This window comes from Oncorhynchus mykiss, chromosome 29 (assembly GCF_057628025.1).
Source record: "Oncorhynchus mykiss isolate SJ-2025 chromosome 29, ASM5762802v1, whole genome shotgun sequence".
NCBI classification, from domain to species: Eukaryota; Metazoa; Chordata; class Actinopteri; order Salmoniformes; family Salmonidae; genus Oncorhynchus; species Oncorhynchus mykiss.
Genome location: NC_143050.1, coordinates 33,992,387 through 34,046,305, shown reverse-complemented (window position 1 = coordinate 34,046,305; position 53,919 = coordinate 33,992,387). Strand labels below are relative to the sequence as shown.

At 42.9% G+C, this 53,919-nt stretch overlaps 1 protein-coding gene across 9 annotated transcripts; it reads right to left on the bottom strand.

The window, feature by feature from the left end:
- Positions 1-2,798: 2,798 nt before the first annotated feature.
- Positions 2,799-48,034, bottom strand: pisd (phosphatidylserine decarboxylase). 9 transcript variants are annotated; one of them, XM_021590720.3, is made up of 9 exons: positions 47,523-47,766; positions 45,688-45,758; positions 43,051-43,226; positions 21,641-21,806; positions 17,939-18,175; positions 8,847-8,994; positions 8,441-8,590; positions 6,462-6,622; positions 2,799-5,136 (listed from the first exon to the last, which is right to left on the bottom strand). In XM_021590720.3, exons 3-9 carry the CDS (start codon positions 43,059-43,061, stop codon positions 4,912-4,914), a joined length of 1,098 nt encoding a protein of 365 aa, XP_021446395.1. In that variant the 5' UTR covers positions 43,062-43,226; positions 45,688-45,758; positions 47,523-47,766; the 3' UTR covers positions 2,799-4,911. The 9 variants fall into 9 exon arrangements, with proteins under 9 accessions (XP_021446395.1, XP_090083200.1, XP_021446391.2 ...); XM_090227074.1 differs by lacking the exon at positions 47,523-47,766 and adding an exon at positions 46,530-46,633; XM_021590716.3 differs by lacking the exon at positions 21,641-21,806 and having other exon boundaries at positions 47,523-48,034.
- Positions 48,035-53,919: the final 5,885 nt, after the last annotated feature.

The following is a 53,919-nucleotide window of genomic DNA, read 5'->3' as shown; positions in this document are numbered from 1 at the left end:
TTCCATCTACGTAACACTGCAAAAATCAGAAACTTTCTGTCCAAAAATTAAGCAGAAAAATTAATCCATGCTTTTGTCACTTCTAGGTTAGACTACTGCAATGCTCTACTTTCCGGCTACCTGGATAAAGCACTAAATAAACTTCAGTTAGTGCTAAATACGGCTGCTAGAATCCTGACTAGAACCAAAAAAATGTATCATATTACTCCAGTGCTAGCCTCCCTACACTGGCTTCCTGTCAAGGCAAGGGCTGATTTCAAGGTTTTACTGCTAACCTACAAAGCATTACATGGGCTTGCTCCTACCTCTCTCTCTGATTTGGTCCTGCCGTACATATCTACACGTACAATACGGTCACAAGACGCAGGCCTCCTAATTGTCCCTAGAATTTCTAAGCAAACAGCTGGAGGCAGGGCTTTCTCCTATAGAGCTCCATTTTTATGGAATGGTCTGCCTACCCATGTGAGAGACGCAAACTCGGTCTCAACCTTTAAGTCTTTACTGAAGACTCATCTCTTCAGTGGGTCATATGATTGAGTGTAGTCTGGCCCAGGAGTGTGAAGGTGAACGGAAAGTCTCTGGAGCAACGAACCGCCCTTGCTGTCTCTGCCTGGCCGGTTCCCCTTTCCACTGGGATTCTCTGCCTCTAACCCTATTACAGGAGCTGAGTCACTGGCTTACTGGGGCTCTTTCATACCGTCCCTAGGAGGGGTGCGTCACTTGAGTGGGTTGAGTCACTGATGTGATCTTCCTGTCTGGGTTGGCGCCCCCCCTTGGGTTGTGCCGTGGCGGAGATCTTTGTGGGCTATACTCAGCCTTGTCTCAGGATGGTTAGTTGGTGGTTGAAGATATCCCTCTAGTGGTGTGGGCGCTGTGCTTTGGCAAAGTGGGTGGGGTTATATCCTTCCTGTTTTGGCCCTGTCCGGGGGTGTCATCGGATGGGGCCACAGTGTCTCCTGACCCCTCCTGTCTCAGCCTCCAGTATTTATGCTGTAGTTTACATGTCGGGGGGCTAGGGTCAGTTTGTTATATCTGGAGTACTTCTCCTGTCCTATCCGGTGTCCTGTGTGAATTTAAGTATGCTCTCTCTAATTCTCTCGGAGGACCTGAGCCCTAGGACCATCTTACATGATGACTCCTTGCTGTCCCCAGTCCACCTGGCCGTGCTGCTGCTCCAGTTTCAACTGTTCTGCCTGTGATTATTATTTGACCATGCTGGTCATTTATGAACATTTGAACATCTTGGCCATGTTCTGTTATAATCTCTACCCGGCACAGCCAGAAGAGGACTGGCCACCACACATAGCCTGGTTCCTCTCTAGGTTTCTTCCTAGGTTTTGGCCTTTCTAGGGAGTTTTTCCTAGCCACCGTGCTTCTACACCTGCATTGCTTGCTGTTTGGGGTTTTAGGCTGGGTTTCTGTACAGCACTTTGAGATATCAGCTGATGTACGAAGGGCTATATAAATACATTTGATTTACGTGCTACAGCACTTTGCGTTCCTGTTCTGTGAGCTTGTGTGGCCTACCACTTCACAACTGAGCAGTTGTTGCTCCTAGATGTTTCCACTTCACAATAACAGCCCTTGCAGTTGACCGGGGCAGCTCTAGCAGGGCAGAAATTTGAAGAACAGACTTGTTGGAAAGGTGCGATCCTATGACGGTGCAATGTTGAAAGTCACTGGAGCCATTCAGTAGGGCCATTCTACTGCCAATGTTTGTCTATGGAAATTGCATGGCTGTGTGCTCATTATGTGTGGCTGAAAATAGACGAAGCCACTCATTTGAAGGACTTGAACCGGGTGTTTTTACACTTGGTTACTTTTGGCACGTTTGTGAACTTTTTCGTGCAGTGTGTGTGACCACTCCAAAGGAACTCGGACCCCTTCAAAAGAGCACCCGAAGTGAATCGAACTGAGACCATCTTGAGGTGATCGGGAGTCTGGTTCCCTTTATTAGCGCAATGTGAACAAAGCGCCCAATGTTCTTGTCCTTATTCCCACACCATACACTAGACTACTGCAACACCGTTTCCCTTGACATAAACCCTCAAATTGGTGCCACAAGAGAGAAGATATGCAGGACGCGGAAAAAACGTGTGCCGTTTTGGGAAATTGATTAGTAAATTGACGCACAGAAATTAAAGTGTTTTTAATTCAGATTATTTGTTTGCAATATGTGATCTATAGGCTAAGAGTGTCCTAGGCAGTTTATTCAATTGTGGGGTTTGAATAGTGTGAGAAGTAAACATTGGGTAAGAATCATATCGTAGCGCTAGAATTGACTTTGTAGCCTTAACGGGGAAGTAGCCTTCACTGGGGTGTACAACTTTCAATTAAATCACTTAATCTGCAGTTACTCTGCTATTTATTATTTTACCAATATTATTTACATGTTAACAGTATCTTATTACAATTATTATGTGTCTCACATTTTAGGTAAATGCAATCAATTAGCTTCCAAACTGTAAGTATCAAGTAGTCCAGTAACGCAATCTGATGGAATGGCTCATCTTGCACTTTGTAAAAACCCAGAGTGCATTGAGTGAATATTGGAAAAATATCCATCAACATTAGGATAGGCGAATTTGATCCTAAATCTGTGGTTTAGGGTAACTTCTATCTCAAGGTAATTTACATAGCAGACCATTGCTCCCATGAACCAATATGTCCTTTGGGACATTTTCCCTTGTGCTCCAATCAAATCACTCCTCTAACATTACAATTGAGCAGGGGTTAGCTCCAGAGATCAACACCAATCCTATAATGTGTGAAGTACATATTTTCTTCTCACACAAACATTTTTTTTTTTAAGAATACGGCAAAATTTATTAGACATGTTTTCCTGCATCTAAAAAAAACAATGTGAGATTAAAGTCTATGCAGTGTTGAATGAGTCACATGATTCAAGTATATTACAATGTACATATAAAAACAAGTGTGCAGCAGGCAGTGACCCTGGCGTTTAGTTTCTGTATGCAACACTATTTGTGGAACGACGACGTAGCCAAGGGGTTTGTCACCGGCATCTCCCCGGTCCATCACGTCTGTGACCACCGCTCGGCGTACGCTAGATGTCAGAATTCCTTGACCGAAGGGTCAGAGTCAGAAGAGGCCGCGACCCCCCTTACAAACAGAGTAATAGTTCAGCAGCAGAAACACAAAAAGCACCAGGAAGTCTACATTTGTTCAAAGCAATTTTTGTGTGTGTGTGAATACATCGAAAAACAACCCCCAAAAAACTTAGTATTTTTGGCACTACTAGAAAATCTAAAACAAACACAGGAAAAAGATAGCTTTAAATAGCTCAGCCCTGGGTATCTGAAGGGTGTCACAATCGTTAGTATCGACATCAGCATAAGTTTTAGTCTTAAAAAAAGGTTTAGCCCAACTTATTTGAATATTATCACTGGCAGATAACTTCCAGTTTAACAACTTATTCCAATTCAACTGAACAGAAGACAAAAAGTAATAGTTACCAGTACCAGCTTGCACATTCTCTCCCATGATCCTACCACCAGTGCTGCACTTCGGCATGGGTTTGTTTTGTAATGATGGTCAGAAGGCTGTATATCAGCATAGAGTTCAAATGGCTCCATTCAGAGGAATACATCAGGATTTAGTCCATTGATGAATTGGGTTAGATTAACACACGTCATCGTAAATCTTCACAGAAATCACCATCACATGTTAATGTCTACTCTAAAATGTGACATACCCCTTTTAGCAGTCATTTACGGTTAGGGTTACAGGAGAAATAATTGGCAGCAGGCAGCGCTACTAGCTACCTCTAATGATGATGAATAATGCATGGCTGTGATGGCAGAGATCGTACACCATGGGCTTAATACAACAGGGAAGTTTTCATTAGGGCACACCATAGCAAACATTTTTTTTCTCTTCATCACACTGAAAATAAGAGGTTCCTATTGGACCAAGTCCAGGTACTCCTGGCTGGTTTCAGACAGTTTACTTCCTGCAGGTGCCTAATTAATACAACCCAGACACATTTGACTGGGAGGAATCGTGCCAGTCTTTACCTACATGACAGGAAAGGGGATGGGTCCACATAATCACCCCAACACAAGCACCTTCTCTGGGGATGACAGAAGAGGGAGAGCCAGCAGCGCGGACGGAGAGTGTATGAGAGACAGAAGGAGAGGAGGAAGGCGTTCAGTATCAGAGTGAAGGAGGGAGGGAAAGAGAAGGAGGGTAGCTCTGTATATAGTCTCTGGTACATTCATTCTTCGTGGTGTGTATACTATATAGGGAAGCCTGCCCACATGATAGTGGCTTAGTGTGACAGGGGTTACCTGTGTGTGTGTGGATGTGTCTTGCTGCTCGCTAGCCTAGTCCCAGATCTGTTTGTGACGTATGGCCAACAGACAAAGGGAGTTGGGCTACACGGCACTAAGCAGATGTTTAAAATCAGGCTAGTGCTGCTCGTGTCTGAAACCTCAGAGGAACTCCCCATTGACGAGGAGACCCCTGACAAAAGGCAATATGGGTAAAATGTATTAAAATAAAAGATGCTAATAAAATTTAAAAGCTATGTTATTCTTATGGAACTAAAAAGTAACTAATTGCTGTAAACTATCTTGCTTTTGCTGGTCGTAATCAATTGTCAAAATAAGTAAATAGTTATTTGAAACTAGTTGATGGAACAGACCCCCTTGTTAGTAAAGCAAGAGTGGTGGCTTGTGAGTTTTTGCTGTGAGTCAGTCAGTGCATCGTATGGTAGCTGAACATCTCTCAATTTCAATGTACAGTACATGTACTGAATGTCAGTGTATGAATGAGTGTGTGCACACGCAAGTCCACTTGGATCTGTACAAGCACGTTAGCGTGTCCATCAGTTTCTTATAGTTTAGTCCGTTTCCCCCAGAAAGCGTCTCTCGGGTCAACCATCTTGGCTCACATAGTCCCCAGGGGTTCTCCGTAGCGGATCTTCTGGCCGGCCTTCAGGTTGAAGGTGAAGTCGTGCGGAGCCTCGAAGAGCAGGACGATGGTGGAGCCCAGGTTGAACTCTCCCAGGTGCTCCCCTTTCCTCATGCTCACGCCCTCCTGGTTGTTGTTAGACAAGTAGCTGAAGTCGTTGTATGAGCCTTTGCTGTAGCGCGGGCTGTTGGTCCGAAGCTCCTGGGGGGGAAAAGTGGGGCCAGTTTAGTAAATATATAATAATGATCACATATTGGTTATAGAGCATAGCTTTATACCCCCCATAAACTCAGTGTCCATCCATGTGATGTGGACAAAAAACAAAAAAAAATGGGGAATTGGAGGACAATAGCTGAATTGGACTAATTCCCATTAGACGATAAGCAGCGCAGCTGAATGAGGTCATATCCTCCCGTTGTGTTGACTACGCCCAGGTGGAAACAGCTTGTATCGCTGGCCCCCTCACTCATCTCCCCATCGTCTTTCTCGCCTCCTTTTTCCTCCCTTTCCACCTGTTGAATTGACAAGGAAAACTGTAGGGCCTAATCTCATGACAACTGAATCTGGAATCCTATGACTGGGACCCAAAAACAAAGGAGTATTTCCTGGTCAGGTCACAATGTCACATGGTGAGGAGAAACTCCTGTATCCATCTACTTCAGATGAAAACACGAGACAGCAGGCTGCGCCAGCGAGCAGAACGTCCCCTTATTGGTCTGCTCTCTGTTGACTGACCCAGGGAGGCAGCCCAGTGCCGAGCGTTGATCCAGAGGACCAAACGCATTAGCCTGTCTGCCCCCGAAGCCGAGATCCTATTGACCTACAGTAAGGAAGTGAGAGATGGTGGGCTTTTAAAACGTCCACATCATCCTAAGCCTCTTCTCTAATCAATGGGAGATCAGTCAGTTTGAACACAGTGAGTGTGGAGATTAAATAGGACTACCAGTGTGTGTGTTTGTGCGTGTGTCAGCAGCTTAGGGAAATGGCCTGACGTACAGGTAAGTGAGACAGGAAGCAGAGGGAGCTTAATGGAGTGATAAGAAGTGTAACATAGCTCAGAGAGACAAGGGGTCAGAAACCCCGAGTCAGGCTGGTCCACTCTCAGCTTCGTCACGCTGACTTTGTACTGCATGTACTGTTATGTCCTAATAGGTTAAGCAGGTGACCCTGGTCTGTCCTCACAATATCAGAGAAAGAGATCGCCATCAGTAACACATCGAACGGCAGTTTAAAAATGTGTACGTACACTATAATTGAACAGCTTGTCAACAGTATAGAATTGCGGTGTAAATACATGTTTAAGGAACAATAGTGGGAACACTAACTTTGATCCTCCCATTCAGAACCTCCTCCATGTATGGACAATGCCACGGTCCCTAAATACTATGACGTGGAGAGACATTGATGCTGCACTATGCACCAGCCAGAACAAAATGGATGAATGAGTGGTTATATACTATGACAGCACCAGAACAGGTTCAGACTGGTGAAACATCCAACTTAAGTGGGTTTTTTCTCCAACCAACCTTGTCAAAGTAGATGCGTATGGAGCCCACATTGGTGGCTCCTACAGCAGTGAGGGAGAAGAAGCCGTGCGTCCACTCTCCGCTCAGCACCACTCTCTCGTTATGGCAGAACAGTTCTTTGATCCAGCGAGCCACGCCAGGGTTCACTGACATCAGAGAGCCTGGGAGGGACACAGAGGGAGCAGGAAGTACATACACAGGTACACCGACAGATACAAAACCTAATACAAACACTGCAAGCAGCACTATACACCAGTTTAGTAGGTACACCCTGTTTACGAAAATGGTTCGCGCCTACAGGCCGTGAGTCACGTGGCTGTGGCTTGCTATATAAAGCAGGCAGTCAGGCATCGAGGCATTCAGTTACTGTTCGATTGAACATTATAAAACAGGCAAAATTAGTGACCTAAGCGACTCAGGGCGGTATGGTTGTTGGTGTCAGGCGCACCGGTTCCAGTATCTCGGAAATGGCCAGCCTCCTGGGCTTTTCACGCAACACAGTGTTTAGGGTTTACCGAGAATGGTGAGACAAACAAAACATCCTGTCAGCGGCAGTCCTGTGGGCAAAAACGGCTTGTTGATGAGAGGTCGAAGGAGAAGGCAAAGAATCGTGCCAGCTAACAGATGGGCCACAAAGAGGCAAATAACGGCGCAGTACAACAGTTGTTTGCAGAATGGCATCTCTTATTCCAGTAGATGACCACACCGGGTTCCACTCCTATCAGCATCACAAACACTGGAGGAGTGGAAAAACAGTGCCTGGTCTTGTGAGGCGTCCTAGGACAAAACAACTCATGAGAGTCGCATCTTTCCACATGAGGCAAACCATTTGGATGCTACAGAAGTTTTTAGAGAAGACCGATTTTCAGGATGCCTCATGATCTGACAAAACACCACTCTAGCTCGCATCTGCAGAAGGGCGATATTGGCGGATTGAGACACAGCCTATGCAAAAAACAACTTAAAACCTTTACAGGATCGGTGTCCCCCCCACGGGACGGTTGAGCTAACGTAGGCTAATGCATGAGGTTGTAAGAAACAAAAAATAATTCCCCAGGACAGAAAGATTAACAAGAATTTAAGCTAACTACACTGTCCAATTTACAGTAGCTATTACAGTGAAATAATACAGTGCTATTGTTTGAGGAGAGTGCACAATTATGAACTTGAAAATGTAGTCTTGATAGAACATTTTGAACGGATACGCAATGGTTCATTGGATCAGTCTTACACTTTGCACATACAAAGCTGTCATTTAGTGGCCAAAGTCTAACTGCGCCTGGGCTGGAATAATACATTATGGCCTCGCTTGCATTTCAAAGATGGTACAAAAAAAAAATACAAAAATCTTTTACCAGATCTAATGTGTTATATTCTCCAACATTCATTTCACATTTCCACAAACTTCAAAGTGTTTCCTTTCAAATAGTATCAGAATATGCATATCCTTGCTTCAAGTCCTGAGCTACAGGCAGTTAGATTTGGGTGTCATTTAAGGCAAAAAAAAATAAATAAAAAAAAGGGGCAGATCCTTAGAGGTTTTAAATAAACAGATTTTTATGTTTTTTTAAAAATTATTATGTCAATTAGATTTATGCGTGGCCACGGAAATTGTAGGAGAAGAGTTTAAAAAATAACCACCAGTCAGGAGGATGCTCAAGAGGTATGATTAGATATGCAGAAAAACCTACATATATATATTTTTAAACATAGAATGAAGCATAATGATTATTGCTCTAGATTGCAGGAAGCCGTTTCGGGTTTTCAAAAAATAAAAATAATAATCCAATTAACCAGCCCCAGCCATCCTCACATACTTTGTGCCTCCACATGTTTTGGGGTGTATGACGCCCCTGATTATGATGTGTGTGTTCAGAACGTCCTGGGATTGTCCTAGCATAGCGGAGTAATTCTGGTGTTTATATAGGGGAATTTCAATGTCAAATGTATGAGCAGGACAGTCCTAACAGCGCACTGACCAGGGAAGTGTCTTCTGTGGGCCACCCTCCAGTCTGTGGGGGAGTGGAAGCAGTGGTAGTCTCCTGGAGCCAGGTACACCACACAGTGGAACAGCTCATTCCCCTCTTTAGTCACCAGCAGGTCCTGGAATGAGCTGGGGTCCTCTTCATCTGGGGAACCCGCACATAATTATACAAACCAATCCTAAATCCCTAGCCTCTAAACAAAACAGGATTAGATGTATCTAATTCTGATAGGATGTATAAAAATGATTAGTGGGTATATCAGGTCCACAACATCAGTTATACTGTATTTACCCACCCAACCCTTTCAGATCAACAAGTCTCAAGGGGATGAAGGTTTAAATTAGGATTAGGTATTAGATCCCATTAGACCGGGGTGGGGGTGAAGGGAAGAGGTACTCACTTGATGGCTTTATGGTGCAGTTGATGGCCTCAGCCCAGGTGTGGGGTCCCAGGAAGGTCTCCAAAGAGTAGGTGACACCTTTGACTTGCTCCACCTCACAGTTCCGCACCCGCCCAAAGTGCAGGATCTTCCCGTCTGCTGGGCTGATCTGGAAAAAAATAATGAAAAAAAGACCGACATTTACGGCTTAAGCCAGGAATCTACTCCTCTATGTCTAGAATATACAGTACCTTCCTCTATGTCTAGAATATACAGTACCTTCCTCTATGTCTAGAATATACAGTACCTTCCTCTATGTCTAGAATATACAGTACCTTCCTCTATGTCTAGAATATACAGTACCTTCCTCTATGTCTAGAATATACAGTACCTTCCTCTATGTCTAGAATATACAGTACCTTCCTCTATGTCTAGAATATACAGTACCTTCCTCTATGTCTAGAATATACAGTACCTTCCTCTATGTCTAGAATATACAGTACCTTCCTCTATGTCTAGAATATACAGTACCTTCCTCTATGTCTAGAATATACAGTACCTTCCTCTATGTCTAGAATATACAGTACCTTCCTCTATGTCTAGAATATACAGTACCTTCCTCTATGTCTAGAATATACAGTACCTTCCTCTATGTCTAGAATATACAGTACCTTCCTCTGTCTAGAATATACAGTACCTTCCTCTGTCTAGAATATACAGTACCTTCCTCTATGTCTAGAATATACAGTACCTTCCTATGTCTAGAATATACAGTACCTTCCTCTGTCTAGAATATACAGTACCTTCCTCTGTCTAGAATATACAGTACCTTCCTCTGTCTAGAATATACAGTACCTTCCTCTGTCTAGAATATACAGTACCTTCCTCTGTCTAGAATATACAGTACCTTCCTCTATGTCTAGAATATACAGTACCTTCCTCTATGTCTAGAATATACAGTACCTTCCTCTGTCTAGAATATACAGTACCTTCCTCTATGTCTAGAATATACAGTACCTTCCTCTATGTCTAGAATATACAGTACCTTCCTCTATGTCTAGAATATACAGTACCTTCCTCTATGTCTAGAATATACAGTACCTTCCTCTATGTCTAGAATATACAGTACCTTCCTCTATGTCTAGAATATACAGTACCTTCCTCTATGTCTAGAATATACAGTACCTTCCTCTATGTCTAGAATATACAGTACCTTCCTCTATGTCTAGAATATACAGTACCTTCCTCTATGTCTAGAATATACAGTACCTTCCTCTATGTCTAGAATATACAGTACCTTCCTCTATGTCTAGAATATACAGTACCTTCCTCTATGTCTAGAATATACAGTACCTTCCTCTATGTCTAGAATATACAGTACCTTCCTCTATGTCTAGAATATACAGTACCTTCCTCTATGTCTAGAATATACAGTACCTTCCTCTATGTCTAGAATATACAGTACCTTCCTCTATGTCTAGAATATACAGTACCTTCCTCTATGTCTAGAATATACAGTACCTTCCTCTATGTCTAGAATATACAGTACCTTCCTCTATGTCTAGAATATACAGTACCTTCCTCTATGTCTAGAATATACAGTACCTTCCTCTATGTCTAGAATATACAGTACCTTCCTCTATGTCTAGAATATACAGTACCTTCAGAAAGTACTCATACCCCTGGACTTATTTCACATTTTGTTGAATAACCGCTTGAATTCAAAATGGATTAAATATCGCTTCTCACTCATCTACACACACACACACACACACACCTACCCTATAATGACAAAGTGGAAACATGTTTTGAGAAATGTTCGCAAATGTATTGAAAATGAAATACAGAGATCTCATTTACATAAGTATTCACACCCTGGTGCCAAAACATATTAGAATCACCTTTGGCAGCAATTAATTAAAGCTGTGCATCTTTCTGGGTAAGTCTCTAAAAACATTGCACAAATGGAGTGTACAATATTAGCACATTTTAAATTCTTCAACCTCTGTCAAGTTGGTTGTTGATTATTGCGAGACAGCCATTTAAGTCTTGGCATAGATTCTCAAGCCGATTTAAGTCAAAACTGTAACTAGGCCACTCAGGAACCTTCAACGTCATCTTGATAATCTCGTCAGCTGTATATTTGGCCTTGTGTTTTAGGTTATAATCCTGCTGAAAGGTGAATGGGTCTACCAGTGTGTTGGAAAACAGACAACCAGGTTTTCCTCTAGGATTGTGCCTGAGCTTAGCTCTATTCCATTTATTTTTAGAAAAATACAAACAGCTTTGTCCTTGCCGATGACAAGCATACCTACAACATGATGCAGCCACCACCATACTTGAAAATATGAAGAGCGGTACTCAGTGATGTGTTGGATTTGCCCCAAACATAAAGCTTTGTATTCAGGACATGAAGTTAATTTCTTTACTACATTGTTTGCAGTTTTACTTTAGTACCTTATTGCAAAAGGGATGCATGTTTACACTCGGTCATTTAGGTTAGTATTGTGGAGTAACCACAACGTTGTTGAGCCATCAGTTTTCTATCATAGCCATTAAACGAACTGTTTTAAAACCACCATTGGCCTCATGGTGAAATCCCTAAACAGTTTCCTTCCTCTCCGGCAACTGAGTTAGGAAGGACGCCTGTATCTTTGTAGTGACCGGTTGTATTGATTCACTATCCAAAGTGTAATGAATAACTTCACCATACTCAAAGGGATATTGAATGTCTGTTGATTTTTTTACCCATCTACAAAATAGGTGTCCTCCTCATTGAAAAAACTCCCTGTAAAACTCCATGTAGACAAATCTGTGTTTGAAATGTACTGCTCAACTGAGGGACCTTACAGATTACCTCATCTCTGTACCCCACATATCGGTTATCATTAAAAAAAATATACTTATTGCACATACGGAGTCCATGCAACTTGTGACTTAAGCACATTTTTTACTCCTGAACTTAGACTTTCCATAACAAAGGAGTTGAATATTACTGACAAGACCATTCAGCGTTTCATTTTTTATTAATTTGTTAACATTTCTAAAAACCTAATTCCACTTTCACATTATGGGGTATTGTGTGTAGGCCAGTAACACAAAATACAAATTCAATCCATTTTAAATTCAGGCTGTAATACCATTTTTTGGGGAGAAAGTCAGGGGGTGTGAATACGGCACCTTTACGCCACCTTTCACACCAAGACGTTTGTCAGTCAACTTTACCAATGCCGCCAAATGTTTCCGCATTTTCTTTATATATATCTGCCGGTAACAAAGCCTGTACTTTTACTTCCACCAACCGACCTAGTCACGATTGCGGTAGTGTATTTAAAAGTCCTGTTGGGAGTTTGAAAAAGAAAGTGCGAGAAGGTGTGATCACGTCCAACGTGGATCAATAAAGAAACTCTGATATCATCCTACAGAGGTTCATCCAGGGCAGAACATTTTCTAACCTGGATAGAGCAGATAATGCTTCTATAGCAAAAAATAAATGTGAAATAAAATGTTATGACAGCGGTTCCACACATTCTAAATATTTTCTATTTTATTCTGTTATATTCCATTATATTAAATCTTACTATAAACTATAGGCCCTGTGTGTTGACTGATCAGGGCAGGGGAAAGTAGGAAAAGTGTGTCTCTTGTCTGTTTAATTAACAAAATAAGAACTATTGATTTAATTTGCCTTGCACAGCTATGGGTTGAACAGACCAGTAGCCTAACATTACACTCAAAATATGCTATTCTATTGAAACTAAAATTGTATTTGTCTCGTCTTAGGACCTGCATAAACACATTTCTAGATTTGTCTATCCACCTCATAATTACCAGAACATCTGACAATGAGTTGAGTGTGTAGCCAACTTTTTATTCACCGTAAAAATAAATTACAAATCATTATTTACAACTATAAACTGGGTGGTTTGAGCCCTGAATGCTGATTGGCTGACAGCTGTGGTATATCAGACCGTATACCACAGGTATGACGAAACAAATTTTTACTGCTCTAATTACATTGGTAACCAGTTTTTAACAGCAATAAAGCACCTCGGGGTTTGTGGTATATGGCCAAAACGACACGGCTGGGGGTTGTATATAAACACTAATTTTGTACATCCATAACGGTCAATTTTCCTCTAAAGTACGACCATTTTTATATTTTCATCATTGTTGTTTTTGTGTGTAGCCATGCCTTACTATCAAAGTGGCTATTAATATTTAACCCTAAGACTGAGATTCAGACTTCCGAAAAATGCCTGTCTACACGATGTGTTTACAATACTGCGTCGCTAATAAGGCATTATTTGTTCCACAGAATGGGAGCATTTGAAATAAGATCAAGCTCAAACGAGAAGGATAAACATTTTTTTATATGTTTGATACAGATGTTACTAGCAACTTCTGGGGTAGCTAGCTTTAGCTTGGTACCTAAGTAGCACCAATGAAACTGCATTCATTATCAATATTCTTAGCAATGATTTAGAAATCCATGTAAGTATTAGCTAGAGAAACTTCGAGGCACAGTGGAGAAGAAGTTGGAGAGGATGGGGGACATCATCTATGAGTACGGGGCAGAAAGCTTTGGAGTGCAAGAGACAAAAGGCGGGAGAAAGGTTCTAACCCCACCAGTTTCCAGGAGGCAACAAGAAATCAAGCGCCTCGTTCAAGAAAGGAGACAGCTTAAGAAACAGTGGAAGAAGGCCTCTGAAGTGGAAAAGGAGGGCATAGAGGCACTTCAGGCTGACATCAAAACCCGGTTGGCATCCCTCTGTAGAGCAGAAAACCTACGGAAATGCAGAAGGAAGAAAGAACTCGATTCTATGAAGATCCCTTCAAGTTCCTTAAAGGTCTCTTCACGAAGGAAAAAAGTGGAGCTCTAAAAACAACAAAGAAAGACCTAGAGGAGCACCTGAGAACAACAAACTTTGACTCAAAGCGACATGAACATCTGGCCATCCCATCAGATATCCCACCCATTGAACCCCCGGAACATCATATTGAGACCAGCCCTCCGACATGGAAAGAGGTGGAAAACACAGTTCGACGGGCAAGAACAGCATCAGCCCCGGGTCCAAATGGAGTCCCGTACAAAGTGTATAAGAACGCACCAGACGTCCTGAGGTTCCTCTGGAGGCTTATGAGAACAGCTTGGCAAAAGAAGATAATACCCAAAGTGTAGCGTAGGGCAGGCGGGGTCCTGATCCCTAAGGAGAAGGATGCAGTGAACATCAGCCAATTCCGCCCAATCTCCTTACTGAATGTCGAGGGTAAAATCTTCATTAGGGTCATTGCCTAGAGGATGGCCGAGTACCTGCAAAGGAATGCGTACGTCGATACATCTGTACAGAAGGCAGGAATATCAGGGTTCTCTGGCTGCTTGGAACATTCCAGCATGATCTGGCACCAGATCCAAATGGCCAAGGTGGAGAAAAGGGACCTCCATGTAGTCTTCCTCGACTTCGCCAATGCATTTGGCTCTGTGCCCCATGAACTCCTGTGGTCTGCCATCAGATTTTTCCACATACCGGACACCATCACCACCCTGGTGAAGTCGTACTTTCAGAATCTGCAGTTCTGCTTCACCACCTCATGGCAGTGCCTGAATGCAGGTATAATGGCGGGATGTACCATTTCTCCGTTGGCATTCATAATGGCAATGGAGGTTATCATCAGATCCTCAAAATGGGTTGCTGGTGGACAGCGAGTCAACTCTGGTTTCCGCCTCCCTCCACTCAGAGCCTACATGGACGACATTACAACATTGACCACCACTGTCCCATGCAACAGGAGACTGCTCAGAAAACTTGAGGAGAACATCAGCTGGGCCCGTGTGAAGATTAAACCATCCAAGTCACGCAGCATCTCAATTGTGAAGGGAGTACTCTCTGACCTGAAATTTTTCATCGGAGATGACCAAATCCCAACAGTGTCTGAGCAGCTGGTAAAAAGCCTTGGAAGGTGGTATGATGCAAGCCTGAAGGACAAAGACCAGGTGCAACAGCTGCGCAAAGACATCAGTAGTAGCCTACAGTCCATCGACAACACCCAGCTACCTGGAAAGTTAAAGGCCTGGTGTCTGCAGTTTGGTTTCCTACCCCGGGTGTTGTGGCCCCTAGCAGTGTATGAGGTTCCAATCTCAACAGTGGAGAAGATGGAAAGAGGAGTCACAGGCTACTTAAAGAAGTGGCTCGGAGTTCCACGATGCCTTACCACCATAGGCCTCTATGGAGATGGTGTCCTCAAGCTGCCCCTCACCAGTCTAACAGAGGAATTCAAGTGTGCAAAAACCAGGCTCCAGATGACACTGAATGAATCTCGAGACCCAGTGGTGAGCAACAACGCGCCGACCTTAGCAACTGGGCGCAAATGGAGGCCAGGAAAAGCAGTCCAGGAGGCAACAGCAGCCCTCAGACATGCTGACATTGTGGGTCATGTTCAGCAAGGGAGAGGAGGCCTTGGGCTAACTAGCCGTGCTACTTGGAGTAAGGCCACTGCACCAGAGCGGCGGAAGATGGTAGCGCAGGAAGTACGCCATCAGGAGGAGGCTGCAAGGTGGGCCAAGGCAGTCTCTCTTGCCAAACAGGGACAGTGGACTCGATGGGACAGTGTGGAGAAGAGGAAGATCAGCTGGAAGGATCCGTGGGCCATGGAAGTGAGGCGGTTGAGCTTTTCCATCAGAGCAACATATGACGTCCTTCCAACACCAGTTAATCTTCACCAATGGTATGGTGAAGATCCGGACTGTGCCCTCTGTTCCATGCCAGCCAACCTCAGGCACATTCTCACAGGTTGTAAAACAAGCCTCAACCAAGGACGCTACACTTGGCGTCACAACCAAGTCCTTAAAAACCTTGCGTCCGCCCTGGAGGACAAGCGAGCTGCCACCAACTCCCTACTACCCCCAGCAGCATCACATCCCTTACGGACGACCTTTGTCCGCGAAGGGGCTAAACCACCGAAGAGCGGCTCTACACCATTAGAGCGAGACCAGCTGCGCTTGGCCCGCGACTGGAAAATGCTAGCTGACATTGGCCGGCAACTTGTGTTTCCTCCGGAGATTGCAACCACCACCCTAAGACCTGACATGGTGCTCTGGTCCCGTTCGCTCAAGAAGGTCTTCATCATTGAGCTCTCAGTACCCTGGGAGGAGTCAGTAGAGGCTTATGAGCGAAAACATCTGCGCTATGCCGATCTAGCTGCCGAAGCACGGCATCATGGCTGGAACACAGAAGTCCAACCAGTGGAGGTGGGCTGCAGAGGTTTTGTGGCAACATCTACAACCAGACTGCTTAGAGACCTGGCAATCAAAGCTGTATCGGAGGCGGCAGAAGGCAGCAGTCAGTGGCTCTGGATGAAGAGGAAAGACCCCAGCTGGGCCCCGAAGTGAGAGGGCCAGGAGGTATGCGGTCAACAATGCTTGACTCAGGGAGGAGGTAGCCCCCTGCCATGCATAGTACCATGGGATGTTGGCTATCAACAACAAGGCAACTCCTATGACTAATTGGGAATGGGACGCAAGCGTAGGATTGATCACCCTGTCGCTGGCCGCCTTTGGGGAGGGTGTATAGTGTGAAAGGCCGAAACACCCTAGGAACCAAAAGGTACACTACTGACGATGCGCTCCCCAAATTTCACCAGGTTCATTCATGAACTCTTGGAAGTGCTTGCACAAAGGATAGTAACATCTCATCCTGTGTTCTTGGAATCTAGGTAGCCACTTGTTCTCTAATTAACTTCAGTTCATAGAAATAAAGCTAGATAACAAACCCCAGGCTAACCTTATAAGCAGCTAGCTAGCTTCATCTGGCTAGTGTGGCTTGACCGGACCGGGTTATGTATTGTGGAGCTAGCCACAATAAGGATTAGCCACAATAGCGGAATTCGTGGTTCGCCTTCAAACAATCCGCAAAAAAGTCCCTCTATGAAAGTGATGCAAATGGTTACAATTAGTGAATTCATGCCATATTTAGACTAGATAATGTTAAACAACGTTGGAGTGTAGAGCAATGAAATTAGATATCAGTCTACTTGGTGACACCCACAGAACATAACTGAAGAGTTCACACAAATATTAGCATCTTAGCTCCTATTGCGGGAGTTTGACTGTGGGAAATGAAATGGGGTATCAGTCTGCTCAGTACCCAAGTCCTTCACAGAGTTATCAGACTCCAAAACATCCATGTTGTATTGTTTTTCCTCTGGAATAGTGTTCAAACCAAATAGCAGGTTGACTGGTATAATAAACGTTGCTTATTTCAGTGGTTTTAGAGTACGACAATAAGAGCTACGATGCTAATGTTCTGAGGATGTCACGGAGCACACTGATACCCCGTACCATTGATCCACAATCCATAGGCTGTACAGTGAAATAAGTACGCGCCTCCAATGCAATTCTCAAGTCTAACACGTGATTTTGGTCAAATTAACAAAGTCTCTGATGAATTTATATAACATTCGAACATCGTTTAGCATGATCTATTACATTATGGCATGATTACACTATTTGTATCACTTTCAATTAGAGACATATTTTGAAGGTGAACCGCAAATTCCACTGTTGTGTCTGTCTACTCCTTATTGTGGCCAGCTTCACATAGGTGGGTCTAAAACCTACACTGGAGTTGCTTACCAAGAAGACAGTGAAAGTTCCTGAGTGGCTGAGTTACAGTTTTGACTTAAATCTACTTGAAAATCAAATGGCAAGACCTGAAAATAGTTGTCTAGCAATGATCAACAACGACGACATAGCTTGAAGAATTCTGAAATTAATACACGTGCAAATGTTGCACAATCCAGGTGTAGTAAAGCTCTTAGAGACTTACCCAGAAAGACGTGCAGCTGTAGTCGCTGCCAAAGGTGCTTCTACAAAGTACTTACTTAGGGGTTGAATACTTATGTAAATTAGACATCTCTGCATTTAATTTTCAATACATTTGCTAACATGTTTTCACACTGTCATTATGGGGTATTGTGTGTAGATGAGTGAGAGAAAATATATTTAATCCATTTTGAATTCAGGCTGTAACACAAAATGTGGAATAAGTCAAGAGGTATGAATACTTTGAAGGCACAGTACACACGCGCACGCATACACACACACACACACTCACCACGCAGTGCGAGTTGCACACGGGCCGGACAGCCGGTTTGAGTTTCCGTCTAAAGAACTCTCCCAGGTTCCTGTACTGAATTAGGTCTTCCACAGCCGCCTCCTGCATGTTGACACCAAACGTCCAGATATACAGACTGTAGACTGGCTTTCTCAGCCAGGTCGGTAGTTCCACCTGGTTCAGGCGACCCCAGGCCCGAGACAGCAGCCGTGTTGGGATGGTCTTGTACAGAGCAACCTGGGCCAGGGAGGGAGAGATTGGGTTAGCCTACACATAGTTAAACTGCATGTTCTCACATTGGCTGCATCCTGGCTTATCCCAGATTGGTTTGTGCTGTCTGGCCAACTCCCTATGCTCATTGTTACACCAAACAACCATAGCAGTTGGCAAGACTACACACACAGATGAGACAGGGCTACTACTTCTCTACTGGGTGAACTGTAGCAGGAGAAGCTAGAACCATGGCAGACGAGGCTATAAAGTTGACTAGATCACTAAGCTTAAGGCAAGGCGCCATCTCAACTCAACTGAAAAGAGCATTTAAAGTCAACTGCATCAAGGCCATATGCAGGATAGGTAGCAAGCGAGAGTTGACCGTGTTTTAACACGCCTGAATAGATTGAACTTTTGCACTCCTGAAGTACGGTCTTCGATTACAGGTGCATTGTAGAAGCCAAACGTGAACCCTCAGAAGTCGCACAGATCATGTACATTTCCAAAACTTTAAGAAGAATAGTTTAAAAAGGACAGCTTTTTTCCATCTTCATAACATTGCAAAAATCAGAAACTTTCTGTCCAAAAATTATAAATTTTTCTGCATCTATGCTTTTGTCACTTCTAGATTAGACTACTGCAATGCTCTACTTTCCGGCTAAAGCACTAAATTAACTTCAGTTTGTGCTAAACACAGTTGCTAGAATCTTGACAAGAACCAACAAAAATTTGATCATATTACTCCAGTGCTAGTCTCTCCACACTGGCTTCCTGTTAAGGCTAGGGCTGATTAAGGTTTTACTGCTAACCTACAAAGCATTACATGGGCTTGCTCCTACCAATCTTTCCGATTGGGTCCTGTAGTACATCCCTACACGTACGCTACGGTCACAAGACGCAGGCCTCCTTACTGTCCCTAGAATTTCTAAGCAAACAGCTGGAGGCAGGGCTTTCTCCTATAGAGCTAATTGTTTTACCTATCCATGTGAGAGACGCAGACTCGGTCTCAACCTTTAAGTCTTTATTGAAGACTCATCTCTTCAGTAGGGCCTATGATTGAGGGTTGTCTGGTCCAGGGGTGTGAAGGTGAACGGAAAGGCACTGGAGCGACGAACCGCCCATGCCGTCTGCCTGGCCGGTTCCCCTCTCCACTGTGATTCTCTGGTTCTAACCCTATTAAGGGGGCTGAGTCACTGGCTTACTGGTGCCCTCCCATGCCGTCCCTAGGAGTGGTGCGTCACTTGAGTGGGTTGAGTCACTGATGTGATCTTCCTGTCCGGGTTGGCGCCCCCCTCGGGTTCGTGCCGCGGGGGAGGTCTTTGTGGGCTTACTCAGCCTTGTCTCAGGGTATTAGGTTGGTGGTTGAAGATATCCCTCTGGTGATGTGGGGCTGTGCCTTGGCAAAGTGGGTGGGGTTATATCCTGCCTCTTTGGCCCTGTCCAGGGGTATCGTCGGACAGGGACACAGTGTCTCCCGACCCCTCCTGTCTCAGCCTATTTATGCTGCAATAGTTTGTGTGTCAGGGGGCTATAGTCAGTCTGTTCTATCTGGAGTATTTCTCATGATTTATCCTGTGACCTTTGTGAATTTAAGTATGCTCCCTCTCACTCTCTTTCCTCTCTATCACTCTCTTTCCTCCCTCTCAGAGGACCTGAGCCCTAGGACCACACCTCAGGACTAACTGGCCTAATGACTCCTTGCTGTCCCCAGTCCACCTGGTCATGCTTCTGCTCCAGTTTCAACTGTTTTGCCTGTGGCTATGGAACCCTGACCTACTCACGTCCAGTGCTACCTTGTCCTGGACCTGCTTGTTTTGGACTCTCTACCACACCTGCTGTCTATAACTCTGAATGATCGGCTATGAAAAGCCAACTGACATTTACACCTGTTGCACCCTCTACAACCACTGTGATTACCATTATTATCTGACCCTGATGGTCATCTATGAAGGTTTGAACATCTTGGCCATGTTCTGTTATAATCTCCACCCGGCACAGGCAGAAGAGGACTGGCCACCCCTCATAGCCTGGTTCCTCTAAGGTTTCTTCCTAGGTTCTGGCCTTTCTAGGGAGTTTTTCCTAACCACCGTGCTTCTACATCCTGCATTGCTTGCTGTTTGGGGTTTTAGGCTGGGTTTCTGTACAGCGCTTTGTGACATCAGCTGATGTAAAAAGGGCTTCATAAATAAATTATTGAATTCTAATTGGTTAACTGTGCACTTTAGGGATCAGCCGCCTGGGGATCTTCCCCACCCCTTATCCCTGCCGAACAGCTGAAGCCCTTAATGATATTCCATCTCAAATCCAACGCGGCTACGAATGGACCGCCGGCACAGTAAAAAAATATATTGAAATAGCCATTTCTTTACGTGGTCTCAGATGTGAGGTCAGGGTAATACACGTAGAAATCAGATTTAAAATAGACCTGCAATAGAATAGGAGTTTAACAGGTAGGTAGGAGGGTCTCAAAAAGCCATGTGACCCCAGGATTAAAAACCTTAAAGCTGATCAGAGTTCAGACTGTAAAACAGAAATACAGTGGAGAAATACTGGAGCTTATTTTGGTGCTTAACATTGCCAATAGAAATATAATGTATGGATCAAACTGACAAACCGATTCAATGTGCACAATAGAGAGAAGCATGTCTGTACAACATTTCAATGCAAATTCTCTGGAACTTTGCGCACCCTCCTGAATTTAAGCCAAACCGGTGCTGCATGCGGAGTCTGGACCCGCCCACATAACTCACTAGGCAGTAAGGTCCTGTAGCTCCAGAGATGATCACAAATCTTGTCCAAACTGCAGGAAATAGATCAGCTGAGGATATGGGTGGCAGATAAGTTCTCTCCCCATGATTAAGTATCCACTTTGATTAATAGGTCAAGGGAGGTGGAATAGATCAACATTTCATTAATAACATTAAATGCTTATTGGCTGATGGTAAGGTGGGAAACAGCATCCATTGAAACTTAGGCCACTCACTCGCCCCTTTACCGCGACAGTGTGAGCGAGCACAGCAGGAGAAGAAAACAAAGCATTCCTCCCGTTATTGTGTGGATCACACAAAGGGCCTTTGATAGGCGTTACGATAGAGCCTGGGCCGAGATCAGAGCTCTGCAGGTCCATATGGGTCCGGCCATCTGTGACGGGGGGGGGGGGGGGGGGGGGGGGGGCACCTCACACATCAGTGGCTCTCTAACAGAGCACTTCTAGCCAAGAAAACCTGGTGCCACGATGCAGGGGAAACAAACTGTTTGGTAGGAACTGTAATGAACATAGGGGTTTATTAAAGTGGATTTAAAGTGCTTTTTCAAGTGTTCCAGCTGCTATTTACTTTGTTTGGGAGGAACTGGTGTCCTAACTCAACTAGTATTATAGGACTAGGTACCTCTGGATGCTGAGATTGACATTCAGTCATTCATTCTCTCTCACACACACACACACACGAGAAAAACGCTGTAGTAGCGCGTTAGTAGGGAAGGACTCACCCTGCTTGTTGGTCTCCAGCCAACCTTGGCCAGGGGCTTGAGTGCGCCGAAGGTCAGGAAGTAGTAGAGGAAGCTGAGCGGCCATGAGCGCAGCCGCAAGACGGGCCGGGACATGCAGCTCAACTGGCCAAGACGACGCCGCAAGGCCAACTGAGGGAACTGCAACCTGCGCAACCATACAAAGCCCTGGGTTGGCACAGGTATGGCAGTGTACACACAAACAGAGTCTCCGACTCACAAAACACAGGCAGGGCAGAGACTCACATTCACAGACACCCACAAAGTCTCTCACCCACGCACACCCACAAAGCACATGAAAAATGACAGAATGCACACGCACACCCACAAAGACGTGGATAAATACACGTATAACGGAAACTAAAATGACACGACAACAAAGCACAAACAGAAATAGTCTTACGTTACACTGTTCAAACACAGCACATTCCTATCGGGAAATAGGCTACTGAGCCGTCACACGTTCTGACTGCACAACCTACCCCAAAATCTCCTCAACCACGCAGATGATAGTCTTCCACAGTATCTCATCTAAACCCCCACGTGGTTAGTTTCCTAAAAATGTATATTGCATACAGAATCCACTCTACTCTTCAGGCTGCTTTTAGTCAAGTCAACTGTCTCTCCTTAAAATATCCTCATTCTAACTCCCATCCATCCAGATCTCTCAATATGCCATGTAAAAATATGCAGCACTTTATTCGCTTAGCCTTAAGCGATAAACGCGGAGAGGGATTTTAAATGACAAACTCTGTGCTCTCAAAGTGTGTGGGTGGTAAACACACAGCTAAAAATGCATAGAAAACAGCATATCCACCCAACAGTCAAATCCATAATCTGTCCATGACTATGCCTGGCCACACTGCATACGTCTATTAAAATGGGCTTCAGTGGTGCTCGTGTTGTCCTGACTCTGTACAATAGGAACAACTAGGGCAGCAGTGATGCAGCGGTGGACTGGACTCTAAGGGGGAGACCAATGTTCTCAACAAGGGACATCCAACACACACAAAATGTACAACACCAAAGGCTTTTAGATGGGATATTGGGTGGGGGTATAGCTAGTTCTCAGCCAAGTGACACATGGAGGTGCTGCAGCCTTAGCTCTGCAAAATCCAGACTTGTGAAAAGAAAGTGAGCGAGTGAGAGAGTCCAGACTTGAGAGAAGAGGTGGTATAACACAGGCTAGCTGTATAGCCTCAGTGGGGCTATCTATAGGCCTAAAGAGGACCAGTCTCCACTAATCAGGATAAAGGCAAAGTGTGAGGTCATGCCATGCATGGTTTAGCCACTGACACCCTAACGGACAGCAGTCAGTCAGCAGCACCTTAACGCCACAATCACTGGCATACAGTAGGTTGCATGGGTCATCTCCTGTGGCGTCTATATAAATCCCTGAGTTATTATAGACCCGTTTGGCCTCTGCGTTGAATCGGATCAATTGAATGGTGCTTCACAGGCTGGTGTTGATGCCCCCTTTGTGAAACTGCTGCCAGTGCTGAGTGATCGTCTCCCAGCACAGCCGTTCAGACAACACTGCCCATATTATTCCACCATCTGAATACACATGTATCGGAGGATGGCCTATAGATCCGGAGCAGCATGTGGAGCTGTGAGGTTCAGTGGGTCCGCACAGAGAGCCGCACACCCCACCACATTTTACTGTGTCATTTCTCAAGGGTTTGATGACCACAGCACGGCAGTCATGAAAGAAAAGGCTATCGTTAAACACATCTGAATGATCCACAGCGATTTAAGATCGCCCCATTCTGGAAAACTGGAATGAAATTCCTGATTCATCAGGGAAAATCTCATCTCTGATTACTTTGGCTCCATGGTAGCTGGGTACTGGATTACTTCCACTGAGGCACACTGCTGTATGTGTACTGGAGATAGCGACTGCTCTCCTCATAGTCACCGCTGGCTGGCCTAGTTTGGATTGCAGAGCGTTAGACTGGGCCACTCATCCTCTCTAAGCTCTAAAAACAGGAAAGCAAGGTTTACTACAGAGCCTGGCCGGGTACACAGCCTATAATTAGATTCCAGCTAATGGCGCTAATATAGATTTAGGGCAATTCCACGATAACGGAATGGCACTGAGACTCAGATTTCTCACTTTAAAAAAAAATGTATGCCAAACAAATACCATTGATTTAAACGTTTCACAAAACCATACAACTCTATGCACAAGGACTACTTTTAACAATTTATTCAACATTTTACAAAAACATAAAAAAAATAAATAAATAAAAACAGAATAACTCTGCAGATGCAAAGTTGGATAAAAAAAAATGTCCATGGTTTCCAATAACTGCTCCAAATTAACATTCAAAAGATAAAATGACAAAAGACTATCAGCTATGACATGACACATTGAATTTAATGAACTACAGTTTATTTTACCTTTATTCAACTAGGCAAGTCAGTTAAGAACAAATTCTTATTTTGAACTACAGTAAGTGAAGTGGATTTACACCCGGTAACGGAATTGCATCATGGCTCCCTGATCTGTACTACACAGAAATGCATAATTATGGATATGAATTTAACTCTTTATAGAGATGTATACTAAATAGGGACAAAAAAAAAGAATTTAGAGTTCACTTAATTCATCAACAAAATTGATATCAGTAAAAACACCAAGTAATTGACAGAACTTCCTTCACTTGTTACTTCTGGAAACGTTCATTATCCTCCCACATGAGGAAGAGAAATTAGAAAATATCTTAAAAGACACACTACACACACAAACGTATGTGGACACCCCTTCAAATTTGTGGATTCAGCTACTTCAGCCACACCCGTTGCTGACAGGTGTATAAAAATTGAGCACACCGCCATGCAATCTCCATAAACAAACATTGTCAGTAGAACAGCCTTACTGAAAAGCTCACTGACATTAAAGCGTGGCACTGTAACAGTTCTGCCCCGGTCAACTGTAACTGTTGTTATTGTGAAGTGGAAATGTCTAGGAGTAACAACGGCTCAGCAACAAGGTGGTAGGCCACACAAGTTCACAGAACGGGGCTGCCGAATGCTGAAGCGTGTAGAAATAGTCTGTCCTCGGTTGCAAGACACTACCGAATTCCAAACTGCCCCTGGAAGCCCTGTTCGTCGGGAGCTTCATGAAATGGGTTTCCATGGCCGAGCAGCCGAACAAAAGCCTAAGATCCCCATGCGCAATGCCAAGTGTCGGCTGCAGTGGTGTAAAGCTCGCCACCATTGAACTCTCGAACAGTGGAAACACGTTCTCTGGAGTTATGAATCACGCTTCACCATCTGGCTGTCAGACAGACGAATCTGGGTTTGGCGAATGTCAGGTGAACGCTACCTGCCCGAATGCACAGTGCCAACTGTAAAGTTTGGTGGAGGAGGAATAATGGTCTGGGGCTGTTTTTCCACAATTGGGGTTAGGGCCCTTAGTTCCAGTGAATGGAAATCTTAATGCTACAGCATACAATGACATTCTGGACAATTTTGTGCTTCCAACTTTGTGGCAACAGTTTGTGGAAGGCCTTTCCTGTTTCAGCATGACAATGCCCCTGTGAACAAAGTGAGGACAAAAATATAAAATGGTTTGATGAGATCGGTGTGGAAGAACTAGACTGGCCTGCACAAAGCCCTTACCTCAATCCCATTGAACACCTTTGGGATGAATTGGAACGCCGACTGCGAGCCAGGCCTAATCGCCCAACATCAGTGCCTGACTTCACTAATGCTTGTGGCTGAATGGAAGCAAGTCCCTGCAACAGTGCTCCAACATCTAGTGGAAAACCTTCCCAGAAGAGTGGAGGCTGTTCTAGGAGCAAAGGGGGGACCGACTCCATATTAATGCCCATGATTTTGGAATGAGATGTTCGACAAGCAGGTGTCCACATACTTTTGGTCATGTAGTGTGTGTGGTTTTTGGTAATGGAATTTCAAGGCACTATGAAATGTTTCTTAAAAACTTACCGAAGGGAGAAAGATTACTCCTAAACTAAATGTGTTGATATTAATTGGCAGGGGCCTTTACTTCAAAATGATGTATTTCTAATAACATCTACTAAAGTCTTAAGGTTTCTAAAGACACTTTTGCATCTGTTTGACCAGAAATCAAAGCCTTTACTTAATCCTAATATTTATGATGGAAAATAGTTTTAAAATAAATAAATAAATAAATAATAATAACTCAAATCTTACATTTGACACCTAATCTGACATGCTCCTATGACCTTTAAATTGGTACTCGTGGGTCCTTTTACATGGAAATTACCCTGAAAGTCCCTAATTTGATGTAATTTAATCTCAATTCTCATACAAGTCAACCAGTGCAGTATCATTTAATTATTATTTACCGTAGCCTGTCATGCACCTTGGTTTCAGCAATCGCAAAGTATAGCTTAAATATCCCATCCAACCACATAAACGCAACAAAAGTAACAAAAAGCCAATATGTAAAGAATACTCTTCTGTAATTGTTTTATTTCCCGGCTATCCAGTCTCCCTCCACCACACAAAACGCAGGCTCCAACAGCACCCCCCCTCTTCAATGCAGGCACATATTAGCCAATCACTGGCTGCATAGCATTCTCTCTCTCCTGCTTCGCTCTATCTACATCAACAGAGTCTCTCAGCCGCCAAACAGATCTCTAAAACTCCATCTATCCCTCACTTCTTTCAGACCCACTTCAGAGGTTGGCTGGGTAAGGCTGGCCTTGGCCTGGCCCAGATACATTGTTCCTCCTTAGACTGGCCTGCCTGGATGGGGCTTAAGGGCATTACGCTGCAATTAGGCCAAACAGAGGCTTTGTGCTGCCTGGAACAGAGAGAGAGAGAGAGAGAGAGAGAGAGAGAGAGAAAGAGAGCGAGAAAGAGAGCGAGAGAAAGATCGAGAAAGACGGGGCTTTGGGAGAGCGGACCGACTGTGGCCACTCAATATTCAGGCCCTCGGCTCATGATCGTCGCTCTCCTCATGTAGCAGCTCAACTCATGTAGCAGCTCAACACGCAAAGTGCACACAACCCCCCACTCACAAACCATAACTGCTAGAGCTTCAATCTCACAGCAGAACATTACATTAATCATCCCCTCTATGCTCGCTCTGGTCATCCCTCTCACTCGCCTTTAATCCATCTCTCACATACTGTAAACAATCACTTTATAGGCTGAAAACCATCCGTTCCCTCTCCGCGTCAGTCCTGTCTTTGTCATGTCTAACAAGCATGTTATACACATGCTAAGGCATCCTATGGTCATTCATCTCTTGTTCTCGCTCTCATTCTCTCCCGCTCTCAGCATACCTGAATCGGTTCCTGTGGCTGAGTGCTTGGGCCCCGCGGCCTGAGACGTTGCCGTCGTTGCTTCCCCCCTGCTCCCCGGCAGCTCCTGTGGAGCTGATCGTCCGGAGCCGGCGCACATCAACCCTAACTCTGTGGAGATTGTAGCAAGACGGAGGGCTATGCAAAGACCTGCAGCATCTCACCATTTCCCTGAGCTCTGCGCTGCCGCCCGCTGAAGGCTCCTGTTCTGACACATGATCACTGAAGGCGTGGGGGTGGATTACAGACGCTTCTCTCTCGCGCTCACTGGGGCTGCCGCTCTAGCTCGGTGTGCGCACTTCTGTTCTCTTGCTGGAGCTCGTTCTCTCGCTCTGCTACTCTCAAGCCCAGCCCCCTTCTCTGGTAGGACGGATGTGACGTGGTGGAGGGTAATCCGTTCGCTCCTCTTCTCTCTCAGGGATCCAAGGGCCTCTAGAAGTGATTTTGTACTAGAGAATGGACATCTTCTGGGTGGGCTGACTGTTTCACGGCTGACCTGAGAGGAACTGTAGCAGACTGGTGACGGTGGGAGACTGGAGGAGGACTGATCTGCCTAGGGGAGGGGCAGCTTGATGATAGGAGGGAAATGCGACAAGTTTGGTTTGCAATTCCTATGGTTGTTGATGTAAAGAATATTTGCTGGTCCATGGTGTGTAATGAGGAGCAACCAGACGCTGCACTTGACACATTCATGACATTGCTTATCCCAGTTACAAATAAGCATGCAACCTTTAAGAAAATGACTAGAAACTGTTAAATCCCCAAGGATTGATAAGGAATTGAAAACTATGGTTGAGAGTAAAGGTCGACCGATTAATCGGAATGGCCGATTAATTAGGGCCGATTTCAAGTTTTCATAACAAATCGGAAATCGGTATTTTTGGACACCGATTTGGCCGATTAAAAAAAATATGTATTTTTAAATGTATTTTTTTACACCTTTATTTAATCTTTATTTAACTAGGTAATTCAGTTAAGGACATATTCTTATTTTCAATGACGGCCTAGGAACGGTGGGTTAACTGCCTCGTTCAGGGGCAGAACGACAGACTTTTACATTGTCAGCTCGGGGGATTCAATCTTGCAAACTTTACAGTTAACTAGTCCAAAGCTCTAACCACTAGGCTACCCTGCCGCCCCATAGTGTGATTGCAGATTGTCGTCAAATTATTGTCTTATTGATTTTATATAACATTCCAACCTCGTTTAGCATGATCTATTCAATTATGGCATAATTCTACTATTTGTATTCATTTGCACGATGGGTAACGCTGCTTCGAGGCAGGCAGTTGTCGTTGTGTTCCTGGTTTGAGCCCAGGTAGGAGCGAGGAGAGGGACGGAAGCTACACTGTTACACTGGCAATACGAATGTGCCTATAAGAACATCCAAAAGTCAAAGGCTAATGAAATACAAATGGTACAGAGATAAGTAGTCCTATAATTCCTATAATAACAACAACCTAAAACTTTTTACCTTGGAATATTGAAGACTCATGTTAAAAGGAACCACCAGCTTTCATATGTTCTCATGTTCTGAGCAAGGAACTTTAGCTTTCTTACATGGCACATATTGCACTTTTACTTTCTTCTCCAACACTTTGTTTTTGCATTATTTAAACCAAATTGAACATGTTTCATTATTTATTTGAGGCTAAATTAATTTTATTGATGTATTATATTAAGTTAAAATAAGTGTTCATTCAGCATTGTTGTAATTGTCATTATTACAAATAAATTAAAAATCGGGCAATTAAATCGGTATCGGCTTTTTTTGGTCCTCCAATAATCGGCATGGAAAAATCATAATCGGTCGACCTCTAGTTGAGAGGAATGTGGAAAAAGAGATGGCAAATAGGTCTGGCTGTACAACCGATTGGCAAACGTACTGCAAATTGAGAAATCATGTGACTAAACTGAATTTTAAAAAAGTAGTTCATACACTATGAAAGACAGATGCATGCCTAAGAACAATAGTAAAAAGATTTGGAGCACCCCCAAAAAAACATTGTCTATCAACAATGACAAGCCACCGGGGTCTGACAACTTGGATGGAAAATTAGTGAGAATATAAGCGGACAATATTGCCACTCCTATTTGCCATATCTTCAATTTAAGCCTACTGGAAAGTGTGCGTCCTCAGGCCTGGAAGGAAGCAAAAGTCATTAACTTACCTAGTAAAAGAATAGTAAAGTCCCCTTCACTGGCTCAAATAGCCGACCAATCACCCGGTTACCAACCCTTAGTAAATTTTGGGAAAAAAATAGTGTTTGACCAGATACAATGCTATTTTACAGTAAACAAACTGACAGACTTTCAGAACGCTTATAGGGACGGACATTCAACAAGCACAGCACTTACACAAATGACTGATGACTGGCTGAGAGAAATTGATAAAAAGATTGTGGGGACTGTTTTGTTAGACTTCAGTGTGGCTTTTGACATTATCGATCATAGTCTGCGGCTGGAAAAACGTTAGTTATGGCTTTACACCCCCAGCTATATTGTAGATAAAGAGTTACCTGCCTAACAGAACACAGAGGATGTTCTTTAATGGAAGCCTCTTCAACATAATCCAGGTAGAAATCGGGAATTTCCCAGGGTAGCTGTTTAGGTCCTTTACTTTTTTCAATCTTTACTAATGACCTGCCACTGGCTTTGAGTAAAGCCAGAGTGTCTATGTATGCGGATGACTCAGCACTATACACGTCAGCTACCACAGCAACTGAAATGACTGCAACACTTAACAAAGAGCTGCAGTTAGTTTCAGAATGGGTGACAAGGAATACATTTGTCCTAAATATTTCAAAAACACAAAATGTGTATTTGGGACAAATCCTTCACTAAACGCTAAACTACAACTAAATCTTGTAATGAATAAGGTGGAAATTGAGCAAGTTGAGGAGACTAAATTGCTTGAAGTAACCCTGGATTGTAAACTGTCATGGTCAAAACATTGATAAAACCGTAGCTAGGATGGAGAGAAGTCTGTCCATAAAGTGCTACTCCAACTTCTGAACAACATTATGAACAGGGCAGGTCCTTCAGGCTCTAGTTTCAACGCACCTGGACTACTGTTCAGTCGTTTGGTCAGGTGCCACAAAGAGGGACTTTGCCATTGGCTCAGAACAGGGCAGCACGGCTGGCCCTTGGATGTACACCGATAGCGAGCATTAATATTCATGTCAATCTCTCCTGGCTCAAAGTGGAGGAGAGATTGACTTCATCACTACTTGTATTTGTGTGAGGTATTGACATGTTGAATGCACCGAGCTGCCTGTTTGAACTCCTGGCACACAGACACCCATGCATACCCCACAAGACATGCCACCAGAGGTCTCTTCAGTCCCCAAGTCCAGAACAGACTATGGAAGGCGCACAGCACTACATAGAGCCATGACTACGTGGAACTCTGTTCCACATCAAGTAAATCACACAAGCAGTAAAATTAGATTTAAAAAAAATAATTCCACCTTATGGAACAGCGGAGAATGTGAAGCAACACAGACACATGCATAAAAACACAATAACATGCGTACTATACACACACACACACTAGTACACATGGATTTTGTGTTGTGAATAAGTGGTAGTAGATTAGGGGCCTGAGGGCACACAGTGTGTTGTGAAATCTGTTATACAATTAAAAAAACAAACATTACAATACATTCATAACTGCCTTAATTTTGCTGGACCACAGCAACAAGCTGTGGCCTTGGCAGCAGCTAATGGGTTCCATAATAAATACAAACAACCCCATCAGCTATAGTGTTCACGGACCCCGTTATAGACTCCTGGCAGCTCCCCTATACTGCTGATCTATATGGTATTTGGCCTGATTTAGGGAGCCTGGAGTCCACTGCTTCCTACCTTATCCTACCATTAGCTCAGCAAAGCTCAGTGTGTGGGGGGGTTAATCTATTCACTATCTGCTGTTTTGTCAGTTAATCATTTCAGAAAGTTAAGAGTCATAATTAGACATTGTTGCCTGACTGGTAATTTTTCAAGTAAGATTTTAAAAGACTACTCAAGATGCAGTTACAGTGTTTCCCCTATATTCCTTTAGCAGCGGTGGGCTACTGCTGCAATTACTGCTGTAATTTAAATAAGATTCAGTACTAGTCAAAAGTTGACAGCTACTCATTCCAGGGTTAATTTATTTACCATTTTCTACATTGTAGAATGAAAATTGAAGACATCAAAACTATGGAATAACACATAGAATCATGTAGTAACCAAAAAAAGTGTTAAATCAAAATCTATTTTACATTCTTCAAAGTAGCCACCCTTTGCCTTGATGACAGCTTTGCACACTCTTGGCATTCTCTAAACCAGCTTCATGAGGTAGTCACCTGGAATGCATTTCAGTTAACAGTATTTCAACATCTGGATGAGAAGCTTGCCCAAAGTAAACTGCCTGTTACTCAGGCCCAGAAGCTAGGATATGCATATAATTGATAGATTTGGATAGAAAACTAAAGTTTCCAAAACTGTTAAAATAAATGTCTGACTATAACAGAACTGATATGAGGAAAATCCATCCAGGAAGTGGGATTCTTTTGATGTGGGTACTTTTCAATTGAATGCCTATAGAGTTTCTAATGGGTTAGGACCCAGATTGCAGTTCCTATGGAATCCACTAGATGTAAAACTTACAGGCTTGTTTTCTGAAAACTGAAGAAGAATGAGACCTTTCTCTCAGTGGACTGAGGAAGAACGCAGAGCTGATTTGCACGCATGACCGATTGCACGCCCTTCGTTGTTTTTCCTTTCTTTTGAATACGCTATTGTCCGGTTGAAATATTATCGATTATTTAGACAATTGACAACCTGAGGATTAATTATAAACATTGTTTGACATGTTTCAACGAACTTTACCGGTACTATTAGGATTAGGAAAAATCCAGAAATTGTGTCATGGCTTTAGAAGCTTCTGATAGACTAATTGACATGAGTCAATTGGAGGTGTACCTGTGGATGTATTTCAAGGCCTACCTTCAAATTCAGTGCCTCTTTGCTTGACATCATGGGAAAATCTCCCCAAAATCAGTCAAAAAATTGGAGACCTCCACAAGTCTGGTTCATCCTTGGGAGCAAAGGGTACCGCATTCATCTGTACAAACAAGTATAAACACCACGGGACCACGCAGCCATCATACTGCTCAGGAAGGAGATGTACGTTCATCTCTAGGAGATAGAACACTTGTGCGAAAAGTGCAAACCAATCCCAGAACAGCAGCAAAGGACCTTGTGAAGATGCTGGAGGAAACAGGTACAAAAGTATCCATATCCACAGTAAAATAAGTCCTATATCGACATAACCTGAAAGGCTGCTCAGCAAGGAAGAAGCCACTGCTTCAAAACCACCATAAAAAAGCCCAACTACGGTTTGAACTGCACATGGGGACAAAGATGGTACTTTCTGGAGAAATGTCCTCTGGTCTGATGAAACAAAAATAGAACTGTTTGGCCATAATGACCATCTTTATGTTTGGAGGAAAAAGGGGGAGCCTTGCAAGCCGAAGAACATCCCAACCGTGAAGCACGGGGGTGGCAGCATCATGTTGTGGGGGTGCTTTGCTGCAGGAGGGACTGGTGTACTTCACAAAATAGATGGCATCATGAGGTAGGAAAATTGTGAATATATTGAAGCAACATCTCAAGACATCAGTTAAAGATTGGTCGCAAATGGGTCTTCCAAATGGTCAATGACCCCAAGCATACTTCCAAAGTTGTGGCAAAATGGCTTAAGGACAACAAAGTCAAGGTATTGGAGTGGCCATCACAAAGCCCTGACCTCAATCCTATAGAACATTTGTGGGCAGAAATGAAAAAGCGTGTGCGAGCAAGAAGGCCTACAAACCTGACTCAGTTACACCAGTTCGGTCAGGAGGGACACAATCAAGTGGGACACAATCATGAAGTGGAACGACATTTATTGGATATTTCAAACTTTTTTAACAAATCAAAAACTGAAAAATTGGGCGTGCAAAATTATTCAGCACCTTTACTTTCAGTGCAGCAAACTCTCTCCAGAAGTTCAGTGAGGATCTCTGAATGATCCAATGTTGACCTAAATGACTAATGATGATAAGTACAATCCACCTGTGTGTAATCAAGTCTCCGTATAAATGCACCTGCACTGTGATAGTCTCAGAGGTCCGTTAAAAGCGCAGAGAGCATCATGAAGAACAAGGAACACACCAGGCAGGTCCGAGATACTGTTGTGAAGAAGTTTAAAGCCGGATTTGGATACAAAACGATTTCCCAAGCTTTAAACATCCCAAGGAGCACTGTGCAAGCGATAATATTGAAATGGAAGGAGTATCAGACCACTGCAAATCTACCAAGACCTGGCCGTCCCTCTAAACTTTCAGCTCATACAAGTAGAAGACTGATCAGAGATGCAGCCAAGAGGCCCATGATCACTCTGGATGAAATGCAGAGATCTACAGCTGAGGTGGGAGACTCTGTCCATAGGACAACAATCAGTCGTATATTGCACAAATCTGGCCTTTATGGAAGAGTGGCAAGAAGAAAGCCATTTCTTAAAGATATCCATAAAAAGTATCGTTTAAAGTTTGTCACAAGCCACCTGGGAGACACACCAAACATGTGGAAGAAGGTGCTCTGGTCAGATGAAACCAAAATTGAACTTTTTGGCAACAATGCAAAACGTTATGTTTGGCGTAAAAGCAACACAGCTGAACACACCATCCCCACTGTCAAACATGGTGGTGGCAGCATCATGGTTTGGGCCTGCTTTTCTTCAGCAGGGACAGGGAAGATGGTTAAAATTGATGGGAAGATGGATGGAGCCAAATACAGGACCATTCTGGAAGAAAATCTGATGGAGTCTGCAAAAGACCTGAGACTGGGACGGAGATTTGTCTTCCAACAAGACAATGATCCAAAACATAAAGCAAAATCTACAATGGAATGGTTCAAAAATAAACATATCCAGGTGTTAGAATGGCCAAGTCAAAGTCCAGACCTGAATCCAATCGAGAATCTGTGGAAAGAACTGAAAACTGCTGTTCACAAATGCTCTCCATCCAACCTCACTGAGCTCGAGCTGTTTTGCAAGGAGGAATGGGAAAAAAATTCAGTCTCTCGATGTGCAAAACTGATAGAGACATACCCCAAGCGACTTACAGCTGTAATCGCAGCAAAAGGTGGCGCTACAAAGTATTAACTTAAGGGGGCTGAATAATTTTGCACGCCCAATTTTTCAGTTTTTGATTTGTTAAAAAAGTTTGAAATATCCAATAAATGTCGTTCCACTTCATGATTGTGTCCCACTTGTTGTTGATTCTTCACAAAAAAATACAGTTTTATATCTTTATGTTTGAAGCCTGAAATGTGGCAAAAGGTCGCAAAGTTCAAGGGGGCCGAATACTTTCGCAAGGCACTGTATGTATTCTTCCAAGACACGCTTTTAAATGGATAGTCATTGGCTCAATGACAGGAAGTCTATGGGAGCAGCTAGCATGTCATTGCGCTAACGCTAGTAGTCGCACACTATTATAGTAGTAGTATTATACTCCCAACAGTGTGCAACTATTTTCTCACTATCGTTTATCTAGCAGTCTGATGTTGGACTTTAAGGGTCGAGTTCCTACTCTATTAGTCTCTCAACAAACCTGTCTCGGCCAAACAGGAAGGCGGTCCCTAAAAGCCACAAAAAGCAGGAAACAGGACCCACTTCCTTATCTGAAACACTGATGCTACAGACAACGTACCCTGTGAGATGACTCATCTAAAACAGTTACCGTAAACACAGGAACTATGCAGATAAAAACTTCAGTACAGATTGTTTATCCCTAAATCCACTTAGGTTTTTGACCACTTTACTGTAACCGTTCCATATTAAAAACACTGTTCGGTTTAACTAGAATTACATTGAACAATTTCCATAAACAGTTACGTATTTCAGCTAATGCATTATACCAAGTTCATCAAACAGTATTGAGCTTATTTAAAAAAGAACAAACTCAGAACCTTACCTTCTCTTGGTGTTTTGTCTGAAATGTGAATAAAATTGACAAAGGCGAAGTTAGGTCTCTCACTGCGTGCTAGTTAAAAGTGAAGGTTCTACTCTCACAACAAAGTGCTGCATGCTGACTAGACAAGCCCTTTAAGAGACTAGAGGGTGGGTGGGCAGATATCACATTCAAGAGACTGTCATTGGTGGGTGATGTCATCAGAAAAAGTAGCTCGATGGGCCAGACACACAAATCTACTGTAGCTGTACAATATCTCATCATTCATCAAGTTTACAGCAGAGCTAACTTAAAAGCTATAATCCTTAATTGATACAATAAAGTGTTCTGCTATGGGTACAAGGACTGACCATCCATGATATCAAATGTATAGGCTTAAACCATGTTTGTTAACATATATTGTTTCCAAACATTGACCTAAAACAAGCTTATATTTTGAGTTCTGATGGGGTATGACAGTTGAACTAAGCTCATGAAGCATTTATAAAAGTTTATTCTTCTAGAATCAATGGTTAAGTTTATAAGTAAAAAAAATGTAGCAACTAAGGATTCTTTAGCGATTTGGGGTGATGAACTGTATTCAACTAGGCCGACATGCATCCATGAGCAGAGATAGAAAGCGCCACAATTAGCCTATTTAAATATTTGGTCATTTTATTTGGAGTAGTCTGGACTTTCCATCGGTAGATGATTTACAGATAGTACTAACAAACTACGACCATCTGTTGATAAGCAACTGCTTGCTAAGGTTACGGTAAAGGTTACCGATGTTGCTCGGGATGCACGATTTAAACAATGAAAATATCTGGAATCGGACGATATTAGCTAGAATGACAACATCGGTATCTACCCAATGTCTAGTTTAACGCCGATGTCAAAGCTGACGTGCATACTAGAGGTTGACCGATTAATCGGAATGGGCGATTAATTAGGGCCGATTTCAAGTTTTCATAACAAATCGGAAAATCAGTATTTTTGGACACCGATCTGCACGTTTAAAAAAAAAATATTTTTACACACCTTAATTTAATCTTTATTTAACTAGGCAAGTCAGTTAAGAACACATTCTTATTTTCAATGACGACCTAGGAACGGTGGGTTAACTGCCTCGTTCAGGGGCAGAAAGACAGATTTTCACATTGTCAGCTCGGGGATCCAATCTTGCAACCTTACAGTTAACTAGTCCAACGCAATAACGACCTGCCTCTCTCTCGTTGCACTCCACAAGGAGACTGCCTGTTACGCAAATGCAGTAAGCCAAGGTAAGTTGCTAGCTAGCATTAAACTTATCTTATAAAAAACAATAAATCATAATCACTAGTTAACTACACATGGTTGATGATATTACTAGATATTATCTAGCCTGTCCTGTGTTGCATATAATCTGACTGAGCATACAAGCATACAAGTATCTAAGCATCTGACTGAGCGGTGGTAGGCAGAAGCAGGCGCGTAAACATTCATTCAAACAGCACTTTCGTGCGTTTTGCCAGCAGCTCTTCATTGTGCATCAAGCATTGCGCTGTTTATGACTTCAAATCTATCAACTCCCGAGATGAGGCTGGTGTGACCGAAGTGAAATGACTGGCTAGTTAGCGCGCGCTAATAGCTTTTCAAACTTCACTCGCTCTGAGCCTTGGGGTGGTTGTTTCCCTTGCTCTGCATGGGTAACGCTGCTTCGATGTGGTGGCTGTTGTCGTTGTGTTCCTGGTTCGAGCCCAGGGAGGAGCGAGGAGAGGGACGGAAGCTATACTGTTACACTGGCAATACTAAAGTGCCTATAAGAACATCCAATAGTCCAAAGGTTAATGAAATACAAATGGTAGAGGGAAATAGTCCTATAATTCCTATAATAACTACAACCTAAAACTTCTTACCTGGGAATATTGAAGACCCATGTTAAAAGGAACCACCAGCTTTCATATGTTCTTATGTTCTGAGCAAGGAACTGAAACGTTAGCTTTCTTACATAGCACATATTGCACTTTTACGTTCTTCTCCAACACTTGGTTTATGCATTATTTAAACCAAATTGAACATGTTTCATTATCTACTTGAGGCTAAATTGATTTTATTGATGTATTATATTAAGTTAAAATAAGTGTTAATTCAGTATTGTTGTAATTGTCATTATTACAAATACATTTTTTATTTAAAAAAAAAAAAAATTTTGTCAAATAAATTGGCCGATTAATTGGTATCGGCTTTTTTTTTTTTTTTCCTGCCCCTGAACAGACAGTTAACCCACTGTTCCTAGGCCGTCATTGAAAATAAGATTTTGTTCTTAACTGACTTGCCTGGTTAAATAAAGGTAAAAAATAAATAAATAAATAAATAAATAAATAAAAATGTTGCGGTACACAGCATGCAACACAGCATTTCTAACCTAGCCCACAATGTCTGCTGTGTGCATCGAGCAACCAACAAGTCGAGCAGTCATTTGAAAGAGTAACAACATTTCAGCAAGACAACTCAACGCCAAGATAACAGAATTCAATGCCCTTGACAATAAACCGCTCTCTGTCGTGGGTGATGTTGGCTTTCGCTGACTGGTCGAGCACCGGTACACGTTGCCCTACCAGAGTTACACAGTAATAGCATCACGACATACTATGAAACGCCGTTTGGGTCTTTACGTGTCAAAAGATACATGTCAAATAACAGTTCTATTATAGAATGTTGTGTGTTCTGAATTTGCACGTGCAAGCCAAGCACCACCACTTCGATCAGTAGCACGATCAAAGCTGTACAAAAAAAAAGTCTGCAAACAAGCAAACACCGGCCACGAACGATGGGTTTACAATACGGCCTTGGAAATAACTAATTATTTGTTCGACCGCAACTTCTGTGGTAACTAGCTTTAGCTTGGTACCTAGCTAGCACCAATAGCCTGAAATCAATGACCAGTAGAATCGGCAGTAATTTCATTATTCTTAGCTATGAACTAGGAATCCTTGTAAGTATTAGCTAGTTAGCCACTTGTTGTTCGCCTATTGAAATTGAACTTCAGTTCATGAAAATAAATAGCTAGCCAGCTACTTAACGCTGTTGCCCAAAGCTATCGTTATAAGCAGCCAGCTAGCTTCAGCTGGCTAGTGAGGCTCGGCCGGACCGGGTTGTGTTGTGAAGCTAGCCACAATAAGGATTAGGCACAATAGTGGAATTTGCAGTTGGCCCTCAAAATAAAAGTACCTCTTTGAAAGCAATGAAGGTTAGAATTGGTGGAATCATGCCATATTTAGACTAGATAATGTTAAACAAGGTTGGAATGTGAAGCAATGAAATGGGGTATTAGTCTACTCGGTAACACGCACAGAACACAACTGAAGAGTTTACACAAATATTAGCATTGTAGCTATTGCGGGACTGTGAAATCCCCTCAGTCAGGCTATTGTGTGTATTGACATTCATATTGCAGTGTATAGGTTTACCTAAGGATTGGGGATCAATGCAATGGGTTATCAATCTACTCAATCCCCAAGATATTTTCTCCCAAAGTCATCCTCAGAGTTATCAGACTCCAAAACATCCATGCAGTATTGTTTTCCCTCTAGAAGTGTTCAATACACAAAGGTTGACAATACATGTGGCTCAACTCAGTTGTTTCAGAGTCCAGCAATAAGAGCTACGATGCTAATATTCTCTGGGTGTCACCGAATAGACTGATACCCCATGTCATTGATCCACAATCATAGGTAAGGATGTATAGTGAAATAAGTATGCCCCCAATGCAATTCAAAAGTATAATACATCCAGTGTTTTTTTTATTTTACCTTTATTTTACTAGGCAAGTCAGTTAAGAACAAATTCTTATTTTCAATGACGGCCTAGGAACAGTGGGTTAACTTGCCTGTTCAGGGGCAGAACGACAGATTTGTACCTTGTCAGCTCGGGGATTCACGCTCTAGTCCAACGCTCTAACCACTAGGCTACCCTGCCGCCCCGTAGTGTGGTTGCAGATTGTCGTCAAATTGTCTTATTGATTTTATAACATTCCAACCTCGTTTAGCATGATCTATTCAATTATGGCATAATTCTACTATTTGTATTAATTTGCATCACTGTCAATGAGGTACTTTTATTTTGAAGGCTAACCGCAAAGTCCACTATTGTGGCTAATCCTTATTGTGGCTAGATTCACATAGATGGACTCGCAATCACAGCTGGATGTGATACAGCCTGGATTCAAACCAGGGAGTTTAGTGACACCTCTTGCACGGAGATGCAGTGCCTTAGACCACTGCGTCCATGTGTGTAACTATTTAACAGTACTAGAACGCTTAAAAAGGCAACAAAAATGTCAAATAAATATCGGTAACGACCAAAAATGTCGTATTGGTGCATCACTAGTTAGAGCTACGGTTAGTAGATATAGTTGAAATCTTAGTCCATCTGTAGATGCTCTACAGACTCAGTATCAAAATAAGGTGTTATGAAATATTTAAACGTATCCATCCACACAAATGTAAAATATGTTGCACCAATACACAATACCTCAGTGGCACTCTTTGCAGACAGATTTAGCAGTTCCTATTTGGGTAGAGACTAGAGAGTGAGACAAACAGTGAATGCTCCTATCCCTGTAGCTGGCTCTGAATTGTGCATGCGTCTTTGGCTTGTCCGAGGGAAAAGTGAGGGCCCCTCTCCAGTCTGCTCATTACCATTCCAGTCACGTCCCAGCCCAAATTCACCCGGAGAAAAACTCAGGCCATTGTTAGGAGGGCATGTGCATTTGGTTCTTTGAGAAGCGTGGGCCAAACTATGTATTTGTTCCAATGGGTTGTGTGTGTTGACTAGGGCTGAGCGATAAACTGTAACAACTACAACGGTATTCATTCACGGACCAGTTTGAATTTTTACATGACCTTCTATAAAACGGTATTTTTATGTTTTATTTGTCACATTAAATATTTCAGAGCTGGGCAAAAGATACATCAAAATGTATCTTGTTAAAAACACAAGACACTAAAGACCAACATATAAAACCAAAACACTTTTTCAAAGTATTGTATTACGATTAAATACAGATATATTGGAGGTAGTCAGTTATTTCGAAATACATTTGCAACATCAACAGTAACAAAAAAACATTTAACTTGCTATGTCGGTGATTGTTTATCTACCTTAGTGCACTGACTCAGTCGCTCTGGTTAAGTGTGTCTGATAACATGACCAAAACATGACCAAAACGTAACCAATTCCAAAGCACACTGGTTATTATTTATTTTAGGCCTTGTTTCAGGGGTGGAGCTCATTCAAATAATACCCAGCGTGCTTTGCAAGTGTTCATTTAGCAGACACTTATCACACCATAGTGCCATCAGACTTCTGATACGAATGCAGGGTGAAATGGGGCCAGAAAATTGTGAATCGCACAAAAAAAAAAAATGTATATAGAAAACTATTTTGAAAACAAATTACAGTTCTCAGAAATATCTTGTTACAAAATACATTGGATTGTAGTTCAGGCATTAAAATACTAAAGTAATTTAAACACACATTTCAAAATACAAATACAGTATGAAACTGCCAACAGCTAAGGCCTGCTAGCAAACTTGCCAGCACAACAAGTCAACAACTTCAGGAAGGTACGCTTGCCAAATAGAGACCCCTGGAATTCCCTCGTGGCATGTTGTACTGAACAGTTCACAGGGGGTGGAACCGAAAGTCCATCATGTTTGCTGTTCCATGTTTATTTACAATATAGCGAGAACTTCATTTGCAGTCAAGGAAAATCCCCAAAACAATCCCCCATACCAGTCAATGAGCTTGCATGTCCACTGGGAACCTCACCCCACACTCTATTCTATTCAAGAGTACATTTCACAATAAGCAAAAATGTATTACAGTTTTGGTGAATAAATAATCACCCTTTTGTGGCTACAGCAAATAAGACCACCAAACTGTCAGTTTACATATCACTTTTAAAAACGGGATGTTTTGTTGGGTTGAATTTTGTCAAAAGCAAGTCTCTCACTTAACAGTACAGTAGTAGGAAAGTATAAGAGGCTTAAGTCCATAAATAGTGTGAACAAAGGCACTGAATCTACAGAGTGGGAAAGAGAATAGAAAATGTCCTCATACTAAAGAAATAGCATTTTATTTGGTGTATTTAGCACGTCTTGGGGGTATGATATTTGTGTGTGGACCCCAGGAAGAGTAGCTGCAGCTTTTGCAACAGCTAATGGGGATCCTAATAAAATACCAAATCTGACAGAGCTTGAGAGGATCTGCAGAGGAGAAAAAAAGGGGGGAAAAACTCCCCAAATACAGGCGTGTCAAGCTTGTAGCGTCAAACCCAAGAAGACTTGAGGCTGTAATCGCTGCCAAAGGTGCTTCAACAAAGTACAGAGTAAAGGGTCTGAATACTTACGGAAATGTGATACATTTTTCTATACATATATTTTTTTTACATATATTTTTTTTAAGTCTAAAAACCTGTTGTTTATGCTTTGTCATTATGGGGTAATGTGTGTAGATTGATGAGAGAGAAAAAAAGTAATACATGTTAGAAAAGGCTGTAACGTAACAACGTGGAAAAAGTCAAGGGGTCTGAATACATTGTGTGGAATCGTGACAAATCGCAATACGTATCGGCACCCAAGTATTGTGATAATATCGTGAGGTTCCTGGCAATTTCCAAAACTACCTTTCAGGCTATCACTTGACCTCAACTGTACACATTGCTTTATGCCTACACACACACACACACACACTTGCAAATACAATACTGCAACCTGGGCTTTAACCATGATAATTTGTGCAAGAAGTGAGATCTATATTGTTTCATGTATAGGCTACATTATTGCTGCATCTTGTCTCTACAGCGCTGTGATCCTCTTGACATTCATGTTGGTAAATGCCCTGAAGGCTTTAAAATGGACCATTATAGAAATAGATAGGTGATTTTCAAGTCTGACTTGTACAGTATCTAACTCACTCATGGTAAGATGATAACACTACAGAAAGAGAGGGAAAAAGTCCCTGAAACGGCATGAAAAACAGGCTTATAACCTATGATTAGCCCATCCGATGTTACGGAAGTTATCTGCAATGACATCACCTATGGTGCCACTTGGCGCTCTCCCATGTTAAATAGCCTAAGCAAACAAACAATAAGCTTTGTGAAGCCTGTTGTGATTATTCCTATGGCACACAGACAAAGGGCCCGTTTTGATTACTCCTATATGACACCAACACTATGGACACTAAGAAAACGGTGACACTTGTCACTAATCTAACAGTAAAATCTCACAGAATGAGCCTCAGTATCACTTCTGGATCAGGTTCGCTAATCCAGCTGTTCCAAACCAACTTGATTAAGTCAAAAACGTGTAGGGCATTAGAGGCCCAAAGTGAGGAACAAATAGGCCTAGTTCTGCACCCAGAAAAACAGAACACAGAGAACTTAAACTGATGAAGCCAACATACCTGGCATAATTCAAAGCAATGTTGTGATCTCAGCAAACAACATTTTGCCTACATAGGCTAGAGCATAGGTGCAACAGAACTGAAAATGTCTTCATGTGAAAGCAATTCATTTCACAACAGCTGCTCATCTTGAACATGAGGGTAGGTACTTTCCAACTATTGGGAAAGGAACAGCGTTATGGCAACACAAACATATTCCCTGTGGATCCACAAAACACAGACAACGCAAAACAGAGAAACAGAACACAGACAATGCCAGCAAGCAGGAAGAACACAAATGGACAGCATCCGACAGACAAACACGTAGGAGCTCAATCACACATAACGCACACATCCTTTGAGTATTAGCAATGTACACACTTCTCAGCATCCAGAGGTGTCAACTTGAGGTTGAGCGTTGGTCTTACACGGAGGGACTGAAACTGAAAAACCACGGTGCTCAATCATCCCGGGTGTGGATTTTCCTGGCTGGCGAGTTGTAATTCAAGTGAGCTACTCAATTCCAACCAGTAAACAGTGCGCTGAATTAGTGTTAACAGCAAGCATAAGCACAAGCATAAGCACAAGTGATATTTTTCTTCACAATACCCATCCTAGTACCTGGGACCATGAGCCGGTCCAAAGATACAGTACAATAGATTGACACTTGAATTTACCCTACCTGGGTGTCATTGGCGATGCGTGGAGGCACCTCCACGCCAATCTTCGCTAACTGGCGGTCCTTGTAGCGACCGTACTGGTCGTATCCCATGTAGCCTCCGCCGGTGGCGATGAGGAGGGGAAAGGGCCTGACGCGAGCCTGAAGGCCTAGAGAGGCTGCATTGAACTGCCCTCGCCCTGAATATACAGAGGTTTATATTAGGAACAGTTTAAGCATTTCCCATAACAAGTATCGTATATAAAGTACCAGTCAAAAGTTTGTGCACCTACTCATTACAGGTTCATTATTTTTACTATTTTGCACACTGTAGAATAATAGAAGACATCAAAACTCTGAAATAACACATATAGAATCATGTAGTAGCCAAAAGTGGTAAACGAATACACAATATATTGTATATTAAAGATTCTTCAAATTAGCCACCCTTTGCCTTGATGAAAGCTTCGCACACTCTTGGCATTCTCTCAACCAGCTTCATGAGGTAGTCACCTGGCATGCATTTCAATGAACTTCTTATGGCTTGGGGGCGCTATTGTCATGTCCGGATGAAAAGTGTGCCCAAAGTAAACTGCCTGCTACTCAGGCCCAGAAGCTAAGATATGCCTATCATTGGTTGATTTGGATCGAAAACACTCTGAAGTTTCTAAAACTGTTTGAATGATGTCTGAATATAACAGAACTCACATGGCAGGCAAAAACCTGAGAAAAAAATCCAACCAGGAAGTGGGAAATCTGAGGTTTATAGTATTTCAAGTGATTGCCTATCCAATATACAGTGTACATTTGGTTTGATTGCACTTCCTAAGGCTTCCACGAGATGTTACCAGTCTTTAGAACGTTGTTTCAGGCTTCTACTGTGAAGGGGGAGCAAATAAGAGCTGTTTGAATCAGGGGTCTAGCAGAAAGCCTCGAGTTTAGGCCATGAGCGCGAGCTCCGTTCCTTTTCATTTCTAAAGACAAAGGAATTGTCCAGTTGAAATATTATTGAAGATTTAAGATAAACACATCCTAAAGATTGATTCTATACATCGTTTGACATGTTTCTATGAACTGTAATATAACTTTTGACTTTCTGCACCTAGTCACAGAAAAACACAGCCATTTTTCCAGCCAAAGAGAGGAGTCACAAAATGCAGAAAGAGATAAAAATGAATCACTAACCTTTGATGTTCTTCATCAGATGACACTCATAGGACTTCATGTTACACAATGCATGTATGTTTTGTTCGATAAAGTTCCTATTTATATCCACAAATCTCAGTTTACATTGGCACGTTATGTTCAGTAGTGTTTTGCTTCCAAAACATCTGGTGATTTTGCAGAGAGCCACATCAATTTACAGAAATACTCATCATAAATGTTAATGAAAATACAAGTGTTATACATGGAATTAAAGACATACTTTTCCTTAATGCAACTGTTATGTCAGATTTCAAAAAAGCTTTACGGAAAAAGAACAGCATGCAGTAATCTGAGTACAGCACTCAAAACAAGCCATACAGATACCCGCCATGTTGGAGTCAACAGAATTCAGAAATAATATTTATAATGCTAACTTACCTTTGATGATCTTCATCGGAATGCACTCCCAGGAATCCCAGTTCCACAATAAATGTTTGTTTTGTTCGATAAAGACCACCATTTATGTCCAAATACCTCCTTTTTGTTCACACGTTTAGTTCACAAATCCAAATTCATGAGGCACAGGCACTTATTTCAGATGACAGTTCCATTACAGTTCGTAGAAACATGTCAAACGATGTATAGAATCAATCTTTAGGATGTTTTTATCCTAAATCTTCAATAATATTCCAACTGGACAATTCCTTTGTCTTTAGAAAGGAAAAGGAACGCAGCTAACTCACAGGTGCGTGTGAGACTGAGCTCATGGCATTCTGCCAGACACCTGACTCAAACAGCACTTATTCTCTCCCCCTTCACAGTAGAAGCCTGAAACAAGGTTCTAAAGACTGTTGACATCTAATGGAAGCCTTAGGAAGTGCAATCGGACCAAATGTTACACTGTATATTGGATAGGCAAAGACTTAAACTACAAACCTCCGATTTCCCACTTTCTGGTTGGATTTATTTCTCAGGTTTTTGCCATATGAGTTCTGTTATACTCACAGACTCACAGATATATTTCAAACGGTTTTAGAAACTTCAGAGTGTTTTCTATCCAAATCTACTATAATATGCATATCTTAGCTTCTGGGCCTGAGTAGCAGGCAGTTTACTCTGAGCACCTTATTCATCCAAGCTACTCAATACTGCCCCCCAGCCATAAGAAGTTAACAAGATTTTAAGCTTTCAGCCAATATAAGACATTTATATGTACCTAAATGTTTAACCACTATAATAACTATTAGAATTTTTGAATTACGCACCCTCCAATTTGACAGGAAATTGTACCGCCAGCAGTACACTGATTCCCAAACAGGTTAAAAGAACGTTTGTAAGCGATACAGCAGGGTAGAGGGTAGTAAAGCTAGTGTGTTCACCGAGTGTGCTCATCTTATTAGCACAGAGACTAATGCGAAGGTAGCCTAAGAGTGTGTCAGCCTCCTCAGTCATCAATATATGGGTTGTAAAAACCTGGGTCTGGTCTGGGACTGAGGATGTCATTGTGAAACTCACCACTGGATAATGAACACCATGGCCACTGCTGAAACTGCCGGGCTCTTTGTGCTCTGAGGAGGAGCCAATCACTGCACAGACAGACAGAGAAGCAGCACATATTGTAAATGTACCCAATGAGATGGACTCAAATGTAGTTTTTCCTACTTGTCTGCATCAAACTTATTGGCATTATGATACAATACACAAACCATTGCAAACTATACCAATAACTGAGGAGTGGCTGTTTTGAGTCAGATGAAGTCAAAAAGGAACTCACAAAAACAGCAACCCTCTTGTTCGGGTTGGACATGTCTGTAAGGCTATTAATACTAAGGCATGTTCCAGAAACTGTCACTGACAATTTGACAGACAATGCAGAATCATAAAGTAGTTCGGTGTGGTATACTTAAGCAATAAGGCACGAGGGGGTGTGCCCGGATACAGCCCTTAGCTGTGGTATACTGGCTATTTCCTACAAACCTCTGAGGTGCCCCATTGGTGTTATAAAACGGGTTACCAACGTAATTATAACATTTGTTTTAATGTTTGTCATACCAGTGGTATACGACACATTTTAGCCAATCAGCATTCAGGACTCGAACCACCGAGTTTATATAAAAGTCTATAATATCTATATTGCTGAAAAGTAGATTCGTTGACACGAGTAACAAGATATTGGCATCATACGGTAAACGCTTGCTAGTTAGCTTACACTAGCTGGCTAGCTAATGTTAACTGCAAGAATTTATGAAATTAGCAAACCAGAATTCATTTTCTCCCACCAAGACAGCTACGGTGTATTTGCGACTCTTCCAATAGTGTGCAGCTAGCACACATTGAAATAGCAATTTACATATTACCTGCCAAATCTCCCTGCATTCAGTGGCAGCTGATAAGAGCACACCTTTCCTAAGGACGCTGCCATCTTGTGAGTGTGTAGAACGCTAGAGTTCTTCTTTAAAGTGTTAAGGCAGACATTATGGTGAATTGCCGCCACCTACTGTACGGAGTCTTTAAATGTTATTTTTTTTAAATATTACTCCCCGAACGAACGCTATATGTGCATGCTGCCACCTACTGTTTTTGTTGTATATCAGCCCAAATAATGAATATAAAACTAAACAAAATAAACTCAATGTACTCCTTTATTCAGATTCAACTGTGGACGCCCGTCCCTACAGGAAGAGCATCTTCGGACATGCTTTGCAATGTTTCAACAGTGAAGTCCTGGTCCTTGTGTAATGTGATTATTGTACCTCCTAGCCCAAGTGTCATATATATATATATATATATATATATATATATATATATATATATACACACACACTTGTGTTCCCACATGTACTTCCTGTATTGATTTGTTAATAAAAAAACGGGAGAAAAAAAAGTGAAGTCCTGGAATCTCCAACTTTTCAGCCGCAGATACTGTATCGTTGCAATGTCCAGTTTCTTTGACTTTTTGTTCAGTACAATTTATCATATGTGCAATAAACACCATTAAAAAAAACACCTTCACCATCAGCATGTCAGCTCCCCTCAACTGTTGAACAACACTGAATCTACGGTCTAGACAGATGGTATACAGAGAAGATTTACTTGGGTCCTAACTGTTGAACACTGAATCTACGGTCTACGGCGCATCCACCGCCATATTTCCAGCTCCCTTCGCTCCTTCAACTATTTCACGTACATCAGTGTAGGAGCCCTGCTGTGTAGCCCTGGCCACTTTACACGCGTTAACCCTAAACGGGCACTCCGGGGAATTGGGAATGTGTTTTCCGTCACAATTACACCATCGAACACCCTCAGATTCTTCAACATTCCTCCGGCACACACTTGATACATGTCCATACCTTTTACAATTCCGGCAAAACAACGGATTGGACACAAAAGCTCTCGCCGCATATCTAACACATCCCATCTTCACATGTGAATGTGGATACTCTTCGTCAAACATCAATAATACCGACGGGCTTTTTAATTTCTTCAAATCCACTTCAAACTTCCAGCGTGCTTCAACTACTGGTATGCTCCTTATAAACCACGAGGCCTCCATATCCAACGCGACGCCTAGAAGGCTAGCGTTAACAACCAATCACAACTCGGTTTTGAGGTACGCTGCTGCTTCTTCTTCTTCTTCGGGGTTTATCGGCGGTTGGCATCCACGTATGGTGCTTTACCGAGACATACTGTACTGGAGTGTGGGCCAGAGACAGGGAGAAACTAAATCCTACCTACCAGCCCCATTGCTCTTAAACAAAGATAACATATTTGAGACTATACCTAATGGCGTTCTACTCAGTATACTCACATACTAAATATCAGCCTCTCTCTTTCCCTCTGATAATGCCCTCCACACTGTAGTAATACATGCTCCATGGTCTCTGTTTCCTGGCAGTAGTCAGACTTTCCTGTTGGATGCTTTCCCATCACAATTAAAGTCTTATTCAACCGGCCGTGTCCCACCCCTAATCTTGTAAAAATATCCTCTTCTCTTCTGTCCCTTCCTGCTGTCCTCCCCTCCCTGACATTCCTCTGTACTTGAAATAAATGCCTGCCCTTAGTATCTCTATTCCACTGCTCCTGCCATCTCTGCACCATCACTGTCCATATCAGGCTTTTTGCCTCTGCCTTGCTTATCATCTCCACATGGGGTAGGACCCAAGTAAATCTTCTCTGTATACCCATCTGTCTAATCCTGCCATGGATTTGTTGCACCTCAAAGCAGGTTGTGGCTGTTATGTGAGCTAAAGGACTGGAGACTCAACATTGCACATGAATCAGAGCAAATAACTACTCTGTCTGGCTTGACTTCCTCCACCCACTGCAAGGCCAACAGTAGCTCCACCGTATATACAGCCAGATGATCTGTAATACGTTTCCTGACTGCCACTCCACATTCTTGCACTACAAATGCTGACCCAGTACGTCCTGTCCTTGGATCTTTTGAACCATCTGTGTAAATGGCCACAAAATCCTGATACACATTATCCAGACATCTCTTAAACAAGTCAGATGGATCTACACCATCCCTATCTTTTTGTAGTCTCTCCAACACTTCTAGATCAACTACTGGAGGTGAGAGTAGCCATGGTGGATTTACAGGAATAGCTACTGTTGGACTAAACTCCCTTTCATACAGTCCCATCTCCTTCGCCTGGGTATTACCCACCCACCAAAAGCTTGTGTTCTGTCTTCGCTCATGTAGCCAGCATGCCTGTAGAATACCTTTTGCCGGATGACACACCCATGTCCCTGTAGGTTGACCCAATAATTAATTTCCAGCTACTGTCTCCTAATCTGTAATGGCATATCCCCCATCTCCAACTATCGTGCAGCCACTGGGGATGTCCAAAACGCCCCACTACATATTCTGAGTCCTTTTAGCCTTTCCAATGATGTCCGGGCTGCTGAACCATACGCTATACTGCCATAGTCTATTACAGATGAGGTCTGGGCTGCCGAACCATACTCTATACTGCTATAGTCTATTACAGATCAGATCAATGCAACATACATGGTCCTCAATGAGGAACACCCAGCTCCCCACTCCTTCCCCGTCAGACAGTGCATCACATTTAGCACCTTCTTACACTTTCCCAGCCCTCTCTCAATGTGTTCTGCTCAGGTCAGCCTAGTGTCAAAGTACACCCCAAGGAACCTGAAGGACCCCGGACCCTCTCCAAGTTTCTCCAATATAACCTCATCTCCCACCTTCTTCCTGGTAAAGAACATTGTCTGAGTTTTCTCTACAGAGAACCTGAATCCCCACATTAATGCCCATCGCTCTACCTCATCAATTGCTTCCTGTAGCTTCCTGACTATGTATGGCACATTTCTTCCCCTCTTCCATAAGGCCCCATCTTCTGTAAATAACGACCTCCCAATATCCGGCCGTACCTGAGAGTAAACATCATTGATCATGATTGATCTTCCTCCTACCCTCATTATATCAGCATGAATAACAACCCCTCATTCCACATCATATCATAGACCTTCTCCACATCAAAAAAAGACAGCTGTAACAGTTTCCTGGTTCACCTGAGCCTTCCTGACCTCTGCTTCTAAGCAGAGCACTGGGTCCATAGTTCCCCTACCATTCCTGAACGCACTCTGATGTGGCGATACTAGGCCCCTGCTCTTCAAGAAGTAAGTTAGCCTCTCCGTAATCATACGTTCCATAATCTTACATTCATGCGATGTTAAAGCTATTGGCCGATAGCTTGTTGGCCCCGTTGGGTCCTTCCCTGGCTTCCGGATTGGTACCACAACTGTCTCCTTCCATCCAGTACCTCATCACTAAAACTGGCCAACATAACATTGCACACCTCATCTTTCCCAGGTGAAGTTAACCCAGCCTACCTATTGCCCTTTTCACCTCTGCCATGGTAAATGGTGCATTCAACGTATCATTTACATCCTCCCTCCTATCCAGCACTCCAGGATGCTCCTCTCTTGTTCTCTCTCTCCCCATCTGCCCCATTTGCCAAGTTATGCACTTGGACAAATGCTTTGGCCATCATCTCTGCCTTCTCTCATCTGTCACTGCCACATCCTTCCCCTCGTCAACACTGGATAATCCCACTCCCTTCTGACCCACTCATCCTCTTAATTATCCCCCACACTTCTTCCACAGGTGTTGCCCTTCCAATGGTGTCACAGAACTGATGCCACCAACATGACCTCTTTGCCTGACGGATAGTTCTCCGCACCAGGGCCTGGGCCTGCATATACTGAATCAGATGTTGGAAGTTATGCCTCCCTTTCAGTACTTTAAATGCCCTGTTCCTACTCCTCACCATTGCCCCACACTCCTCCGTCCATCATTGGACTGCTTTCCTTCTCCCTGAATTGTTAGGTATATCCTCAGTAGATGCCCCCACTAACGCTGTTCTCACCCAGTTATTCAGACTATCCACATCCCCTCTCATATCCACCCGAGCCATCACCTGCTCACTCAGCACCTTAAACTGATGCCATTGTCCCTTCCAAACACCCACCTGCCTACTCTATCCATTGACACCTCCTCCTCCCTCTGGCCTACTGTGCATACTATGGAATAATGGTCACTCCCCACTGTCGACTCCTCCCATACCTCCCACTCACAGGTTCCTGCCATTGCACTAGATACCAGAGTGAGGTCCAAGGCAGACTCTTCCTGTGGCTACATTAATACATCATTCAGGCACACCAGATCTTTCATTCTTATCAGATGTTCCATCACTTGGCCTTTTCCATCCATCTCCACACCACATTACCTTACTTCCATCCTGGCCCTCCACCATTTCCAGCACTTCCAGGTCCAGTATCTCACATATTATAGTAGTTCACTACCCCTATCAACACTCCTCTCAACCACACCTGCACCACCACATATTCCTGTTCAATACCTTTGCTTAGCATCTTGTAAGGAAGTCCTTGCCTTATGAACGTGGTACATCCCCCTCTAGCCTACATCACTGTCCCTACGAACCACTACATATCCCTGTATGATAAACTCCACAGTCGGTTTGAACCATGTTTCCTGACAAGTTAAAGGGATAATTCACCCAAATTACAACATTATATGTGTTTCCTTACCCTGTAAGCAGTCTATGGACAAGCTATCGCCCGTAGCGCTCACTTCTATCATCATGAAGTGCTTTGAGAGGCTAGTTAGGGATCATATCACTTCCACCTTAACCAATAGCCTAGACCCACTAAAATGTGGGTCTGAACCCCACCCTGTGCAACTGGGTGCTGGACTTCCTGACGGGGCGACCCCAGGTGGTGAAGGTAGGCAACAACACCTCCGCTATGCTGATCATCAACATGGGGGTCCCACAAGGGTGTGTGTTCAGTCCCGCCCTGTATTGTACTCCCTGTTCACCCACGACTGATTGGCCACCCATTTCTCAAACTCAATCACCAATTTGCAGATAACACAACAGTTGTAGGCCTGATTACCAACAACTATGAGACAGCCTACAGCAGCGGTTCCCAAACTAGGGCTGCGACCCCATGTGGGTTTTCCTGATATGAAAATTGGGTCACGGGAGAATATCCAAAATCCTGAAGAAAAAAACATACCTACAAAAAAAGATATACCGTCTTCGTATCTCAAAATCATTGCAATGTGGTTAACCTTAAAAATCTAAATGAAAATGATTCAAATCTAAAAGCTCAAATTCAACTAGAGAGCATCCTTAGATAATGGGAAAAGGCCGCACTTAACCGTTGCACTTGAATAATTCCCACAGTGAATGGCCAGGCACGCTACGCTGTGAAATAACACACTATTGCAGAGACTTAGATATTACTGTCCAAAATATATATGGTGAAAACAAGGTGTGGGGAGGCAGATGCACAGAAACTCACATCAATACCTTTGTCAGATAACACTGTTAAACCAAAAAATGTATGCTATTGCTAGCAATGAAGAGGAAACTGACTGAACGACTCAAAAACTCCCCGGGTTATGCTCTTAAATGGATGTTAGCTGTGAGGGCCGAGATGCCCATGTATTGACTTTTGTTCGCTATACATGTCGGGGGATGCTATTCACAAAGACATATTGTTCTGTCTCACGATTCCCCGAGCATGGCATATAGCATGGCTATATTGACGAAAAACAGATTCCATGGGATCAAATGATGGGCTTTTGCACAGATAGGCCTCCATATATGGCGGGACAACGCACAGGCCTCTGTTATGGAGTCTAGTTGATAGGTAATCGACTATCTGGGCTGTTCCCCAGACCCCGTATGTAGGGACTTGTACAATGCTTGAACATGGCTATTGGTCTTGACATTTGTGTCTGTCGTTATTCTTTAATCTAACAGGTCATACAGAAACAGCCTCTGCACTCTAGTTATGAATGTGTCTCCCTCTGCCATATGGAAGCATTGTATGATACATGGAGAGCAATTGGCGGCAAAAGAGCTGAGCACAGAACTCTGAGATATACTGCAGCAGGTAACTTTGATTGTAAACTACATCAAACCACATCAACTGTTCGCAAAACTATGTGGAGACATGGGATCAGAGCATGACAATGTTCTATTTCATACCAAGGCTTGGTGGTTATCGAGGGGGAGTGTTGGAAAGATTTTTTCACATTTTAGAGTAACTGTTGTCGTTCACAATGGATGTAAAACCAAAAAAATTGACTTGGTTGACTTTCTGTGTAATGAAAATAAAATGTGTCTCCTTTGTAACAGACATATTTGGACGAACACAAGCATGCAGGGGAAATAAAAAAACATTCTACAGATGAGTGACCGAATTGGAAGAGCACTTGGGACCCACTTCCCAATCCGTTTGACTGTGATCCTAGCTCAGTTGACATGTCTGTAAGTGAAATCGAACAGCTGATCGTGCTGTCATATGACCAAATGCATTTTTTGTTCCTGACTCAAAGGGAATAAATACCCTGCCATATGCCTCTGAGCATTAATGCCGTGTTCAAAACAACTGGGAACTCTTCGACTTCTGACATCAGTGCATTCAAGACAACTCTGAAAATTCATTTTGAACGGTCATCCAACTTGGAATTCCAACTCTGGAACTCGGTCTTTCTTGAGCGCCGACATTCTGACCCGAAGACCACTGATGTCATGATTTGACCTCATATTTTTCAGTTCCCAGTTGTCTTGAAAGCACCATAAAACTTGTGGTACGAGCTCATATCTGTGTGAAGCTGGCTTCAGTGCTCTCGTCTGCATTAAAACCAAATATCGATTCTGGCTGGATGTGACAGCAAAGATGAGGTGTGTGTGCACTGTTTACCACGCCCGGACTTTGAGAAGCTCTGACTTGACATGCATCAAGCACACCCATCTCATTAGTAGTGGTGAGATAATGTATCGTATGTAAGAGTCATTTCCAATTGACTGTCATAGTCCCAAATAAAAAAGTAAACTGTCTGTTAATTACATAATTTTTTCACATGGTCGAGGTCACTCAAATGTTTCAAAATGGGAACCCCTGTCCTACAGGGAGAAGGTAAAGGACTTGGCAGAGAGGTGCCAGGAAAATAACCTCTCCCTCAACAAAACGAAGGAGCTGATCGGCAACTTCAGGAGACAGCAGATGGAGCACGACCCCATCCACATTGACGGGCCGCAATGGAGAGTGTGAAAATCTTCACGTTCCTCGACGTACACATCACTGACAACCTGAAAATGGTCCATAGCGCCTCTTCAACCTCAGAAGGCTGAAGATATTCGGCTTGGCCCCTAAGAACATCACACACTTGAAGAAACTATGAAG

Excerpts from the sequence above, each read along its gene's own strand:
- pisd (XM_021590716.3), bottom strand. The coding sequence starts at position 47,725 with ATGGAGGCCTCGTGGTTTATAAGGAGCATACCAGTAGTTGAAGCACGC. Across the intron at positions 45,759-47,522 it reads TTTTGCCGGAATTGTAAAAG|TGATTGGCTCCTCCTCAGAG; the intron begins GTATGGACATGT and ends CTGTCTGTGCAG. Across the intron at positions 43,227-45,687 it reads ATGGTGTTCATTATCCAGTG|GGCGAGGGCAGTTCAATGCA; the intron begins GTGAGTTTCACA and ends CTGTATATTCAG.